This window comes from Falco biarmicus, chromosome 12 (genome assembly GCF_023638135.1).
Source record: "Falco biarmicus isolate bFalBia1 chromosome 12, bFalBia1.pri, whole genome shotgun sequence".
NCBI classification, from domain to species: domain Eukaryota; kingdom Metazoa; phylum Chordata; class Aves; order Falconiformes; family Falconidae; genus Falco; species Falco biarmicus.
Genome location: NC_079299.1, coordinates 32894887 through 32956282, shown reverse-complemented (window position 1 = coordinate 32956282; position 61396 = coordinate 32894887). Strand labels below are relative to the sequence as shown.

At 54.4% G+C, this 61396-nt stretch overlaps 2 protein-coding genes and 1 long non-coding RNA gene across 7 annotated transcripts; 1 reads left to right on the top strand and 2 right to left on the bottom strand.

The window, feature by feature from the left end:
• Positions 1-735: 735 nt before the first annotated feature.
• On the bottom strand, positions 736-1915 carry NKX2-4 (NK2 homeobox 4). Its single transcript, XM_056357636.1, has 3 exons — positions 1540-1915; positions 958-1436; positions 736-908 (listed from the first exon to the last, which is right to left on the bottom strand). The coding sequence occupies exons 1-3, from the start codon at positions 1913-1915 to the stop codon at positions 768-770; spliced, it is 996 nt and encodes a 331-aa protein (XP_056213611.1). The 3' UTR covers positions 736-767.
• Positions 1916-2186: 271 nt separating this feature from the next.
• Positions 2187-26953, top strand: LOC130157791 (uncharacterized). Of its 5 annotated transcripts, none has more exons than XR_008825042.1 (7): positions 2187-2269; positions 18606-18649; positions 18792-18835; positions 19235-19550; positions 21768-21951; positions 24359-24454; positions 25354-26953. It is a non-coding gene; the product is annotated as an uncharacterized LOC130157791 (long non-coding RNA). The 5 variants fall into 5 exon arrangements; XR_008825041.1 differs by lacking the exon at positions 2187-2269 and adding an exon at positions 16226-17389; XR_008825040.1 differs by lacking the exon at positions 18792-18835.
• Positions 26954-33633: 6680 nt separating this feature from the next.
• On the bottom strand, positions 33634-35272 carry NKX2-2 (NK2 homeobox 2). The gene is given in 4 exon segments (XM_056357598.1): positions 33634-33937; positions 33940-34138; positions 34140-34354; positions 34658-35272. Coding segments are annotated over 4 exon segments (816 nt in total). The 5' UTR covers positions 34917-35272; the 3' UTR covers positions 33634-33794.
• Between the last annotated feature and the right edge of the window lie 26124 nt (positions 35273-61396).

Here is a 61396-nt window from a genome sequence, read left to right as displayed (position 1 = left end):
GTTCCTGCCCCAGCGCCCTGCGCCGCCGCCGCCCGCGGGCCGCTCCGCCCGCTTGCTCCGGCCGCTCCCCGTCCACCAAAAGGCAGCGGCCGCCCCGCCGCCTCCTCCACCTTGCGTTACAGCTCAATTTACCTTCAATCAAATAATAATGAAATTGCACTTCATGGCCACCCTTATAAAATTAATTCCGCCGAGATAAGTTGCACTTCAGAAGATTTATTGTTCGCGTTCAGTGGGTCTGTAAAGTATGTTCGCCGGTACCGGCGCGGGCTCCCGGTGCGCTCGGGTCTGGCCGCCGGTGCTCGGCCGCAGGAGAGCAGGGCCGGGCCGGCAGCGCAGCCCCGGCTGTCCCCGGCTTCCCCCGGCTGCCCGCCGCCGGCCGGGCGTCCCGTCGGGGCGGCTCTCCCGGGCGGGCCCCAGCGCACCCGGGCGCGAAGGCGGCGGGACGCGGAGCCACGGACGCGCCCCCCCCACAGGCAGGTGGTGGCGCGGACACACGCCCGCAGCCCCGCGGCGGCTCTGCCTTCGGGCCCGTCTCCGAATCCCCAGAGAGTCTAAAAAACACACGCGAAGGGAGGCCGGGGGCGGGGGGCGGTGGGGCGCGGACCAGGCGGAGGCCCACGGACGGCCATCGGGGCTCCCCGCAGGTGCCCGGCCGGGCCCGGGCGGCCGTCGGGGCCGGGAGGGTCCGGTCCCGGAGCGCGGGGGCGACGCCAGGGCGGGGCGGGGGCGGGGGGCCCGGGACGGGGAGACGACACACACACGGATTACCACGTCCTGCCGTAGAGCAGGTTGGGGCTGACCATGCCGCTGTTGTAGTCGACGCCGGCCGAGTCCATGGGGGCCAGAGGGGGCACCTGGCCGTGCAGCGCCGGCGGGCTGGGCGAGAGCTCCTCCAGGTCGGCCGCCTGCCCCAGCGAGCCGGGGTGTGGGTGGGCGCCGGGGGCTGCGGCAGGCAGGGCCCCGGTGGAGGCGGCGGGGGGGCGGGGGAGCGGGCTGCCCAGGGGCCGGGGTGCCGCTGCCCGGCGGCGGGCAGGGCTTGCCGTCCTTCACCAGCACGGGCACGGCGACGCGGCGCGGTGAGTGCTGCTGGCAGAGGCCGCTGCTGCCACCGTCGGGGTGCAGCTGCTGGGCGGCCGCCTTGTCCTTGGCCTGGCGCTTCATCTTGTAGCGATGGTTCTGGAACCAGATCTTCACCTGGGTGGGGGTGAGGTGGATCAGGCTGGCCAGGTGCTCCCGCTCCGGCGCCGACAGGTACTTCTGCTGCTTGAAGCGCCGCTCCAGCTCGTAGACCTGCGCCTGGGAGAAGAGCACCCTCCTCTTCCTCCGCGGGGCCGCGTGGAGCGGCACGATGGCCTTGGCGCCCTCGGCGATGCCACTCAGGCCGCCCATCCCGGCCACGTTCATCCCTGCCGATGGACCCATGAACCTGGAGACTGAGCGGGACAGGCGGCTCAGCGCCGGCGGCCGCCCCATCAGGGGCAGCGCGCCCCTGCCCCCCGCCCCGGCCCGCCCGTCCAACCCCACACCCGCACTTACTGCTGGAGTAGCGAGGGTCACCGCCGGCCCCATACCAGCCGCTGCCCGCCGCTGTGCCGCTCCGCATCCCCTCAGGGTAGGCGGGCAGCTCACCCATGTTGCCCAGCCCGCCGTTGCAGTAGCCCCCGACGGCGCCGTGCGGGAACTGGGAGACGCCGTGGGGCATGTGGTAGGCAGCCGCCCCAGTGGGGCCCGCCACGACGTGCTGCGGCACGGCGGCAGCAGCGGCGGGCACCGGCGGCTGGCGGTAGGGCCCAAGGGGCGCGCCCAGCCCGCCCGCCCCGTCCATGCCGCCGAACTTCTTGTAACTCTCCTCCATCGGGCTGAGGATGTCGGTGACCGAGAAGGGCGTCGTGTGCTTGGGGCTCAGCGACATGGCGCGGCGGGACGGGAGGGGATGGGCTGGGCCGGGCCGGGCGCTGCCGCCGGCACCGGCGAGCCGTCCGCGGGCGAGGCGCGGCGCGGCGGCCACCAGCCCCGGGAGCCGGTAGCTCGCCGTTTCTTTTAGCCCGGCGCCGGGTTTACGCCAGACGCGGGGGGGCGGAGCGAGCGCGCCCGGCGGGGGAGAGCGGCGGCGGCCGGCCCCGTCCCCTCCCCGCCTCCCGCCGCCCTCCCCGGCCCCCTCCTCCCGGCCATTGTCCTGCGCCCGACGGACGGCTCTTAAGCCCGGCCGGCCCGGGGCAGCGCCGGAGCGGCTCCCGGCCCGGGCCGAACCCCGCGGCCCCCGCCTGTAAGTACCTGCCCGCTCCCCCTGCCGTGCTCGGGCCGCAACTCTCCGCGCCCCTGCCCGTGCCCGTGCGTCTCCCCCCAGATAAGCCGCCCCCCGGGCAGCGCGACGGCTGCGGAACCGAGCCCGACGGCGCGGACTCGTCGGCAGGAGCCGGGAAACCCCTCGCCCGGCCCGGACCCCCGCGGGGGGCGGCTGCCAGCCGGGGCAGGGCAGCGGGCCGGGCCCGGCCCTGGGGGGTCGGCGGGACCCTCGCGAGACTGATGCTTCGTTTGCGGCTGGCTTTGGGGGTCTTTTGGTTGGCGGCGTTTGGGGTTTTTTTTGGTCGTTGTTCGTTTGTTCGTTGGTTTTGAGACAACGAAATGCTCCCTCGGGGCTGCCCGTGGCCACGGCTGGGGGCCGGGGCACACGCGGGACGCACTCCCCCCGCCCCGGGCTGCAGCGGGTCCCGCGGCAGGAGCCGGCCCCGTCGGGGGGCAGCGGCCGGGCCGCCTCCTGCCCGTGCCCCGCCGCTGCCGGCGCGACGGGGAGAGCGGAGCGGGCTCTTCGACGGGAGTAGCCGGACCCCGCGACCAGAGCTTCCCCTTCCCCCCGCCTCCGGGCCGGGGCTCCGCGGGGCAGGCCGGGCAGACGCGACGGGGCGGCCGGGCGGCGCGGACTTGCGGGGCGGTGGGCAGCGCTCCGCGACACGCCGCTGTGTGCCTATGCATCCGGGCGGGCCCCGCAGCAGCCCGCAGCTCCCGCACAAAGCCGCGGCGCTCGCTCGGAGGGGCCTCTCGCTGCCCCCGACCTGCCCGCGCCCCCGGGGCTGCCTGCGCTCTCTGGCGCTGCCCGCTCCGCGCAGGGTGCGGGCCGGGGTGCCCTGCAGGCCGGGGTGCCCTGGGGTGCCAGCCCCCCGCACAGCCCCGTGCACCCACCCGGCCGCAGTCCTTCCCAGCGGGGACCAGCAGAGCTGCGCTTTCCCCGAAAAGAGAGAAAATTCCGTGTGTGCGATAAGCACCGCAGTGCCCGGGCCGTCCTGGGAGGCTCTGGCTGCCCTCCCCGTGGCCCACTCCGGGGGGGCCGAGCCCCATTTTGGGGAGCCAGGGATGTCCCGCACCTCGGGAACAGAGCTTTCCCTTCCTGTCTCCGAACACCATCCTTTCCCTGACACCTTCGGTGAGAACTGCTGGGCAAAGCACCTCCCAGTACCGGGGTGATTATCAAAGAAACACAAAAGATAAAAAATCAGAGAGGGAGGGAGCAGTTCAGCTTCTTAAACCTTGTGCTCCCCCCCTGCACGCTGAAGGTCGGCAGCAGTTAAACAAGGTCAGACCTCCGCACGCGCTGCTGCTTCTGCTCACCTCGAAACTCCCACTCCCCACAATTTTACCTGCAACGCTTTATTCAGTTGCAGTTTTCCCACAGTCCAGGCAGAATTCCTGGCACCCGCGTTAATTTTTCCTGTGTTTGTGTGTCCCATCTGCCCCCTCCCTGCTTCAAAAAAATGCTTTAAAACCCCCTTGGTGGCTGCCCGCCGTCAGGCTGTGCGGAGGGCCAGCTGCCACTCCTGTGGCTGGAGGTGACCCACCAGTGAGACCCCGCTGCCTGCCAGGGCACCCTGGGGGGCACGGCATCGCCTGTCCGCCCTGGGGGATGGGGCCCTGTGGCCGGGCCCCGCTGCCTGTGCCCGCCGGCCCATGTGTTTCCCCGTGGAACGGCTGCGCTGCACGTGCTGCTGAGCATCTCCGAGCTCAGCTTTTCCTTTGCCGGAGTCTTCTTTGAAAGGCAGACAGTTATGCTTTGATTTGATTATTTTTATTTTTTTTTCCTGAAGAGAGTTTTCTGTCCCTTTTGGAGCTGTCCCTGACTCCTTTCTGGGAGTCACACGCCAGGAAGGGGCTGCGGAAAACTCTGTCCTCCCTGGACTTAGAGGTGTCAGGGCAGGGGATGGGGACCGCGCCTGAGCCCCCCAGCCAGGCGGGAGGAGGGAGGGGAACCCCGGTCAGCCTTGCAGGGGAACAGTCCTGGGGTTAGCCCGCAGCTTGGCAAAGGACCCCGCGCAGCCCCATCCCCGTGCAGGGGAGACCCACGGGAAGGGGATGGCTGGATGGAGTCTGGCTGGGAGAGGCAGAGCATCCATGGGGTTCCCGCTCGTCTCTGGGGAGGGGGGAGGCTGCTCCGGGTACCGCGGGAATGATTCCTGCAGGCTGCTGGGGCAGGGAGGAGGTTTGGGATCCCAGTGAGGCCTCAGGGCTGCTTTGGTAACACACCGGGCAGGGTAAGGCGAAGGGGTGAGCAGGGCTGGCCCCGTGCACGTGAGTCCGGCAGGCGTGACCTGGGGTTCTGGGATCTGGCCTGAAGCAGGTGATCCAAAGGGACCTGAGCGATGGGCATGGCTCCGACCCCTGCGGCCTCCGCTTGCACACAAGGTGGCTGCTGGGGGACTCTGCACACGGGGGTACGCAACGGGGCTGCCCCGAGGAGCGCAGCCGAGGGAGGCTGAACCGGGCAGGAAAGGGCTCTGAATGCAACAGCCGCAGCGGAGCACCCACGCGAGGGGCTGGGATGAGGAGCCACACGGTTCTCGCCAGCGACGGGGCTGGGACAGGCTCTCGAGGTCTGCGGTGGGTCCATGGGGCTGCAGCAGGGACTGGCCCAGGCCTCCTGCCCGCTGGCTCCTCCACAGAGCCTGGGAGACTCCTCGCCCCCAGATCCCTGGGGGCAGAGGCCACTTCTCCCTGCATCCCCTTGCAAAGCCAACAGGGAAGCACAGCCTGGGGGGAGCAGAAAGAAACACCACTGACGAAATTCCTCGTGTTTATTTTGCACAGAAAACACCGCTGAATTTTTCCTGCATCAGTAGCATGATTTTTTTTATATATATATAAAAAGCATAGCACGTCAGTGAAGGCTTTCCTCCTTTCTTAAACCGGGCATTGCAACTTTCCTGAAATCGAGCCTTTTGGCAGGGTCAGCATCAAACACTTGGTCCCCATAGAAATGAAGTATCAAGGTGATATTTTCCTTTTGCACTTTTACTCTAGCAGAAACTGAGCACGCTCCTTTGTTCCAGTTCAACTTCAGTGACTGGGTTTTCTGGCAGGGAGATGTTTCATTTTGTTAGTGTGCTGGACTGGTGGTAAAGAAAATCCTATTGTTACAGCGAATGTTTCACCAAAAAATCCCTTAAAATCATCCTTATTTGCAGAATGTGTATTTTCCTGACTTAGTCATTACCTGGAAGTGCCATACAAAACCGGACCATGTCCATCCATAGCCTGGGAAGATCGAACTGAAGATTTCAAGCAAAGTAGTTTCAAAAACAGGTTTTAAAAAAAGACGTGGCAAATGCAATAAGGCTGACAGTGATAGGAAAGAACCTACCAAGAAGTCAAACCATTAGGTTTTAATTTTTTTGAATTATGTTCCTAGCTTCTTGATTACACACCTTCCACAGAAGGTCATCTTTATTTGAAGCTGTAGGAGTGCAGATGTTATTTCAGAGATCAGTTTGTCTTTCTGATAATAATGACATATTTTGGCCGCACGGTGCTCATTTCCACACGTAAGTTGTTCTTGCTGTTTGAGACTGCCTATTACAGTAAAGATATTGACCTTGGCAAGACACAATTGACATATAGATAGAGGCTGATTTTTTTTTTTTTTTGACGTTTTTCAATAATCCAGTATAAATGCTAATTTATTTCTGTGGCGGCTTGCCTAAAAGCAATAGTTTCATCTAAATAGTCAGCGATAGTCACTCATTGCCCAGTTACAGTGTTGTGATCGCAGCTGATGGCAGTTTGCCTTGGTTCAGCTCTTACCAATAATTTGCACAGATTAAAAGAGTCTTGGAAATGGAGGCTTAAATAATTGCTTTCTAAAGACGTTGTTAGACTGAAAAAGGAACCTGGGGTTTCCAGTGCACTCTAAAATCATTTCCACATAAACCCCAGATTTAGTAGTTTTGAATGTCACTAAACAGGCTGTTCACAGGGAAAGGAAGATATTTATGTGGCATAAAGAGATCTCTGCTCTGGCTGCAGATGTTGGGCTTGCTGCCTGTGCCCGGGGGTGTGTGTCTCCCTTTCCAGGGGAAATCAAGCACCTAGAAAGTAATTGTGGGCAGGAGTTAGTGGCTGGGCTGTTTGCTCAGCGAGGGTCGGTGCTTGCCAGCAGGAACACCCGGCGGTGCCACCGCAGGGATTCCTTAGGAACTTTGGGTTCCTGTCACCCTGCCCTGCTGTAAACGGTGATGATTGCTGTCAGACGGTTACCCTTTCAGTGTTTTTCCTTGTGGCTGTAGGTTTCCCTTGTGCCACTTTTTTGGGGGGGGAAAAACCCTTAAACCACTAAACATATTGGCCTTCTCAAAACTTCCCTGAATGTCACACTTGCCAGATGGGTATTTTTTCTTGTGGCTTTTTATCCAGAGGAGCCTTTCATGCCCTTTTCCCAGCATCTGTGGCAGGCAGGGTGTCTGCAGTGCCTTGGGCTGAAATTACCACCCCACCCCTGAGCCCCTGGCTGCCAGCCCCGTTGCCTGCTGCACTGTGCAGCCTGGCAGAGCAAGGACAGGTTTATCTGGCTAGCTGTGCCTGCCCCGTCCTCGCTGGTGGCTTGGGGCAGTGCCTACCCCATCACCTGGGTGGGTGCTGGCCGTGCCCTTGAGGGAGCCCATGAGGGTTCATCCCTCCTCTGCCCTCGATGCCCAGGCACACGGATGCTGCAGTTGGGTGCATTAAAGCTTTTGCAGTCGCCTTTTGGAAGGAAACTCTTCCTGTAGCCGTTGACCGTGCTGTTAATTTGGGGTGGGGGTGGGTGGGGGGTGAGTGAAAATCCTAGCAGTCCTTTTAGATTTTCTTCCAAATCGCTGGAGAAGATGCTGAGCCACACAAGACCCCTCCAGAAACACCCTGTGGATTGGCAGTGGGTGCAGCTATCATCTGAGGTCACTTGCTGGTCCTGTTGACGAGGGTGACATTGATTTCGTCTGGCGCTGATTCTGTGTTCAGCGAACCCCCTGGGCCTGGGTTACATGACACCGGCAGCGGCCTCCGCTGCACTGAATAACGGCAGCCTCGCTCACCCCGATGGGTTTTGCACACTCACGGGCACTGACTGCTGCCAGCTGCCGACCCGTGCGCTTCTGGGCGGCTGTTGTGCCCTGCGTGGAGCCCCCTGGGGCCAGCAGCCTGCGGGGGGGCCAGGGCGAGCACAGCAGCTCGCACAGCCGGGGGCTGTTAGCAAGAGCCTCCACCGACTCCTGCGTTTATGAAGGCTCGTGGGCAGCAAGGGGCTCCCCGGGGGCTGCCGCGGGCTCTGCACCTCTTCTGCCTTGCCTGGTGGTGTGGGGCTTCTGCAGCCGTGGGAGTACAAGCCCATTTTTCTCCTGCCTGTGGAAGGGGATGTTTCCAGCTACAGACATCCCAGGTAAATGTCTTGTGAGCGCAGATCTGGCCGGAGAGTTTTTTGGCAAGAGAAAGGTGGTGGTGCATGGTGATGGGAACAGAGCTGTCTCCTGCGGGGCTCCCCAGTGTGGGGGACATTGGTCCTCCCAGTTTGGTGGGGTGCTTTTACTGTTTCCCTAATTGTTGATGCAGGAGAAAATATTCTAATGCTGTGTGAGGGTGGCATCTTGTCCAGCTTTTCCTCAAATAACAGAACGTAAATATTTATTTGGCATCCCAGCCTTTTCTGCAAGGTTCACTGAACCCTGCACCGCTCTGGCTAGCTGCGGGCTCGTGCTGCCACCGGCTCCTTTGTGCTGTGCTGCAGCCTCCTGGCCAACTTCCCCTTCTCTCTTTGTTGATACGGTTTTCTTTTATTCCGTATTGTTTTCCCTTCCTTTTTAATTAGTAGGCTTGAATAATGAGGCTGGCTCTCCCTGTCACCGCGGTGTGTGAGGCTCGGTGATTTCTCTGTGAGGGAACACCAGTGAAATCTGGGCTCCTGAGCTGCCGCTCAGGTTATTTTTCTGTTGCTCTTTAAAATTTCCTCCCGGTGCATGTTGCCAGTAACAGCTTCTGGCTTTGGAAGTGGAGCCCTTTCACACGGGACATGCCTGTTTGTCCGACCATTGTACTTGGCCTGGGCTGTGCTTAGTGCTGGCAGAGGGACTATCGAACGCCCTCGTGCTCCTTGGCAGCCTAACTAGATGCTGCACAGCCTGCCAGGGCTCTGTTCTACTTCTGTGACATTTGGGGTGAATTTTATTAATGCCTCTCCTGTCCTGTTCTGTCATCCAGGAGAGACCTTTCTGCTGATGTGGGGGCTGCCCAAACCCACGTGGCTCCTTCCCTCTGTCAAAGAAGGCTCAGTGTTTCCCCCAATCCCCCTTACTCAAGTATTTTACTGATTTCAATGCTAATTTTTTGTTTCCCCATACCCGTTCTCTCCTGTGCCTGAGTCAGTGAGCTGAGGTCTCCGGCCGGTCTGACCCCATGGCTGGTTTGCAAAGCTCTGGCCCCCAGCTGGTACTGGTGTTTGCCCCAGCAGCTGCTGGGCCCTTGCCTGCCCGAGGGTGAGGGTTTGGCAGCGGTGCGCTGCTTTCCTTTCCGGAGGCCGGGCTCTCCGGGAGCGCAGGAAAGCCCTCACATGCTGGTCTATGCACGCTGGGGAATCCACGGTGCAAACAGTGTATTTAGCAAATGGTACAAACTGTTCTATGTTAACAGGGAGGATTAAAGAGTCAAAGGCTGCAGGCATCCAGCCTGGATAGCAGGGGGAGAAGTTAGTCTTCAGGGCAGGGCTGGCTCTATGCAAAGCCCCAGATAGGCATTTATCAACACATGGGTTTTCTTTGGAAGGGGGGGGGGGAGGGGGCGAGGGGGGGAAACCCACCTCTGTATTCATTCAGTGATATCTGATTTCTTTTGTTGGCATCCTTATGTCAGCACGTGGTCAAGATGACTCTTTGGGTTAGATTTAGATGCAGTGTGAGGAAATCGCAAAGTAGAGAGGCTTCATGAAGGATCCTCTCCATTACCTTTCAAGTCAGAATAATATTCCTTGTGCAATTAGAAGTAACCATAGTTACTCAGAGCCATGGCTCTGGGAAGCCAAGCAGAGCAAGGTGGCAACCAGAGCAGGGAGAAAACATCTCTTTTTGGAGGGAGAGTTCCTGTGCAAGTACTCCATGGAGCAGGTGTGTGTCTGATGGGCAGCATGGCTGCAGGACCTGGCATGGGGACGTGGCTCGTTTCCCAGTGATCTGGAGAACCTGGTCCATGGGGCGTCACTCACCAGCAGTGCCGGTGTGGGTGCTGGTGTTAAATGGTGCTCAGCTGTGAAGCTGGGCGTTGAGGATGTTTGTTCCCTGTTAACTGCTGGTGGAGGGAAGGCTCACCTCATCTGGTCTGACGGAGTGAAGGGGAGCTGAGGAGAAGCTCCAGCTCGTCCCACCTAGGAGAGCAGGATGCGGCCATTTCCACAGGGCAGTGTGGGCATGTGAGGTGAAGCTGCCTGCCTGGTGGCAGTGGGGATTTGGCTATGTGGGGAGATGAGCATTATACTCGGATCATTGCTGACTGATGAAAGTGATGGGTAAAAGTATTAGAAATACTGTCCTCTCTCCCGGTCCCTCATCATGTGTTTACACTGGAGGGGGCATGTGGTGAGGTTTGCATGCAGCAGAGCAGACCCCCAGGGCAGCTTCAGGGCTGTCCCCTGCAAGGAGGAAGCTGGAGACCAGCTGTGGCTGAGCTTTCATGGCTGGGATAGACCTGCAGGAGCTGTGGTGTGGCAGCCAGCTCTGCTGCTGGATCACCTCAAGCCAGGACCTTGCGTAGGGCACTTGAGCTTGCATGTGGCTTGCTGGCACCCAAGTTGGCTTTCCCGACTTGGCTGCCTGTGGCTTCTGTGTGTCAGTCCCCAGGGTTGCTGGTGTTGGACAATGACTGGCAGGTATGCTTCCTGTGATGGGAGGGCTGGAATATGCAGAGTAAAAGAACAAATATTCTCCAGTAATGAGAAGGGGATAATGGAGCCACCAGACAGACATTTTTCTAAAGAAGAAATCATATCTGAGCTTTCTCTTTCAATTAAATTACACTGAGGGAAGCCAATGCGTGTAGGGTGACTTACGGTATTGGCTATTGGGAATCAAGAGGCAACACTTGAAAGTAATTAACCAAACTGAGCTTGGGTCTGAATGCTGTCACATGGACTGGGCGGAGCTGGGCTGGCATGGGAGGGGGTGGCAGCTAGTGGCGGGGTGCAAGGTGGTCTTTGGCTGGGAGAGGGAGTCTGTGTGCCCTGGTCACCTCATTTCTCTGCCCTCTTGTGCAGAGGGAGGCTTCTCGATGCCTCCTTGGGGGTGTCCAGGCTGTCTGACAGTCTGTGATGTGAGTGGGGGTTTTCAGACCTCATAGAGGACCACAAACCCTAGTGAAAAATCAATGGGATTCACACCCCGAATGGGGAGGTAGGTCCTGCAAGGGCATCGGGCGCTTTGGGCTGCCAACTTGTGCCGCTGGACCACTCCAATGCACCCAGAGCATACATGCACTCTGCAGCTGGGTACTGACTCCTCTTTGTCTTGGTGGGTGCCTGTCAGCATCTCCAGGGACTGAAATAGCTTTATAAATCCTGCTGGGGTGAAACCAGTTCTGGTTTGAGCACTGGGCAGCCACGTTACCATTCTCTGCTGAGCTGCCCTGCCTGGCTCAGCCAGGATGAGCAGCTCGGTTACACCACTGCCTGCAAAGGGTTAGCCTCTTGCCCGGGGCTGGCAAGGGCCATGTAGGCCTTCTGTAAGTATGATTTATATATCCAGTGCGCCTGTACTTCAGCATCTTGTGGCTCTCTGTGCATATGGAAGCTTGAGGGGCAGCCTGGGGGGGTGATGATCCGAATCCCAGAGAGCAGAGCCAGGCAGCAAACAGCTGCAGCTGGAAATAACAGGCCAGGTCAAGACTGAGTCAGGAGGGTTGGTTAAACTGGCTTTGAGAATGATGTGAACCTGGAGGAGACCAGTTCTCCTCTCAAATGAGCAAGTAGTGGTAAAAGGCACCCTGGAAAGCCACTGGCCACATTCCATCCATAGAAGCCCCCATGGCTGTAGCCACCTTTGCCTAGGTCCGAAGCTGTTGCACAGGAGTTTGCCTTTGGGGTTCAAAAGGCTGTAGCAGGGCGAGTGCCCTGATGCCTTCCCAGCTCCTGGGACAGGCTGCTGCATCCCCGGCAGTGGCGTCCCCAGGCTGAACTCCATGATGTGCTGTACCCCAGTGGCCATAACCCAGCCGTTATCTCCTGGGTCTCACCTGCAGGAGGTGGCACTTTGAGGGAAAACTAGTGGGAAATGTTGCAGGTTTGAAATGCTGAAATAGGCCATTGACAGGCCAGGCATGTTAGAGCAGCGGGGGCAAGGGAAGGAAAAGTTTGGTACTTGAGCAAAGCATCCAAGGAAATGTTTAAGAAGTGCTGGCCTCTTCCAGATTGTGCTAATAAAAAACTTAAGGTAAAAAAAGAGGAAACATAAGTTAAGGACCTTCTCTGCTATGTGTTTTCTTATCCTCAAGGCTATCCTCTTTTTCATGCCCTGGGTTATGCTCCAGTTCTTTGTTTTCTTCCCTTGCTGCTGCACATTCTGTGCAGGCTCTGACCCATAAATATCACAGGTTTTCTGGTGGTGTTTGTCACCATGGAGTTGCAGTCTGCAAAGTAATAGTAGTATTTAAAAAAAAAAAAAATCCCAAACCTTAAAAAGCAGCATCACCTTCCATAGCCAGCAAAGCAGAGCAGATGGCAACAGTGGCACCGCTGCCCGTGATGCTCTGGGGACGGGTGCCTGTGTCAGAAGGGCTTTGTTTCCCTGTTTGCTCTTTACCCTTGAAGATCTCCTGCAGGTGGAGGGAGAAGAGTGGAGCCGTGGGTGCCTGGGCACCGCACGTGAAAGGAGCGACAAACACCTGTAAGTTTCCCCCCTTATGTTTTTTTTTCTGCAGGATCCTGCTCTGCTCCAGAGTCCTCGGGCTGTTCAGGGTGGGAACCATGCCTGGTCATTTCGTTTTTAGGGTGGGAACTGTCTGGGCTGCTCCATCGTGCCTTGTAGGCTCCCGAGGGCTGGTCCAGAGCCTACAGTGGGGTGCGAGGTGCCCGGTGCTGGGCACCAAGTACGGGTGAGTCCGCTCCTCAGTGCCTGCAAGCACTGGGCATAGCCGCTCAAGGGGCGAGGGTAGGGCTGACTGTCGTCTTTGGGGGGTTCTTGGGTTTCAGCTCTTGCCAAGAGCCAATCTTGATGATTTTTAATTTGTTCTTCTTCAAGTCTTGTTGCGTGTCTGGTGGAAGGCACTGGGTTTGACCCAAATCTAAACCCCCCCATCTGCACTTCTCCATGGGGGTGCGGGTCATTCTGCATGCTGATGAGCACCTTCTCCATCTGGGATTGCTGCCCCTGCGAGGATTTTGAAGGCTTCGTGTCTATGTGCAAAAAAAACAGCTGTGCCTTCGTATCTACCCCATGCAAGGTGTGAACCGTGTTGCGAGAGGTGCTGGGAAGCTGGCTGATGTCATGGCTTTGCTCACTAAACATAAAGAAACAAAACGTTCCGATGGGTGTTGGGGAAAGGCAGGACCAGCCTTACCCCTGGGGAAAGCAGCAGGCTTTGGGGTGGTGCAGACCAGCCCCAGGACCCTGTGGCAGTGCTGGGGGTCCAGCAGCAGATCGCTGCCCAGTGTGAGGTTCCCCTGCAGGTGGCCAACGGCATGAGGGTGGGTGATGACACATTCCTCTGGTTCCAGCTGCGCTTACTGCGAAGGGATGGTGATGTGGGGCCCCGTTCTGTGGTCCCTGGCATACAAAATCCCCAGCAGCATCCCCGCCAGGGCAGGCTCGCACAGCCAGTGCATGCTGGTGTGGGGGTCCTGTGGCTTGAATATTTATAGCACCTTTGCTGTGTTCATTCTAGCATTAAACTGCTAATTAATTATGACATTTGTACTACTTCATTTTTCACTGTGAATCTGCAGAACCTGGCAGGCAGTTAATTAGCTCTCTCTATGCAAAGGATACTAAGGAGAAATAATTGCTTGAGGAATCATCATCGCATTCTTTCAGAAAGGTCTTACCTGTGAGCTGGCTTAAAGCTTGCTAGATTTGCACTTTGAAAGATGCCTCTGTCAAAGGCCAATCCTTTGGAAGAGAGATTTGAAGGAAGAGGTTATCTCAGAGATGTGGCTCAGTGGGTGTTTTTTAGTGCTTGTAAGTCCAAGGGAAATCAATTATCTAAACAACTCCCGTTCTGGAATGGATTTCTTTATTCTTTTCTAAATATGTACTCATCTTTGTCTTCGTATTGATGTGTACAGTCAACAAACCTGAGATTGCAGGAGGTGATCGGTTCTTCTCTGGGTTTCTCACAGCTATTGCCTGGGGAAGGGTGAGGGGCTTCCCCATCATCTTTTCATTTTTTTTTTTTTTTATTTTTTTTTTTTAATGGAGCTGTGGGGGAATGGTGCTTACAAACAGTCCCTGATTTCATACGCCCGTCTTCTCTTCCCAAATGTGTCTTGGCCTCATAAACACAAAACCTGTCTGAGCCCCCTGAGGAATTTGGGGCTGTTGCAGAAAGTGCTTGCAGGCTGATGGTTACAGTGCGTCCTACCTGTAAGGTTGCCCCAGTTTTCAGATCTTGCTGCTTTTGGGGGGCATTTATCCAAAAAAAAAAAAACCACCCCAGCCCTCAGAGGGTTGAGCAGCACATCAGGGGTCTCTATCAAATCAGCTGTCTAATGTAGCTTTGGTTTTTTTTATGGCCCCTCCGGCATGCCAGGCATTGCTCTCTGTATTTGCTGGCAGCTTCTATAACAAGAAGAGGTCTGCGACCGCCACAGGCTCCTTGGGGTAAGGAGCAGGTTTTTATTTTTGGGCAACAAAGACAACGAAGAAAACAGAATAATGAAAATGGTATTTGTGCCTAGAGGGATAAATGGGCATTTTCTTAAACAGATTGAAACTTACAGCAGGTACATTTGCCCTCAGCGCTCCCTTTGAGAAACTTGTTTTATTAGCAGATAGTTACATGTTGGGGTTACAGACGGAGCATTACAGTAATGGAGTTGACATCTATATAATGGAGTTGACATTTTCTTGAAAAGGAAAAAGAAAAAACCTTAACAGAGTTCCTCTCCCTCCCACTTTCTTTATTTCCTTATTTCGCTGTCATCAATTGCAATAAGACACACCATCTTTGAACAGCTGTTGATGCTGGCAATTTAATAAAATTTCATACAACGGTAGGTGCTTCAGGAATGTTAGCGGGACTAATCAGTCTGCTGTAAACTTGAACTTTGCGGAGAAATCAAGGCAATAGCTTGTTCAACAGCAAATCATAACAATTTGAATCAATTCTTGCCAGCACTTTCTTGTTAACTGTTATGCACTGTCTCAGCTTCCAGTTTGTGTTTGATGCTTTTAGCAAGAAGTTCAGAATAGGGATCTCTTCCTACAGGACAAAGCTGCTTTTCTAAGCCAGCTGATAAATGCTTTGCTCTGCTGGGGCCGGAGATTAGACTCTCTATCATTTTTGCATTGAACCGAGCTGGGGCGTAAAGAAAATTCTTTGCACGCCAGATTCATTAGAGCAGGTTTAGGGTAAGAGGGACGAACAAGCCCATCTGGCTTACAAAGATGAAAGAAGATGCCAGAGCAAGATGCCAACTGGATTGCAGATTGGGGTGGGGAAAAGATAAGGGATGGAAACACAACAGCATCTTTGAGCCCACAAGAAGCGTTGATGAAGCTTAGACGTTGATCTCCAGGAGTTTTGCAATTCCCAAATTAACTCGTGACAACTGAGTAGGTGGCTACAGCTACACTGTCACTAAATGGGTATAAAATGTGGCTCTTCCTTGCTGTGGAAGATGAGTCGTTCAGGTCTTTGTGTCTCTGATTTGGGTGATCAAGAAATGGAAATGAGCCGCAGTTCTCCCTTCTGGTTGATCGTCTTGGCCTTCACTTGTTCTGGGTGTAGCAATAGGATCATTTAGGAAAAACAAAAGCTCTCTGCTCCCAAAATGCTGTTCAGAAGTAATACCCTTTTAATTAACAGAAGTTACAAGTCCTTTGTTGGCTTCTGCTCTTCCCTCTGTACTGTAATTTAAGACACCTCTTGCCTTTTTTTTTTTTTTTTTTCTGATAACTTGGGTTACTACAGCTCATTGACATTTGTATTTCTAATGTAATAATCAAATGCTAAAATACAGAGATTACATTTGGATTGACACATTCAGTTCTTAAACCCTGAAAGTAATTATCTTTTCTCATGTACAATGAAATGAAAATATTATTGTATTAACCATTAGCAGCTCTATTGTCTGAAAGTCGGCCAGTGCAGACTTGCAATGCCACCCACTGCTTCTGTAGACTTAAACCTCAAGAGTTTTCCCAGAGCTGGAAACTTTCTGGGGAGCTGTGGGTGATCCTCATTCAGGGACCATGACATAAGCAACACACAGCTCTTCCCAGCAGGTGATAATCGGCTCGGGTATAATGAAATGCTCATGAAGTGATGAGGCTCTTGAAGACTTTGTGGCTGAACACGTAGCTGAGGTCCAGTTAGCTCCACTCCTGACACCTAATTTATGGAAAACTTTTTGGAGCTGTGCAGCTGAACTGCAAGCCCCTCAAGACACCCCAGGTTGCCCAGGGTGAGGCTTGACCATAGCTGCAGCTGCTTCTTGACCTGCTGAACTCTGAACCGCTGTGCAGATGAGCCATTAAACCTTTCAAGAGCTTCTTGCAAATTCATGTAAGATGGAGAGAAGGAGACTGCGTGTGTGGCAAGGCTGGGGCTGTTCCCAGCCGCTGCCCACCTGGCAGCACAGCCCTGCTCGTGCCGTGGTGTGTGGAGCAGCCTGTCCCCAGCCCGGGGGGAGCCCGGGGAGGGACACCCGGCTGCTGCTACAGCACGAGCCCCACACCGCAGAGATCCAGTGTCTCGCTCTGGGCTGTGAGTAGCTGTTGTATTTCACATACGAGTAGTATTTTAGTTCCTGAGCCAAAGTCTATCTGAACAAACAGAAAATCCTGTGCTGGTCCTTGCTGGCTGCTTGCATGGGCAAGCATTTGGTTCACCTCGGCAATCACGGCTGCTGCTCGTGCAAGCCAGAGGTGTGGGACTGAGCTTAAATCGGGCTTTAAGTTCTGGCTGCGCAAGGCTTGACCTGGCCGGCTGTTCCTGAGCGCCCCTGTGCATTGGCAGCTCTCACACTGCTTGAAAACAAAAAGCTGTTGGACTTTATACTGTGCTTGAAATGGACACGGGCGCTGGCTTTCGTGGTGGGTAAATAACCCAAGCAGTTTTCTTGCCAAGTAGGTTCCATTCCCTGTGAGTTACCAGGGGAGGAGAGGAGCTGGCATCACTTCTCTCCATTGCAAGGGGATTACTGGGGTGTCCAGAGGTGAGAATCCGGGCTGATTTGTAATACGTTTGCACAAACATAAGACTTTCTAAACTGTGCTGAGATGTTCTTTGTTTCCAAGATCCAGCATGTTTCAGGCAATGTGATTTTTACCACATAGCTGTGAAAACCACAAGAGTGGAAATCCTTCAAGGGTTTCACCCCCAACAGTAATCTACACTTGATAGTACAATACATAATTGCAGTTTGAAAATGTGATGGTGATCCATGGAGACCTATTGCAAGGCTTCTAGAAAAAGCTTCAAACATCATCTTTAATTACCTAGTGCTGTGAAGTTAGAATTTCAAACCCTCCGCCAGCATGTTCCCACGGCCTTGTAAGAGACGGGGATAAAGCTGCAAGTCCTTGTTGGCACCTACTGATGCGTGGTGGTGATTAGGTTTGCTCTCATCAGTGGGATCCTGTGTCGGTGCCTGCTGAGTGCCCAGTGGGTGCTGTCCTTGGGTGCTGTTCAGGCTGCGGCTCGTCCCCCTCCACAGGGGAAGACATCCACAGCGTCAAAACGTAAGAATGATATCGATGTAGCCCGGTCTGTCGTGGTCCAGCCAGTGTTTTGGCTGTCAGCCTGAAAGGCTGGTGCTAACCAGGGCTTGCTCTTTGGGCAGCTCTAGATCGTCCTTGGCTGCAGCTGGAACGTCGCAGCGAAGGTGGTGATGGCAGGACTGTGCGCATTGCTGGGGCTGAACAGCCCCAGGAGCAGCACCCCGGCCAAAGGGGTAGGTACCTTTTTATACAGAGGCAAATGCTGCTTTTCTTACTCCCTTCCATCAATCTGAAAGGGAAATCCCTGGAAAAAAAAACCAACATGATTGCCTATCTTGGGAGGGGCTCTCAGGTGAGGGTTACCTATATCCTTATCCAAAGGGCACTCTGAGCCAATCTAGACCCCCTGGAGCAGGCAGCTGGAGACTGGGCTCGTTGGGCATCTGCAACAGCTTTATCAGCACCAGGAACTGACAGTATTAACTGGCCATCTGCTTCAGAACTGAGGGGAAAAAATGTTTCAGCCCTTACACTTTCTAATGTAGAGCAAAGCCTTAAAACTAGGGGAATGCTTTGAGCGCTGCGTGCACAGACTTTAGCTGCTGCCCAGCGCACCCCACATCAGCCTGTATTGTCTGCTTTAAAAACTGCAGTTGAATTCCTTGGGTTTCTTGGCAAGCCTGGCTGAACAGTTGGGATTCGGGAACAGTTGGGATTCGGCTGCTGCCGCTCTGGGTGCATAGGGCAGGCGAGGGGTCTGTGCACGGGGCGATCCCATGGTGTGTGCCGGGCAGGCAACGTTTCAGGCAGCTGCCTGCCTATTCTGCCCGTGCTTCCCAGGGTGAAGCATAACTGCCGTCCCAGATGGGAAAGGGCCTCGAAGGAAGGTAGGAAAACATCTTTCTGGAGCCCAAGCTAGCAAGCATGGTCCGGCTCTCCGGGCATCTGGCTCTCCACTTGAGTCCCTGCAAAATGGGGATGTGATCAAGGCACAGCGAGTATGCTTCAGAAAGCATTTGATGCAGGGAAATTGCACGAGTTGATAAAAAAGTTGATAACGGTGTGTGTCTGAAGTGGAACTTAAGCTAACTGCTGAAAATACTTTGAAAAGCACTGACCACAATTAAGTACTTAATCAGGAGAGAGCTGCAATTTTCTGAGGCTCAAAGTACAAAAATCATGAAGTACAGATCCAGAGATATGAAGGAAAATGTCTCTTTGGCAATTAAGATCCATTCTGCTCAAAGGCTGGAAACGGTATCACTGAATTACTTTTGTTGCACAGTTGATACACTAAATTATCTAAAATGTAAACCATTGTGCCTAAAATGCCACTCAATGAGTAAAACGGCTTCTCCTGTTCAACTGTTACTCAGCAGATTGGCTTCTGATCATATCTGCTTTCCCTTCTTCAAAATAATGCTTTAAATCAACGTTTTCCTCCGCCAGGAAATGAAGCGCTAGCTGGAAGGACCCGTGTGAGCACACCAAGGGTAAGAGCTTTTTCAGGAACTCTTCTGTCTGCACGTAGATGCAATGCCTACCCCAGGGCTGACGTACAAAGCCCCTGAGGAAGGCGTTGGTGGTCCCACAGGAGAAAAGTACTGGGGTACCTGCCCCACGGCTTCTTTGCAGGTATCGTTTGGAGGCTGGCTCATCCTCTGTGCTTCACCCAGCAGGTGAGTGTGCGTTGGCTTTCTCCCCCTTTATTGGGTGTACTTCCATGCGATGCAGTGGCCAATGCAAGCATCCAAGCCAGTGATGTGGGTGGTGAAGAAGCCAAATCTCCATCCGTGTGACGCTGAGAGGTCAGCGGGGAAGTCTGGGTGGGTGCAGCCTCCTGACCTACAGTTCCCTGCTGCAGGTAAAGGAGGTGGTTGCTGTTGCCCACCACAGGAGCCCAGCAATCCTTGAACCCCCATGAATCACCCCTGGTCACGCAGTAAAGGAAGAGGAGCCTGTGTGGCCTCTGGAGATGGACATGCTGTCTCCCAGCCTGTGGTTTTGGAGAGGCTGGACTTACCCGGCATGTGAGGGGATTGACTTGCTGCATGAAAGCCAACGTGTTTGTCTTGCAGGCATCTGCTAGAAGGAGGGGTCCTAGCTTCTGTGGGTGGCTGCAGTCAAGGTCCCAGGCTGGACTTCATTCTTGAGGAACCTCTTTGGTGGAAGGTGGAGCTGATGCTAAGAGGAAGGTGCTGTCCGAAGTACTCCACAGCTGTGCTGCTAGCAGGTATCGGCAGGAGGAGCCTGCCTACAAACCCACCTTGTCAAGGGCTGGAGAGAAGATAAATTCATGCTGCTTCAGACCTGGCAGCAAACACCATGGTTCTCTGGCCAACAACAGGAGAAGATGATGTGGTGCCTTCAAGTGGCACCAGAGTGCTGTCACAGGTAGGTCAGTCAGTCACGTGTGGGTTATGGTGGTGAAGGAAGTGCACTGTGCTCACATCAGACGTGGTATGTGCTGCCACCAGCCAGAAGAGAACTGGCTTCAAGGGACACCGTGCTTAAACGGCCTCCAGGCGCCTGTCCTCTCCCTTGTGTCACAGCCATGGCTGGTATCTGCCAGTGATGGGTCCATGGGGAAAAATGGCTCTGCTAAAGGCAGGGACGTGTACCCCTTGCCCTCGCTTCACACCGTGTGAAGGGCCTTGTGAGGATGGCTTGGGAGGAGCCTCTGCTCACAGCACAAGTGCCAGCCAGGGCGCTGGAAGCAGGTCTGACTGGGCACCCGGGGCACTGGTGCGGGCCACCGGTCAGGAGGACACGCGGTGTTACCGGGAAGGCACGTTCCCTCTGCTCTGTTTTATTTCTTCTCCCTCCCGGGTGAGCTGTGGCAATGACACAAGTGCAAACCCCGCTCTGTTGTGTGAGTGTCTCTTACCCCTTGTAACCCCAAGGTATTGATGGCAGATCTGCAGTAAGTACCGCTGGAAGTATTGTGCTGCAACTGCTGCTATTTCCACTTGTTTTAAACTTGATTATAGATGATGTTGTAGAGTTTTATTGTTGATGTTATTTTTTTACATCTGTGACTTGTCAGAACTCCCTGTTACATGTCCAAGTGCCAATAAGCCTGAAGCCTATATCCATCAGTCACTTCTTGCAGCTTGTCTTCCTTTTGAGAACCTGATTCAGTGTCTCCTGAAGTCAATGTGAGTCTTTCCATTGATTCCAGTGGATGTCAAGTCAAGCTCTTCTTTTGACTGAGATGGCAGGCACTGTCTTTGAATTGGCTTTGAGTGTCATACACCTAGTGTGATGAGGCCCTTATTCATCTTGGGGCCTCTAAGAGCTATATTAACAATGACAGTGAAGTCATCTTAAATTCAGATGAAACCCTTGTACCACACCACATCTTACGTTTTGTTTGTGGAGGGGCATAAACAAAGCTAGGACTACTATAGCTGCCCGTTACCTCTTTCGAGAGCTCTGTGTTTGTGTGTAGGCAATTTAGGAGGTGGGAGAAGACTTGAGTGGCACGTATTATTTCTTAGACTGACAAGTTTGATAAACAGTTTGGCAAATTATTTAGTTGTATGTATTTTTAGCTACTCTGGTGTTCCAAAGCTTCATGAAGCAGCGCAGTGTTACACTGACACAGCCTATAGAGGAGTTAAGGGTAGCTTTTATGCTCTGATGACTAACATGCTGCAGCCAGATGGAATGGTATAAATCTCTTCTTACACACAACCAAGCCAAAACAAATATTATGCAATGATTAAGTGGCAACCCAAACAGAAGCAGGCGTCCTGTGGGCTGAAACAGGAAATCTTGGGTTACAAAACTCAAGATATGTTAATTTAATTTGATTATATATTTGATGGCTATCTGAAGTGGCCCATGAATAATTGATGAAAACTAGAAAAGCTGTTGTTTGCCTTTAAAAGCAAGCTGAAGAAAGTAGAAACTGAATACTTAAGAACAAAATTATTGCTCGCATGAGTCGTATGAGAGGTCCCCACAGCCTACCACTGTCCCTGGCAGTGACCAGTAGCAGAGGCTGATGGAAGAGTGTACGTGGAATTCTCCCTATTTGGCTGCATTAATGGCTCATCATAAATTAAGGACCGTTGTGTTCAGTCTACCCATGCCATGTAAATAACTGACTCACGCTCACAGGGATATGCCTGCAGGTTGGGGAGCTGGTGGAGCCCCGGTACCCCCATGTCAGAAGGCAGCAAGTGTTGCTGATGGGATCCTCCATCCCTCGCGCAGGCTGTAGGCAGCCAAGCCAAGGGTATCTGACAGCTTTGGTGCCTGCAGTGTTCTCCGCAGAGGGCTGCGTCCTGCCAACACACGGTTGAACTCGCATCTTACCCAGCAAACTCCGAACAGCCACGTAGTGCGAACAGAAGGGTTGGTTAGCCCCCTTCACTACTGGCTCTTGGAGAAGGGGAGGAAACAAGTTTTGTAGGTGTTTCTGGCAAGGGGTTACTCTGTGGTGCCGTTCTCCTCTGCACTGGGATTGACTAAGGCCTTCCTTGTTAAGGAGGAGGGCTGTGCTTCCTGATTGCTTTTTGATCTGTTCTGCAGGCTTTGAGAAAAATCTTTTAAATATGGGTGCGGGGGGGGGGGGGTAACACAGATGATCTTTACCCTGCGAAGGTTGTTTACCCTGCTCTTGGGATCCCAAAAGACATGGTGAGAGCCACAGTCGCATCAGCACAGTGACAGCCAAGAAACCAGCTCTTGAGGGTGCCCCCAAGCCCTGGTCTGCCGTTGCTCTGGAGGAGGAACAACAGAGTTCTTCAGCTCCTCTGTGGCCAAGCTAGAACCTCCTGAAACCCAGGTAGGTGCTGCTTTCTGCACTGACCTGATGTCACCAGAGTGTGAGCAGAGGGTGACACTGGGTCTAAGCTTCTCATGCTTTGGGTAGCTGAGTGTCTTTCCCGAAGATGCAATGATCTAGACTTTGGTGGTGGTGCTAGTGAAAACCAGGTCCTTTGCATTTCCAAAACCTTTGTCTCTAACAGGTGCAAAGACCCATTTGCTTCATTTTCTGAATTATGTTTAATATTAATCTCAATGACGCATGCCCAAATAACGACCGTGTGAGTGGGAGCTGTGATGGCAGAGCTGCACTCACCTGATGAGCTGTTCTTAGCCTGAGCTGGTCCCACATCCCCTCCCAGCACCTCCAGCACCTGCAGCCAGCCCTGTGTGCCGGGTGCTTGGTCACCTCCACCAGCAGCACAAAGCTGGCCCCTGGCCAGGCGCCTTCCCCCTGTCCGAGGAAGGATGCTTGGCAAGTAACGAGTCAGACTGATGCACGCAGTGAATATGATTTGAGGCCAAGAAGGCAGATCGCACCCCATGGAAAGCTGGAGACCCAGCAAGGGTCAGATGTCAGCACTTTACCTGAAGAATTGAAGAAAGTGTGGCATGTTTTTTCTCGCAGTGAAACTGCGTTGCTCAGCTGCAGAGCAAACACCACGACCGAAGGCTACACATCCTTACTTAGCAAGGAGAGGGCTGAAATGAAAGGGGTTACCTGGCGGTGACCTCTTGCTATTGTAAGAGGTAGTAAACAAGGTGAAGGTAGAATAGGGAAGATGGGTAAATAGGCCTCCTTAAAATAAAATAAGCATCAAACTTTTATTTGTCTGGGCCTCTAAAGGAGCACAATAACCAGAGGCGCGTGGGGAGGGCAGGAAGCATTATTTACTCCAGGAAACGATCATGAATTATACAGAAAGTTGTCCAGGAGCTCCACCGGCACTGTGACCTGTGATGATCTGTAAAGAAGAGAGCACGTTGGTACCAGTTTGCTCGCAGCTGAAACAAGTGTTACACCCCACGGGCTCAGAGGGAGAGATGCCAGGTTCGCTGAAGATCTGACCTCAGCAGTAACGGAGAGGTAAAAGCAAGTAGATGGAGAACAAAAGCCTGTCTTTTAGCATACTTTAAAGTCCTTAACCCAGATACAAGGCATGGCTATAAATGAAAAGGCAGCCCTAGAATTTTAGTTTAAGCTAAACAAAATTGACTGGTTGTGGAAAAACAGTCTTATCTTGTTTACTGCCAAGCTTCAGCTTTACGTTTGAGCTGAAAGGAGGATAAAGTTTAACAGTGGTTACTTTTAGGCTCCTATCTGAATACTTGAACAATGGTTGTAGCTGAATGGAGAGTCTAGACTCATTTAGGAGGGGTTATGACAGCAGTAAAAAAAACAGATTATGTGTTAGGCCAGATGGCTTAAAATACGCCATTGAGTTGATTTATTCCTTTACAGATGCTGGAGTGTCCAGAAAAAATATTTTTCCAAAGTTTAAGTCTTCCTAAAGTAAAAAGCATTCTTTAATGAGGTTAATGGGTATCTTCAGGCTCCTGCCTCCATCAGCAGAAGGTGGACCTGTACATACCAGTATAGATGGAGCTTGGCGTTCATGTGCCTTTTGCTGAAGCATTTTCCTGGTGATGATATGCCACCACTGTAATCCTTTTCTGCTTTGAATCCCCTCTGAAAATGTATGCTCACGCTGAAGACAAAGTAATGACTTTTCGATTATGTGTGCCAACTGGCAGTCACTAATTTGCTACTAACTTGTTCCAGAATAAGTTTGGACAGGCCAGATTTTGACTAGGTCTCTGTCAAATGGACCACACGGCGCTCAGGCTGCAGTTTAAAGATCAGGTGGTTGTTGTTATTTACAGGTTACAACCAGAAAAGTATTTGGTTCAAGAGAAATGGAGAAGGAAAAACAATCCTGAATGTCCTGGACTGCAAAAAGGCAAAATAACTTCCAATGTTACCATTCCTCTGTCATAGATTCATTTTTGTAATCCATCTATTTTTTGTGGATTTATTTTTCCCAAGTATCTACATTGAAAGGGGGGTGCATAGTCACTGTCTGTGGGCAGTACCCAGCACAAAATGCGTAAGGAGTGTTTGGATGTCCGCTGGTACAGACTGGGTGGCAGTACCTTCTTCGCTTCTCCTTCCCTCCTCCATCAGCTTGATTTGTTCTTTATTGACTCTGGGCTGAGTTTTGTTTTTGCCTTGTTCTGAAACACTTACCTTAAGAGATCCAAAATACAACAAGCTGGGGATGTTTCAGTTGCTGTGTTTTTCCATAATATGGAGGTTTAAGTGGCCTTACTTGAGAGGGACGAATCAAGTAGTCTTCTGAAAAATGCAGCAAACAGCTGCTATCCAAAGTCACTGCTAATTGATAACATTGAATTCTCTTTTGTAGTGGATTTTCATCCAGCTGTTACCTAACTCTGAGAGGGACCATCAAAGGCAAGTTCTGCATTTATCCGTCACTTCAAAAAGCAACCCATAAGCATGAGTGAGTTTTTCTTTTGACCTCTAAAGCCTTTGTCTTTAGAAATCAGTGGCAAGAATTTCATGAACCTAATGAATTGTCATCGTGGATGAAATGCTGCTATGGCAGGAGTAAATTAATGAGATGTCTAGCACTGCTAGCACCCCTTTCCTTGTCATTTTTAAATGTGGATGTAAATTCACGCACGTCACACACATGAGTGCATACAGATTTAGACTGTTGGTGGTCATGATGGATGAGCATGCGAAGGCAGCATCAGTGGGGCTGAGGACCTGTGAGAGTGGAATGGATGGCAGTGAAGAGCTTGGGCTGCTTCTGGCAGAGCCAAGGTTTCCCTCTGACATCTCTAACAGTTGCTGGAAGGCGCTGAAGATGCGGTTACCTGGCACGCACGTGTAAGCAGTGTGCAAGAGGGAAAGGGCTGGTGTGATGTTCCCTTGATCTGTGTTCTGAAGCAGCCTCTAAAATCACCGGTAACTGCCTTTCCTTCCCCACCTATCATCGTGGTACCGGAGCGTGAAGGTGATGGGTCTGTGTAGCCACTGCCCCCTCCACCTGGGAGGAAGGCCAGAATTCCAGAAATCTTCAGATACGCGTGATGTGTGCTGAGCTCTGTGTATGTCTCGGCAGAGGCAGTGTCTCATCTTGCTTCTACAGCAAAGTAAGGTTGGGTTAGAAGTAACTTGCATGTAAATGGGTCTTCTAGGATTGCTCCATGGGCTGTGGTTTCACACCTGGTTCAGTTGTGGGGCTACAACATGCTTTTAACCAGGTCCTTACATTGCTGGCTTATGTGAATATATCTGGGGAAATAAACTCAAGGGCTGCTTTATTTGAAAGTGCGTGTTTCGGGCTGATTCCTGCCATGTTTTCTGAACTACGCGTTGTTTCTGTTTGTGCAGAGGTTGTGGAAGGGAAGCTGCACCATGGACGAGACTTTCTCAGCCACTGGAGTGATTACAGAAGCAGAAGTGTAAAGGAGAGGAAGAGGAACGAGCAAACCCAACGGCCGCAGCATGACCCGAGCTCCCTAAGCTGATGAGCCAGGGGAGCCGCCGCTGCAGATCACTGGGGACCACACGCCGGGGGGGGGTTGAGGGGGACAGCCTGTGCCCAGGCACCAGGGGGACATTTTCTGGAGATCCCGTCTCTCCCGTTACATGCGCTGCAGGCGGCTCTTCAGTCCCACGCCACTGCTGTCGCAGTCGCCTGGCTCTGCACCCGCCAGCAGCACTGTGCCCCTCCGGCTGGCTGAGCACGGGGCAGGGCAGAACTGTGCCAGAGAGGGTCGGGAATCTGTGTTACCCTGTGAGACACGATGCCTCCTCCATGGTGAAGCAGAGGATGAAGACTGGGCAGAGCCTCGGATAGAGAAGATATGAGGGACTTAAGGCCACTTACATCAGAAGTGTATTGATGCTGAGTTACTTGGTCTGGTCTTGGGTGACAAATCACGTGTGTGTTAATCTTTTTTTAGGAGTCACCGACCCAGGCTTTTGCAGGACAACTTTCACTGAACAAGGAGGGGGAAAAATGTCTGAATAAGAAAATAGCTGGAAGATCCACGACTGGGAAAGCTTTCCAGCAAAATATTAATTTTTTTCAGTCTTGGACATGAGATGAACTCTTATCCTGCAAATGCTTCTTTCCTGCAAGGTGTCATACAACACATGCCACAGGTCACAGGGAGAGCAGCTCTTGTGTGCTGCTCGCAACCCACAGGTCCCAGTCAGCCTTGGTGAGGGCTCACAGCAGCAGCGTGACTGCAGGCCTGGGGGGACACAGCCCCTGCTATGGCCTCTGGGGTGGCACTGAAATGATGCTCTGGTGGCCTGGGGAAGAAGCAGGGACTCTCCTGGTAGTTTGGTGCTGTAGAGCATGCTTCCCAGCAATGGTCACCAGCCCAGTTCAGTTTACTAGTATAGGTACAACCTTAGATGCTGAAAGGATCCTGTATTTAAGTCCCCCAGACCTCCCCCATCCTATATGCTCCATGTGGTCAGAATAGGATTTGGTATGTTAAGGTGCTTGAATTCTTTGTGTTTGTTTCTCGAAGTTAGATTGGTATACTTTTTTTGTTGTTCTTTGCACTAAAAAAAAATACCTTGGAATACATGTACACTTTTAAAAACTGTTCTTCCCTTAAATAGTTCAGCCTGTTTGACCAGACCTGGGCTGTGGTGGTGATAATATGATTTTACACAATTTATTCTAAGCAGCTTTGCTTGCAGTTTTTATCTCACGGATAACTTTCTTCCTGAAATGGTGCTAAACCCCATGAAATACAGCAGATCTCTATGCAGAATCAAGTGAACCTGCAACAATTGAAGGCAAGTTTGTCTGAGCTCTTGGATTTTTACATCACAGCTTGAATGTTTTCTGTTGATAGCATTGATATGATTTCTAGCAGTTAAATCCCAAGTATTTAAGTGGAACAGAGCTTATTATGTATACCCTACTTACCTCAAACTGCTCAAACTTTGAGTAAAACAATAAAGTATATTAAACATTAAAATGGAGATGTGATAACTCATCTTTTAAATTACTTTTGCCTTATGTATAAAACTTTTTTTAAAGATTTTATTGTCAGATTTGTGTGCCAGTATGTTCTTGCAGTGCCTCGAGGGAACTGCATGTTGATGCTGGTTTTATCCGTGGGACAGACTTTAATTTTTGTGGTTGGCCAGACTCTCTGAGCCCTGTGGAACACACAGTCAGCCTGGGAGCCTGCAGGAAGGAAGGATGCTGCACCGTAACTATAACCCACCCTTCAGGCTGAAATCCATTGTTTTCCAGCCAAATGCTTGTCCTTTGCAGCTCTGGAGCATCACAGGTGCTCTGAACCTGCTGGGCATCCAAATGTTTTTTTTGGGGGGACCAACCTGTCCCAGCGAGGAAGGGAGGGAGAAGGGGCGGGGGGCCTGCCTGAAAGGACCGGGGGAGCCGAAGGGGAGGTCCCTCCTGTCCAGCCCCCTGGGGCCAGCCGGTGTGGGCAGCAGGAAGGAACCTGAGGCAGTGAGGTGGTGTTAGAGGCTCCCTCTGAAGCCTTTTAGGTTGGGAAGGTAGTGGTGACAGCCCCCCCCCCGGTAAGGTCTGAGCCCCCAGGAGCAGCAGAAGAACAAATGCTGGAGTGTTGCCCCAGGTGAGTGGCTGTGCAAAGTGGGAGCAGTGTTGCGTGGGGAGGGAGCATGGGGGGGGGGGTGCACCTCCAGTGGGTGATGGGCAGTGGGGTTGTCACCCCAATGACCCTAGCCATCCAGTTGGTTCTGGTTGATTCTAGGTGCTCTTATATGTGTGCCCATGTATGTGCACATTAAAAAAAAAAAAAAAAAAAAAAAAGACAGAACTGTTGGCTCTTCATATGTAAAAAAAGTATCATTAACTAATGCTGCTGTGAAAAACCCAGCAAATTTGCTGTCACTGGATGGTGAATCTGCTGAATGAAAGTCTTGATGTTTAATCAATTAAACGCAAAATTTAGCGGTGCATCACCTGGTAAGAAATAAACACAGAATGGATCAGCCTGTGAAGCAAAATAGATCTTTCCGGAGCTGGGAATGGGTTATCTCCTGGGGAAGAAATAGAAATCCCTGGTTTGGAGAGTGCTGGTTGCACTCTCAAAAAAGTGAGCAGTGCCAGGCCTTTCTTCTCACGCTTTACTTAAGCGAGGGCTGATTTTGTTTCTCCTGAAGCATTTCCTAGCAGGGTCACTGTAAGGTGGGGTGAGCATGCAACACTGCTCTCAGGAATGAGAGCTGGCACTTCTCCAGAACTGATTAATTTTTTAATTTTTTTTTTGTTACAAAGGTGTCCTAACTCCCTCACTATGAGCTTTAAGTTTCTGCTCAGATACTTTCAAATGCCAGAAGTGGAGACAAAGCCATAGCCTGGACTCTTGATTTTGACACAAACTGTGAGTGTTGGCATTCTTTTAAAGCTAATGCAACACACCAAATAGCACGGCAGGGGAACAAAGCTCAGCTGAGCATCCCTGTGGCTATTGCACGTCGTGGTAGGCTATCTGCTGCTGGGGGGGGGACACTTCCTGGAGGCTGCTGTTTATTTGGCCTTTTCCAAAGCACTTTGATTTGGGTCATGCAAAAAAAAAGGGACGTCCTCAAGCACCTACCTGCCATGCTTAGATGACTCACTCACTACCTTCAAGGGTGCAAGTTGTAAGTGCCCCCAGTGCATTCAAAAGCAGTAAGGCAGCTGTAGCCATCCCCATGCCTGCCCATGCTCTGGCTTTATGCAGAGGTGGGAAGAGATGGAGTGCTGGGAGGAAACTGCACGTGTCACAGCATTTCAGCGAGCTGAAGGTGAAGCAATACCCTTACTGGATAGTTGGTTTGTCCTTCTGGTGCAGTTGATACTCGTACTTATATAAAACAGGTCAATGCTTTGTACCAGACCCTGTACTGCCTCCCCAAAAGGTGGGTTCCTAGGTCTCGAGGGTCTGCTTGACACCTGTAGCTGCTGGGGGCAGAAGAGGCAGCAGGAGTCCCCACTTCTCTGGTGTCTTGCCCCACATAAGGATTGGGGGACAGATATTTTCACGTCTTGACTTTGCACCTTGAGCTCTGTGCTGTACTTCGAAGTGGTGGCTGGGGACCCCTGCGTGCAGGGCCGAGGATGCTCCCCGCCGCAGCGGGGAAAGGCAGGGTGCTGGCGGGGACCCCTGGAGCGCTCCCTGTCCATCCGTCCTGTCGGTGCAGCTGCCGTGTCACAGGGGGCGTGGGGACCCTTCCCCGGATCGATGCTGTGCTGAAGGGTCTCGGTCGCCATCGGGACCCCTGCGGCGGGGGGGGGGGGGGGGGGGGTGTGACGGCACGTCCCTTATCCGGCAGCGCCCCCGTGCGGCCGCCCGCGGCCATGACCCGACGGGGGGGCGGTCGGGGAGCGGTGCCCAGCGCCTCGGCTCCCGCGGGTTCCCCCCGCCCCGGCCCCGGGGGAGCGCGGAGAGGGAGCGGGTCTCCGCGCCGGGCTGCGCGGGGCACTGCTGCCTCCCTGCGGTCGCTGCCCCGGGGAGGGGGGAGGGATAAAATACATTCCTACCGCTGCAGAAAGCGATAAACCCCTAAACTGTTTCTTTTGGGAGCGGCGGGGGGGGGGGGGGGGGGGGGGGGGGCGGATAGCGGTGGGACGTTTGGCTGGGGAACGGCTGCGGGGCTTTATTGGGTGATGCGGGCAGGATAAGGGGAGGTGATGGTGCGGGAAGGATAAGGGGAGGAGATGCGGCCCAGAGCACCGTGTTTCTGAAGCCACAAGTGCACGTTTCCTGAAAACACCGCCCAGGGCCGTGTCTCGCCGCCCCGCCACTCCAGCCGCCCCGGGCACGTTGCAGGGGTGGGGGGCGGTCCCCCTGTGTCCCCCCGCAGCCCTTCCTCACCGGCTCCTTAATAAACACCGCCGAGAATTGCCCTTATACTCTGTAAATATTGGATTAGCTTTTCATTGACCAGCTCTCTTGAAAAGACCCGAAAAATCCACACCGGTTCCAAACTAAGCCAAACAGTCAATAGGTGACGAAAGTAAGTTATTTCCAGGGCTTAAGGGGCTTCCAGCTCATTATCAGGTTATCTGAGGCGCCTAAACAGTGCCTTCCCTGCTAGAGGGCGGAGGAAGGCGGCGGGGGAGGAAGGGAGCGGGGCGAAGAGGTAGGTGCCTGAACTCCGGGCTCAGCTTCTCACCCGCCCTGGTCGTGGCCCAAATCGCGATCAGCGCCGTGTGTCGCGATCCAAACCCGACGGGCGCCTCTCGCGGCGCGCAGCCCCCGGGGCGGAGGAGAAGGGCGCACCGTGGTGGTGTGGGGGGATGCACGAGCGGCGGGGCAAACCGGCAGGCAGCTGCCAGACCTGCAGGCAGGAGGAGGGCGGGGGGGGGGGGGGCGGAGGTGCCGGACCCCCCGGGTGAAGCCTCGTCTGCGCTGCCGGCTCGCGCCCGCACCAGCTCAATGCCGGGGCACGGCAACGCCCCGCGCAGCGCTGCGCATCCCTGCGGCCTGGAGGGAAATGCCAAGGGTGGTTGGGTTGGGGGGCTTCTCCCCCTTTTTATTTTTTTGGGTTTTTTTCTTTTTTCTTTTTCTTTTTTCTCCCTTTTCTTTTTTCCTTTTTTCTTCCCCCCCTTTCTTTCTCTCTCTCTCGCCTCCCTTTCTCTCTCCTCCTCTGACGGCCTGCCTTGCACGACGAGGAGCTACAACAAGAAAGAGCCGTTTCTCCGGGGGAGAAGCGGGACGTGCCAGCCTGCCGCTCGGTACGGCCGGGCCGCGCAGGGAGGCAGCCTGCATAACATTACCGGCCCTGAATGCTGCCTTGTTCTGCTGCCCGCCGCAGCCTCCGCGCAGTGCGGGCAGTGCGGGCAGCGCAGGCAGTGCGGGAAGCAGAGCCCGGCTGGTGGGCTGGAGCCGCAGGAGCGGGCATCGCCTTGTGTTTTACGGGGGAGATGCTTTTGGGTCTTTTTTTGGGGGGGGGGGGGGGGGAGTCTGATTTCCTGTGAAATGAGAGAAACTTGTCAGCGGGAACTGGGAGAAGAGGAGGGCCTCTGTTAGCCTTCAAAGAGAGAGGGAGGGAGAGGAGAGAGGGAGAGAAAGAGAGAGGGATTCTTTTTCCTTGTTCCCCCCCTTCCTTTTTTTTTTTTTTTTTTTCCAGAATAGATATAGCACGAATTTTTAATTCGTCTTCCTTTCACAGACAACAATGCTGGTTTTGAAAGCTGGGCACAATTTGGGTTTTGTGAGGGGTCCCCCGGCCCAGCTGGCCATATGGGATACAACATGTAGAACATGCCTAACAATGAGCACGAGTGACAGCCCTAACAAAACGCAAAGGACACTGCTCCCTGACTCCGAGATGGACTGCCTCCCATAAATGAATTGAATGGCCCTAAAAAGAAGAAGGGTGGGGGGGGGGTGGGGGGGTGGGAAAAGAAGGGAGGGAAGGCACAGGGAGGGGGCCCACCCCCCTCCATACTGTCTCCTCTTTTTTTCTCCCCCCTTCCCCGGCCCGGCCCAGCCCTGACTGCCTTTGCCTCCGTCTCTTTAATATGCACGCCTCTAACATGCTCACCTCCCTGCCTCCCCCATTGTGCTGTTTTGTGAAGTCTACTGTATATTGTGCAAAGATAGACTGCCCGGAGCTGGCCCGGCAGCATGGGAGATATAAGGCCACGGAGGTTAGGGCCACACAACTGGTTTTATAGACTTAACAGAGCTTTGGGGGGGGGGGGGGGGGGGAGGGGAAGAAAGAAAGAAAGAAGAAGAAGAAGAAGAAGGAAAAAGCGACGATTTTCCCCCTTCTCCGCTCCTGGCTCGCACGCTGGGGCTGGAGAAGGGAGAACCTGCACAAGCCCGTGTGCCCCCCGCAGTCGGCACCCCTGCCCCGCTGGCCCGGCCGGGCTGCTCCGCGTAGGCACCCCCCCGCCGGCCTCGCCGCCAGCCGAGCGGCTCGGGTGGGCTGGGTGGGGGCTCACCGGGGGGAGGAGGAACAAGAAAGGGGGGAAGTAAAAAGAGAAAAGGAAAAAAAAAACCAAAACAACAGCAAAAACAAATACCGGCAGCGCGGAGGCTTGTGCCGGGGGCTCTGTGGCCGGGGCGGAGAGGGGCACGGCGGGCCCGGGGTGCCGCGGCCCGGTACCGACCCTCTTTGCTTCGGGCCTTGGACTGACTCGGCTCGGCACGGCACGGCACGGCCCTGCTCAGCCCCGGCGGGATGGGGCGGGTGCTGCCCTGGCCCCACCGCAGCAGACAAACCCTGCTTGTTTGTTAATTTTTTAAGCACCTTTACCAGCCTAAAAAGCGCAGGGGAGGGCGAGGGAGCGCCCAGCCGCCCCGGCTCTGCCCCAGCTCGCTCCGAGCCGCGGCTGCGCGTGCCCAGGACCGGCCGTGACTGCGCCAGGACCGGGCTGGGTCCCCGCCGCGCCCCGGCCGAGCCTCCAGCCAGCCCCCGATCCTCCTCGCCTCTCTCTTCTCCCCTCTCCCCCTTTCCTCCGTTATTTTGGGGGGGTAGCCCAGGCGTTAACCCTTTCCCCCGACCTGCATGAGCCGCCGGCGCATCCCCGAGGGCCGAACGCGAAGTTTCCGCGCTCCCTCCGGTGCAAACGGCACCGGCCCGGGGAGGGAGAGTGGGGGTGATGCTGGTACCCAAACTCCGCAGCCGGAGGCCCCCAGCAGCGCAGGGGTGTATAAAAGCACAATCACAGATATAAAATAGTTCTTTCCCCCTTCGCCCCAAGTTTTTTCGCCTGCTCGGGGCGTTGCGGAGGAGCCGGGCTGAAGCCGACTGCCCCAGAAAAAACGTTTTCCCCCGAAAAAAGAAGTTGTGGGAGCGGCGGGCGGTGGGAGGCCGTGGGGCCCTGCTCGGCCGTGTCTCCGGGCCGGGCCCGCCGGCGGGGGGATGCGGGAGGCGGCTGCGGCCGCCGGCCGCACCGAGAAGTGGAACAAAACTGGTCCGTCGTTGTTACCGGTTCCTTCCTTTTTTTAATTTTTTTTCCTCGAAACAGCTTTTTTTAAAAAAATTAAAATTCTCATTGAAATATCGAAAACCTGGGTTTGTACACAATGAATCCACAGCGGCGAGCGGGAAGGGTTTAATCTGCGTTTCTTTTCCCTCTGCTCGTGGTTACTGAGGAATAGCTGCGCGCAACCCCCCCACCCCCCAGAAAGAACAAAAAATACCAAACCCCAAAAAAACAAAATGAACGCCCCGGCTGCTACCGAGAGCAGCGATAATCACAACGGGATATAAAAATGCACCCGGTAATAGCTGTCGGGGTTGGAGGCGGCGCAGCAGCCGGGAAGGGGCAGCCGGGACCGCGGGCGGGGTGCGCAGCTCGGCGTCCCGGCCACCGCACGCTCGTTCCTCACACCTCACAGAATCACAGGAGCAGCGGGGGGGGTTTTATTCTTTATTATTTTTTTTTTTTTTTAATTCTGACGATTACCCCCCCGCCCCCGGTTTTATTTTAGTTGTAGGTAGACAGGACCACTCTGAATGGCGCAAAAATTTCTGTAAACAATGACGCACAAAAACACCTCCCCTCCCTTCCCCCCCCGCCTCCCCCCCGAAATGAAACCGAGTCCCCCCCCAAAAAAAAAATATGGAGGGGAAAAGAAACGGGAGAGGGAAAAAATAATAATAATAATAATAATAATAGCAATAATAATAATAATAATAGCAGTTCCCTCTCCATTCCTTCCCCCACAGTTTTGATTTTATTTTTGGAGCATCAGTCTGTATCTTTCTCTCTCTCTTTTATTATTTTTGTTTTTCCTCCTTTTTTTTCCTGTGTGGGTGTGGGGCGTGGGGGGTGGGTAGTGTGTGCGTGTGTGCGCGCTCCCCTCCAACCTTCACCAAGTCCATTGCTGAGCTTGTACCAAATGGTGTGCTGTGGGGTACTGGGGGTTGCTGGTAGCGCTGTACTGGGCGTTGTATTGCATATGCTGTAGAGACTGGGCGCTATAAGCGGAGAAAGGGATTCCCGTCTGGAAGTCGCGGCTGCCAAGTCCTGAGCTTTGAGCGTGTGGCAGGGCTTGCCGTCCCTGACTAAGACCGGCACGGCCACCCGCCGCGGGGAGGGAAGAGGAGTCACTTCCATACCTTTCTCGGCCCGGGCCCGCTTCATCTTGTAGCGATGGTTCTGGAACCAGATCTTCACCTGGGTGGGGGTGAGGCGGATCAGGCTGGCCAGGTTGCTCCCGCTCCGGCGCCGACAGGTACCGCTGCTGCCGGAACCGCCGCTCCAGCTCGTAGGTCTGCGCCTTGGAGAAGAGCACCCTCCTCTTCCTCTTCTTCCCCGCGTCCCCGCCGCCCGCCGCCTCCTTCTCGTTGTCGGGCGACTCGTCGGCCGACGGCTCCGGCGATTTGGCGGAGGGGTCCTGACCGCCGCCGCCGGCCGTCAGCCCGTGCACTGCGGAGAGCCCGGCCGAGAGCCCCCGTCAGGGGGGAAGCGCGGGGGGGGCTCTGCACTGCGCCCCCGCCGCCCTCCCGCCGCCCGGGACAGCGCGGGGGCATGAACGGGTAGGTGGATGGATGGATGGATGAATAGGTGGATGGATGGATGGATGGAGGCACCGGCCGGGGCTCAGCCAGCCGTGGCGAGCGGCACCCCCCCGACACCCCCCCTCCCTAAAACACCCTCCGGCGCCGGGGGAAGCCCCCCGCGGTCGCGGAGCGGCGCTGCCCCGTCCCCGCGGCACTGCGCGGTACTCACGGGAGTATTGGATGCCCTCGGCGCTCGCCAGCCAGCGCGTGTAGGGATTATCGCTATTATCATAGAAAGGGTTCTTCAAAGGCAGCGTCTGAACAGTGTCCAAGGGGGTTTGTCCCAAAACTCCCGCTTTCTTGGGCGGCTCGGGCACCTCGCTCTCCTCCTCGCCGCCCTCCGCGGCGGAGCCGTCCTCATCGTTGGTGTCGGGGAGATCCAAAATGTCCTTCACCGAAAAGCCCGTCTTTGTGTTGGTCAGAGACATGTTCCGGCCAAATTTAGGCAGGAAAGTTGGAGGAGCAGCTCCGGCGAGCCGCCGTGCCAGGGGCGCACACACGGAGCGGGGAGAACAGCACCGCGCGCGGCAGCCGGGGGGTGGGGGGGGTGGGGGCTTCGGGGGCGGCGGCACGCGTGGAGAGGAGGAGGGAAAAATAAAAATAATAATACAGATTTATAGAAAAATAACGGCAGGGGTTTGTGCAAAAGAAGAGAAGCGCGCCGGCCGCAGCGGTGGATCTCTGCGGTGGTGGTTTCTACGGGCTGGTTCTGCCACGGGGAGAAATTCAGCGAGCGGGAGCAGCAGCTGGCTTCGAAAATAGTTGTAAACTCCAGGGGAAAGGGGGAAAGATACGCCAAAAAAAAAAAAAAAAAAAAAAAAAAGTTTAAAAAAAGAGATCACTTCTGGATCTTGTTTAAACACCCCGAACCCGTGCCTGCCGCTTGGGAAGCCCGAGCCATTGCTGGAGCGAACAGTCCATATGAGGCTGGTCCCCGCACATGAACCTGCCGAGAGGAGGGAGAAAAAAACACATTAAACCCGGAAAGGTTGGCCACGTGTGGGCGGGTCTTGGAAGTCAAGTGGATGAAGACAGTGTTTGCAGATGTGAAATTGCGGGTTTTGGGCGAGCTCCGAGCTTCCACCATTGGTGATGAGTGGTATAACGTGTCAGTTAATTACCGGCGTGGGGAGGGCCCTTCCGCGCGTGTGTGTGTGTGTGTCAGCGAGAGAGGGAGGGTGTGATTTCTTTTTTTTAAACACAGTATTTACATACAAAGAGCCTCGCACCAGCCCGATATTCCGCATACTCCAAAGTGTGTTTTCCACCGATTGCCTTGAAAAGCAGGGAGGGAGGGGGGGAAAAAAAATCTATATACTTGCGGGGGGAGGGTGGTGATAAGGATCGAGTGAGGCTGCGTGAGCGGTTTGCCACCCCTCCCGCGCAGCCTGCGCGCCCACGCAAACCCGGGGGCAGCGCCTTTGCGCGGGGATGCGCTCAAAGCCCCGCGCGGGACCGAAACGAGAGGCGGCTCAGATGGCAAGAGACCAACTTATCTAAACCGCCTAGGTCAATATTTTGGTTGAGGCTTAGGGATGAACGCTGGAAATTAAACAGCAAGTAATTGATTCTAGCTTGCTCCGAAATTAACCGAACTGGCAAAATGCGATCGTCAGTCACGACCCGGGGAGATCCGGGAGGTGATTACTCGGGGGGGCGGGGGGGGGGGCTTTATTTGAAGAGTTCTCATTGATTGTGCCTCCTTCTTCCAGGGGAATAAAACCCAGCCTGTTTGATTACTTTAATGGGCTGAAGCCCAATGGACTTTCAAATATAACTGATTTTTTTTGCTTTTCTTTCCTTTTTTTTTTTTTTTTTTTCAGGACCTGGGGAAGGAGGGGGATGAAGAAGGGGTTGCGTTCCAAAGGGGCGTTTTGGAAGGTCGAACCTTCAGGTGTCACGCAGGCACGCACCCACGCACACGGCGCCGGGAGCCATGGAGCCCGCCGGCATCCCCGGCCGCGGGCCCCGGCGGAGCGGCGCGGAGCGCAGCAGTGCCTGCGCGGCCGGGGAGGCTGCCCCTGCCCGTGCGGGGCTGCAGGCCACCCCCTCCCCAACTTCTTCCCTCTCTAGCTGCCTGCCACCAACTTTTATTTTAATTTTCCTTCTTCCTGCCTTTTCCTGCACCCTCCGAAGACCCTTGGCCATGCGCACCCGCGCCGGGTACAGCCCGGACCTTATTCCCCTTCTTCCTTCCCCTTCTCCTTCCCCTTCCCTTCCCCTTCCCCTTCCCTTCCCTTTCCCTTCCTTTCCCTGAACAGCCCTGCAGCCAGACCCCGTCCCGGGACGGGCTTGTGCGTGGGGCTGACGGTGGTGTGCGGGGTCCTACAGTGTGGGAAAGGGCTTCTCACCACCACCGTTATATTTGGGAAGGAGAAGTTGCCCGAGTTTCTCTTCCATGAGGAAGGAGCGGGAACGAAGCTGCTGGTGGTGGGAAGTGGAGGAAGACGGTCCCTCAGACATCCTCCTATTTGCCGATCAATGTATTCGCACCTTCCCCTCCTCTCCCTCCCAGCTCCCCTCATCTTTCCTCCCCCAACCCCCAGCCTGCCTCCCATAAAGTATGTGATGTGTCTGACAATGCCCAGGGATTTTCCGCCCCCCCCCCCTTTTTTTTTAAGCGAGCCCCTGAGCACATCCTGGGTGGTCGGACCCGCGCAAACACAAATACAACCCTATGGCTAAGCTGGAAACAATGTCCGCAATGTAGACAAATGTCCGGCTTCTGTTGGAACCCTTTGTCTCGGCGCAGTTTTTGCATTTATTTCAGTGGCGAAATAATACGTGATTGACGCCCTCTTTCAATGTGTCCTAACTGTTGGGAATAAATCTGAGGTTGTTCCTAGTTGTCATGGTATTCAACTGCGCTCAATGGCTATCTCTTCATCCATTTCGGAGTCCTTCCTCGATATCGAGGGAACCCCCTCGGGCGGGCGCTCCCCCGCTCCGCTTCCCTTTCCCCGCGGGGAGGGGCTTGGGACACACACCAGACTTTAATTTCCAGCAAATCTCGGCTTTATCGATTGATTTATTCCCCCACCCCACCCCCCGCCCCCGGCTCGACCTGCCCGGAGCGGGGGAGGCGGCGGCGTTTCGATCAGATGGGGCAGGATGGTGTTCCGATTCCTTTTCGCCGCGGCAAGCCAGCGGGAAAAAAAAAACCCAGCAGCGACAATCGCGACAGCGGCACGACGATACAACGTTCCGAATTAAAGAACCCCGGCAGAAAACAAGCGGTCCCACCGGGGGAGGGACGGGCAGAGCATCTGCGGGGCGGCGGGGCTGGCGGCCCGCTTCTTTCGGGCCGGCCTGAAGGTCAGGCCTCAAATAACTAATAACGACAAAAATAATAATAATAACAGACACACACACCCCCGAGCCCGGACAGACGGAGAGCCCTGCGGAGCCTTCGCGACGTGGGCCCCGACGGCGCCGGGAGCGGCCGTGCCCACCGGAGGAGGCCGGGCCGATCGTCCGCGGGCACGGCCCGGGGGTCGCGTCGGGCTGGCCCGCCCCGGGGAGCTTTGCCCGGGCCCCGGCGCCACCCGAGAGGTAGCGGGCGGGAGACCTGCGGCCCGTTCCCCTCGGGGAGCCCCGGCGTCCGGCAGCGGGGGCTGCTCTCACGCGCGGGAAACGCTGCGGGCCGGGGCCGCTCTCGCACTGCACCGAGCTAGCGGCCCGGGACGCCGTGACGTCACCGGCGGGGAGTGACGTAAGAGCCGGTTCGGGCCCTTTGGCGTCAGGAGTCGCGGGGCCGGGACGCAGCCCCGCGCCCGGGGCCGCGCTGCGTGGGAGGAAAACCCGACGGCAGCCCGGCGGCTATCGCGACAGCGTCGTGGGGCGCTCCCCGCCACCCCCCGTGCCTTTTCCCCGCTGCGTGCGTGTCCCCCTCCCCAGGACCCTACTGGAACCCACCGGCTCCGCACCCCGCGGCGTGGCCCTCCCCACAAGTGGGACCAGCCGGGGCCGGGGGGCCACGCTCCAGCGCCAGGGCGCGGGGTGGCCCTGCGGGGGGGACCCGCGGGGCCGGCAGGGGACGAGGGGCTGCCCTCCCAGCCCGCTCCCCCCGTGGGCTCGCCCCGGCGGGGTTATTTGCACAAGCCCACAGGAGGCCGGCGGCGCGGTGCGTGTACATAGGCTGAGTGGCTGCACTCCAGGACAAGTGCCCTGCGAGCGGGGGGTGTTTCCCTGTTTACCTTCACAGGTAGCTCAAACACCCGCCGTTCGCCTCCCCTGTTTGTCCCCCCGCCCCGAGCTGCGTGGGGAGCGACCCTCCCACCCCACGAGCGGCGGGTCTTGATTTTAGAGGCATTAAAGCTTGTTTTGTTGTTTGGGGGTTTATTATTTCTTTCTGGTTTTTTTGGTTTGTTTAAAGAGGGGATTAAAGCGGGGAAAGCCCTTCTGCGCGTCTCACCGCGCCTGCGGTGCCGGGGCTCCAGCGGCGGGTGCGGGGCGCGCCGATCCCAGGCCTGTACCGCACAGCGCGTGGGCCGGCACAGTGGGGTTTCGCCACGCCACGGGTGACCCGTTGGCTGCTGTCTTTAGGCGGCGAGGTGCCTTCGCTTGCTTCATCCCGCTCTGCCTCCCGCGGGCGGCCCGAGGGCTCCCGCTCCCCGCAAAGCGCCGGGTGTCTCCCTCCGGTTGAAGCCACCGACGCCCCTGACTTCACTCCTTTCCCTGTCGAGCGATACCGTACGCGTGTATTTGCTGTATAACACATCAATGAGCGAAGGGTGTTCGGCAGGAGCCCGCCGCCATCCCTCCCCTCCCGTGCGGTTCGCTCGCGCTGACCTCTAACCCAGCCCCGCATCGCATCGCCGATAACAGCCGTCAAGTGGATTAGTTTATTGTTTGATTAGCCCAAAGGTGCGAGCTATTGTTTTCCTTCACTCCAGACCACAAATAAACAAACAGAAAGGACTGCACCTTGCCGCTCGGTACGGATTAGCGAAGCCCACACAAAGCCTTTGTTAGGGGGACAGGTTTATTTTATCTCTCAGAATGAGCTACACTTGAAATAAAGAGCGAAAGGGAAGCGCAGCCCACGTCGCTCCTGGTAATTGTTATTAGGAACTTCACCCTGAGAGCATCCCCTGTAAGCAACACCCTCTTTGTTTTAAAGTGTGGCAGGGGGAAAGGAGAACCGCGTTGTTAGAGAAGATATCTTTTGTTGGCGATTTAAGAAAAAAAAAAAAAAGATAAACCTTCTAAATATCCCCGCAGGAGCCCCGCACGGGGGGTTTCCAATCGCGTTTCTCCAGCGGTGCAGCGGCAGCTCGGCAGAGATGCTGCCGGCTCGGCGGCGGCGGCTGGCAGGGGGACAGGCAGCGCAGGCGGGAGCCACGCACCGGGGCACCTCGCACACCAGCACCCCGTCCGGAGGAGGGGTGGGGTGGGGGAAGTGGAAAAAAAATCCTATTCCCTGAAATGAGGGGGAACCAGAGCCCTCCGAAACCTCCGTCGCTTTCGGGAACTTAATTTAACGTGCGGGGGTCGGAGTTTCTGCGGGGTGAAATTCCCGTCCCTTTTCACGGCTGGAAAAATGGCATTAACAAAAGCGTTAAGGATGTTTTGGAGAAGAAAAAAGGAAAAGGAAAAAAAAAGGGGGGGCAGGGAGGGAAGATTCCCTGGCATGCAGAAGGGAAGCTGGCACCAGCCTTCCCTGTCAAGGCTCAAGAAAAAGCCCCTGCCACCCCCCAAAATCCCGGCGCCGGCCGGCCTTTCTTCTGCAGACAATTAAATCTTCTCCAGGACATAGGAATCTAAATGAGCTTTCCTATTCTCACGATTACTCTATCTCCTTCCCCCCGAAGCTTCAAAGGCGGAGAAATCCTTCCAATTCACCGATATTACTTATAAATTTGTAGATCCCGATCTAGCCTGCCCCCCAGCCAACCTCCCGAGGTGGTGAATTGTAATAGAAATTGGGATTTTCCCCCCTCCTCCCTGGGGGCTAACGGGGTTATGTCAGAGCCGGAGGGCACATGTTAGGGCTTTGATAAATGCACTTTAATGAGATCTTTGAAATTATTGCCAATAGTGGCGGAGGCAGTTTGTTAAGGCCATGCGTGCGAGCACAAAGCCGGGAGCCCGCAGCCCCCCGCAGCCCGACCCCGATAGCTGTTTGTCTTATTTAATTTCTCCCCCCCCCCCCCCCCTCTTCTCCCCGCCCGGAGAAAGCCGGTAAGCCCGGCCCGGGGCCTCCCTTCCCCTTCCAGTCTATTATAAACTGGTTTATTTACCGGGCAAACGTTTCGCCCTCAGCCCCCGGCGAGCCCCCCGGCTGCATTCGTTCCCGTCTCCCCGATGATTAAACGTGCCCCAATGAGATTAAGCTTTGTCAGGAACGTTTCTGCTGCGGGAGGAAAACCCGACCCGTTTCTCCCGGGGCGATGGGAACGGGGGAGCGGCGGCGGGAGGGGATTTACGGCTGAGAGCACTTTCTTATCTGACTGTACCTCCCGCACCCGCACGCCCGGCGCGGAGGGCTCAGCGCAGGTAGCTGCCGGGGTGTGCCGCGACGGGGCCGGGGGCCGCGCTCAGTCCCCGAGGAAGACCCCGGTGCCCTGCGTGGGGGTCGAGGGTCAGGCTCTTTTCGGGAGAAGGCCGGGGAAGGGCCCCTCCGGGGGGACCCGGCCCGAGAATCGGGGCCCGAGTCGGGGCGCACCGGCGCGGCGTGGGCAGCCCCGGGGGGACGGAGGGCAGGGGCGGAGGGGGAGGGCGCGGCGGGCCGGGCGGGGGCCGGGGCCATTCCCGGTCCTCTGGCGGACTCTGCCGTCGCAGCCGAGAAGTGTCCCGCCGCCGGGGCGGGGGGGGGGAGCGCCCCCGGCTCCCCCCTCCCTGGGCCGGGCGGGCGGAGCGCCCCGGCCCCGCCGCGCACGGGGGGCGGCAGGGCGCTCACCGGGGGCCGGGGGCGGGCCGGCCCGGCGGAGCCCCGACGGCGGAGCAGGGGGATCAGCACCAACTTCTACCTGCGACCCCCCTCGCGAGCCCCTTCCCACCTGCTGCTCCCGATCCCCGCCCCCCACCCCCCTTTTTTTTTTGTTGTTGTCGCGGTGCCCCCCGCTGCCGGCGGCGCGGGTGCCTGCCGCTGCGCGGACGGACAGCGCGGCAGCCCCCGCCGCCCCCTGCCCATCGCGGCCGGGCTCACCTGGGGCCGGGGGTCCCTACGCGGGCGGGGGCTGAGCTCCGCGGCGGCGGCGGCTCCGCGCTTCTCGCATTGTCTCCGCCGTGTGCAGGGCGGCCGCTCCTTCCTCCGGCTTTACATCGCTCGGTCTGTTTGCTTTCCTCCCCGGCGGGTGACGCCAGGCGAAATACTGGCCATATGTTCAGCGGTAATAAATTGGTTATAAGCGCAAACACGCTGGTTCCTGGATGGCTCTTTTAAGCCTGCCCCGGCCCTGCCGCTGAGCCAGCCCCTCTTCCCCCGGGGGGCAGAGCCCTCCCCCCGGCACCCCTCCTTCCCCGAAGATGCGGAGAAGCCGCTCGCTGCCGGCGCGGGGAGCCCGCCCCCCCCCCCCCCCCCCCCCCCCCCCGCCCCACGGCGCGGCCCGGATCGCCCCCCGCTCCCACCGCGGCCCCTCACACCTCCCACCGCCGCACCTCGGGCGGCCGCAACTTCCCGGCCCAGCCCGGGCTGCTCCGCGGCGAGCTCGCCCTCTATAAATCGCTCGGTAGCTAAGACGCTATAAAAACCAAACAGCCAGATGTGGCACGTTATTTATGTGTGAAAGCTCGTTTACATTAGATATGCTGATCCAAGCTTTGATAGCGGGGGCTTGCAAGAGATTAGAGCTGGGTTGCCAGAGACGGCTCCAGCTGCAGCCCCCCTCCCCTGCCCCCCCTTTTTTTTAATGGTAATTCTATTTATTTATGTGGGTTTTTTTAAAGGGGAGGTGAAAAAAAGGTGATGGAGTTGGGAGCAGCGGGAGTTGTGCTGTTCGACTTCTTCTGAAGCCGGGGATGTAAAGTGGTACCTGCACAAGAAGCTCCTGCAAAAGGTACGACACACACCCCCGACGATACAGACAGAAATATGAAGAGCTGGTCACAAGGGCTTTCTGGGCATCCGAGCCTGGTAGTCCATCCTCCTTTCAAGGGCTGGGGTAAGATTACCAGGGCAGCCCTGCTGCAAGGTGAGCCCCGTGGCTACTGCCCACCCCAAGGAGCCAGCCATGCCGCCGGGCCTGGGTGCAGTCAGGGCAGGTCCCTGGGAGCCAAGCCCCACGCAGCAGAAGGTTGTGCTGCCTCATTTTAACCCCAGAGACTAAAACACTGTCAAAAATGGTGTAACCCTGGAGGCTGTCCATGTTCAGGAAAGCTCCCATGTCTCTCCAGGGCGATATGCAAAGTCCTCTTGAAGGGGCATCACCTGTGACTGCTGGGGGTAGTGGGAAGGTCACAGGGCCCTTTCTCCCATCTCACCTCATCTGAATTCTTTCTGCCACCTGACATATTTTTAAAAGCATCGGAGAGACCTTGGACTCCTCTGTGAAACTCCCCAGGGCCTAGGACAGATATCTCTTAGCTAAATACCCCTGTCACAGGCAGCTCTAACAGATAAAGTGATTGATCCTTATACTAATCAATAAAGATCTTGTTCTGAGCAATTAATAACTTTGCCAAGCTTGTTTTGTTTGGATAGAGAAGTGCCCAGATTGCTGACCCAGGGAGTGAAACTGGGGGGGGGGAGGAATAAAAATCCTGTTGCCCACATAATAATACAGCAGTAAATAACTAGCTCTTTACTCACATACCTGTGAAGTCTTCAAGCTTTCATAACAAGAAATTCAGTCTGGATGCCTGGGACGTCTACTATGTACCCAGGTAAAGCTGCACAGAGGGATCTGAGCTTGCGCTTCTATACGTTTGGTTATAAACCCATCTAAGAGGGGTGAGCTCACAGCCACAACGCACGTGCGGGTCCCCCTGTGGCAGAGCCCACTGTGCCCCGGGCTGAGGGTCCCCCCACCTCCCCAGCTGTGGCTCTGGCCTCCACACAGCCCCATGGGAGGAGCATGGGAGAAAGTCAAGGGTGCAACAGCTGGATTTGGGGCAGGTGAGGGAGGGTCAAAGGGGAGAAAACTGGGGGGGAGAAGGAGGCTGCGAGCAGCTGGATGAGGAGATGGGGCTGGAGGTGGGGAGAGGAGGAGGATGGTCCATGGTTACAGCAGCGGCAAGCTGTGCTGTCGGGAGTCTGACTGGAGCCTGGGCTCCCCACTCCTGACCTTGCCTGGTCACCGGCAGCAAACCTCCGGGCAGGGGATGGCTCAGCCCCAGCCCGATGCCGGGGGGCATGGGACCTGCCTGCTGACGGCATTCCTGGGCCTGATGGACCGCTGGGCTCCGGGCCCTGCACGCATCCTCTCTGACAGCAATGAGCCCCCTCTCAGGTTGTATTGCAAAACATGAAGTTACTATTTTATTAATAAACCCATTTTGTATTCATTATTGACAGCAAACCTTTTTGGAGGGCTTTCTGGTACCCGATGTATGTCTCCCACCACCCTGAGAACTGCCGAAAGCCACACCGTCAGGCCTCGGTGAGGGGAGTAAAGCAAACGGCGCGGGTTTCCACCCTGAGCCCGCGTGGCCTTGTTTCACCCAGTTATGGAAATTAAGTCTTTATTGGTGAGTGAAACCAGTGTGGGAGATATCGAAGGGCATGCTTCACAGGTGGGGGAGGCTTCTGAGATATTCCTTTATTTGTAGGCTCGTCAGGAAAGGCTGCTTTGGGGAAAAAAGGTGGAAGAGCAGAGGTCAGGATACCTTTTCTATCTAGGTTTGCTCTCTTTTCCTTTAACAGCCCCAACAATTGTAGTGATTTTGTTGGAGAAGGTTGGACTCTCAGACCATGAGGGTGCATTGGGGGGAGCTGCCAGATCCCTTCCAGCTCCAGGGAGAGAACAAATGACACTGCTGCTCAGCTCTCTCCCATGGTCTGGTGCCCTCCCCCATCTACTCCTTCAGCACCTCTGTGGGACAGCAGAAGTCTGCTTCCCACATCCATCCCTGCTGTCCTCCCTCCCAGCACCTAATACGCTGCCCACCTCAAAGAGGAAAAAGTGGAAACCCCTGCTCTTAAAATTTCCCACGTAAAGTCTCTCGGCGAGATGCAGGATGGACAGTCTGGACCCCACCTTGGAGAGGTTGGGATGGGCTCCACCTTGTTACAGGATGGTCATTTCCAAGTATCTGCAGTCACAGCCTGTTTCTCTTGTGCAGAGCCCACGGGCACCTCCTTGTGCCTGGCTCTGCATGGGACTGTGGGTTACGAGTCCCCATGTGCCTGAGGGAGGGGAAGGGGCTTTTCCCATTTCAAGGCTTGGTCAATTTCTCAGCAGGCTCTTCCAGGTGCGTGGGGTGGCTGAGCTGCCTGCCCTCTTCCTGCTCGTTGTTCTGAGGTGACAGCCCTTGGCTACTGCTGATACGATTTTGAGCCAATTCAGGCTACCTTGACCCTGTTAATAACCCCCTTTCAGCATTTCATGTGCATGATCCCCAGTGTCCCTGGGAAGCAATGTCTGGAAGCTGGGTTGAAGCAGTTGGGGCATGGCATCAGCATGATGTGCAGGATGGGCTTATGCTCCTGTGGGCCTGTTCCCAGCATTTCTGAGCCAACCCTTGCTGCTTCGGCCCATCCAGAGGCCGGTCTGATGGTGCACACAGGGGAAGCCTTGGGCATGGCCAAGGGGGCCTGAAGTTGTCTGCTGCTGTCATGGAACCAGGGGCTCTGGGGATTGCTCCTCTCAGGAGCTGAGTTTTGGGCTGCAGTCCCTGGAGAGTGTGGGTGTCTGTGAGTCTGTGCTGGTTAAGACCAAACCTGGAACCTGGGCTGGCCGCACAAGCTGGAGCAGATGCCAGCCCCAGCATTCCCAAGAGGTCCCTAAATCCTGGGACAAATCTTGTCTTGTGAACCAGATGGAAATGCTAAGGCTTGGTGCCTGAGCTTGGGGTGCTCAGGTTTGATTAGGTAAGGTGAAATAAACCCGATGTTTCCCTGGCTGAAGGCAAATATTTCCACCTTTCATACACACGTGCCTACTCCCTTCACAAACGTGGAGGAATGCAAAATGACCAGAAGGACCTTCTCCCCTGGAGGGGACGGGAACATGGGGAAGGCGCTCATATGGCATCATGTGTCAGGACACGTCAGGTTTTGGTGAAGAGCAGGAGCTGTTTCTGTGAAGTCTGGACTGAGTTGTCCCTCATTCCAGCCTGCTTTTTGTGATGACTAAAAAAGAGACAACCTGTTCATCACCTAAGCCTTCAAACCCAGTCCCCAGAGCACCCAAAGGTGCTGGGGACAGTGACGGAGGAGGTGGGAGAGGGGATGGGGGAGCACACCTGCACAGCGCTTTAACAACCCCTAGGCACGCCGAGTTGGGCGACCCGTGTGTTTGAGGAGCCAGAAGACTATCTCTGCCGATGGGGCCGCAGCGGGTACACACCTGGGGCTGACAGATGGCCACGGGCTGGCCCTGCGGCGTGAGCACACAGCGCAATCTGGCAGCAGCAGAGCCTGCTCTCTGGGATGGGGGAGCTCTCTAGGTCCTGCTCCTCATGCCTCGGCGGGCTGGATGAGGAGAGGGGAAAGATGAACTTGTGGAGAGGTAGAGGTGACCCCCCATTCAGCCAGGTTTGATGTGGATGTGGTCATCCATTCTTGGTTTTCTTACTGAATTTTATTTTTTCCTGGGGGTCGCAATGGGGAGGAGCAGGAGCAAGTGTTGGTGGGAGCTGGTGGGGCGCAGAGGCTGGTGCCCCAGCTGATGGGGAAACAGCAGCCTCAAGTCATGACATCTGTGCTCAGACACCAGCCCTTGCCCACATCTGGGCTGGTGGGGAGCAGAGGGGTCCCATAACATCACCAGTTTTGCACAAACTCTGGGGACTCCCTGGAGATGCTGTGGGCTTGTCCTGGCCTCACCTGCCTGGCAAAGCATGTACGGGGGGAAGTTTCTATGTGTTTTCAAGCGAAGGTCCATGTCCCTGGGGAAGCAGAGCTGAGTGCCCAGGAAAGGGGAGAGGGAGGGATCTCCTAGTGATGCTCCCAGGCAGACTGATTTCCTTCTTCTTTTCTTCTTCTTTCCTTCTTCCTTTCCTTCTTTCTTTCTCCATAGCTAACCTTGGTCTTTCTACACACCCCAAAGTTTTACTGCGATATTTGCTATTGTGATGTTTGACTAGGAATTCCTACGGAAGTTGCTTTAGATGCATTTAGCTTTCAGCAGGCTTACCAGGAAAAACAGGTCCCCACTTGTTCAGACTCACCTGTGTCCCATGCACAGTTGGGAAAGATGGGTCTTGCCCAGGATAGTTTGTCCAGTTTTACTAATCCTGAAGACAAAACAGATCTGCTGGGGTACATGAATAGGTGTGAAAGAACCAAAGCAGGTTTAAAAAAAAAGAAAACCAAGGGAAAGAAAGTGACATTGATGCCGTAAACCCCGCGAGCGACATGGAACCAACTGGGAAGCCACAGATAAGGAGCACATTGTGGCGTATCGCGGGCACCCCATCAATCACTCGTCCATCTCCAGGCGCCCGGACCCCCCGGTGCGGCAGGAGCGGATGGGAGCGTGGCTGCGGCATCACTGTCAGTAGGGATCAGTGAGGCTGTTGGTGGGGATGCTGCTGACACGGGTTGTGGTGCTGGCTGGCATCAAAGGAGAAATCGCAGGAGTGGCCGGTGAGATGGGGGTGGCATCACCCATTTCAGTGGCTTCCCAGGAAGTGCCCAGGGAGGGTTTGACCTCACATCATTCCCAATATGCCAATGAGACAGAACTCACTGGCTACAGGGCTACTCTGGGAGATACAGCAGCTTAAATAAAGTGCTGCTTAGCTCATTTTTCATCTGATTTCATCACTTTTCTGCTGAACTCGCCCCTCACTAATGACGTTACCTGGTCTTCCCTATGTGAAACCTCAGTGACAGTGGAAGCACCAACTCATGACCCTCCCAGGTCTGTCTGGCGCTCAGCGCACTGGCATGCAGCAGCCAAACCCCAGCCGGAGCAGGTCAATGGTGCCATGTGCTCCAAGGACTTCCCTGGGAAAAATGTGATATGTCCAAAGTGACAGAGAATACTGCAAGGGTTTTCAAAGTTGGGTTGGGAGGGGGCTTACTGCCCCATTTCTTTCATTTCCATGGAAACAGGATACAAACCTAGTGATAAGAAAAGTTGAGCTCAGTCCCCAGTGGAACAGTGCAGCTCTTGTCCCCCTGACGTCGGGACGGACAAACCCTGTTCCCTACGGCTCTGCACTTTGGAGCCCAACACTGATGCCTGTGCTCTGGGGGCCACAGTGGAAACTCCTGCCACAGCCCTTCTGCCAGGAAAAGGAGGATATGAGGATGATGACAATGATAAGAACAGTTGTCACTGCTGCTGAGGAAGTGTGAAGGGGAATGGGACATTAGTTTGTGGGGAGGAAGGGTGATCTGGGGAGGGGATGGGCAGCAGGAGGGTCTGCAGACAGGGGGGAGAGGGAGAGTGGGGGCTTTGAGGTCTATGACAGCCCCACAGGAGTTTGGACAGTCAGGATGCCCCTGAGAGGAGCACCTGAGGGACCTCTCCTGAGCAAACCTCACCAGGTTTCCCTCATCAAGACCCCTCCTAAGCCCAGGGAAAGGGTCCTCTCTGCATGCAGGGGCACGACCAGGTGCTACAGGAGGCTGCCCACCCCTCCCTCACCCTTGCCCTGTCCTCTGCCCACCACACCTCCCTCCCAGAGGTACATAAGCCCTGCCTGGGGGCTTGCCTGGGCTTTGCTGCCCAGGCTGCTTTCTCTCTGGTGTTTCTGGCAGATGCTGACACCCAAAAGCAGGCGAGCAGAAGGCAAGGTAAGGGTGGAATAGATGTTACACATTAACGGTGTGACCAACTGCTTTTTCCTTCTGTCTCATAACCATTCGTGTTACAGGGACCTTGGTGAGGCTGCTCTGGCTAATGTGTAACCCCAGATATTCACTGCTCCCTTCCATAAGGATGTCCCAGTAGCTAGGGTGGCTCAGTGAGGTGGGGGTTGTGCCCATGGAGGTAGGGAGTGTGTGCAGGGGAGACTATTTGATGTTCTTGATCTTTATGGTTAGATCTTTTTCTAATGCACCTAAAAGCTTCCTTGTGGGCACACAGTGACCCTGAGGAGCTCTTGCACCAAAGACAGCTTACATGACTGTTTTTCTGCTAAAACCTAGCTAACAAGACACTAGTGTTTCCTCTGCCTGCTCGGCTGGGCTGCCCGAGACACTGTGGCTACTGCTGCCCGGTCTGTGGGGTGATGTCTGGGGGGGAGTTGCAAACGCTGAGCCACTGGGGTTGTGAATGGCTTGGTGAACTTGTGCTGCTTCCTCTGGATGCTCAGGCTTAAGATGCTGTGTGGTTATTGTTTATACACATGCTGAAAGTAATAGCGTTGCCATAGCTGTTGCTAATCATAGCCTTTTCAGTGGTAATTAAAAAAATATATTGATTGGTCCTTCTCCTTGGTGTAACTCTGACCTTTCTTGCTGTAGAGAAGCCTTGGTTGACTTGCATTTCACCCACCCACCCAATACTTAAGTATCTGGAACTTCAAGCCTGGGAACAAGTAGGCTAAGCTACTAGCTGGCAGGTCTTGGCCAGGTGATCAGTTGTGATGATGTGATCCCCGTTTTCTTTGAAGCAAGATGGGAAGGAGAAAGTGCCCATTTTGGTTAGTGTCCTCCCACCCCCATTCTTTTAAGTAAGCAGTTATGTTGGATGATGGTTCTCAAGGGTTTGTTGTTTTTTTTCCCTTTTTAGTACAACTAAGTAAACTGTTTTGCTTATGAGATAGTGCTACATAGCCCATTTATTCCAATAGTAGGTCACATTATGTACTACTTAGGGTGCAAAATACTGTCTGTAACCCAGAGTTTTTCATCAAAGGGAAAGACCTGAGTGAACAGCTGAGCCAAGTAATGAATATCAGGAGGGTTCTGCTCTTCAGAGGCAGAGGAAAGTTGGTTCTTTTCAAGATAAGTAAATCTTTTTAGGTTTACTTCCAATTATTTTTTTTTAAACCTCAGGCTTTTATCACAAAAAATTGTTTGCACCAATAGCAGCAGTCTGATTTCCTCCCCCATGGCAGATGGGAAGGTATTCTGTGGTCTCAAAAAACCCTGATTCAAGTGAGAAGCAGAGAGGAGCAAAAGTACCGTTGGGTGTAAACTGGCCAGACTGGGGACATTGGCTTAGGGGCTCTTTAGAAAACAGGGTCCACTTCCAGATGTGCCTTGGTGGGTGTGTGGGGTGCTGATTGCTTGGCTTGGCTGGGAGAAGCGCAGCACTGGCAAGGCCAGCTTCACCTCCAGGGCTCGCCAAACCAGTCTGCTGCAACTGTTTGGGGGTGTAGAGGGAAGCGGGGGACGGTGCCCTACTTCTACTGCAAAATGTACAAGAAAATCAGCAGGCAGGCCTTAAAAATGAGGAGATTAACCGAAAAAGGGGAGACTCCCCACAAGTTATACAAGAGCAATTCCACTCTAGTCCTCTACAAAAGCCAGGCTCTTCCATGAAGCAGAGATGCAGGCAAGCTGATAAAGCTTTTGACTAGTGGTTTAGTTGAAGGCTGAATGCCTGACCCACATTATAATCTGAGGGTAACTAGTAGGCTGTGATGCAGGTAGAGAGGTGTCTGGGCTTTTTATATTTTTAACCAGTTTGGGATAGTTTTTTTCTTCCACTCTCAGATAACGCTCAAATGTAGTGGAACGAAACCAAATGAGCTTCTTGGAGTCATTTTTATATTTTGCCACTGTAATCTCTGGGTTTATTTAAATGTTCTTGTTGCAGTTATTTCCTGAGACACACTTTTTGTTCATGAAGAACATCTCCTGTTGAATGACTCCTCCGACACTATAATTTCAGGATCAACAATGATGCTGACAATAGAGGAAAAAATTACATTGTGAGGCACAGGAAAATGAGTCCATATCCCCATCTTTATTCTGCTCTTCAGAGAGCACTCATGTATCCATATTCCAAATTAATACAATGATCAACTTTTACTTGGGCTATTTTTGCTCAGACTTTTACAAAAGACAGAAGTACATGGTGACATGAAATAATTGGAAACACTGTGGGGCTTGTGACCTCCGGTAGGAAAGCACATGATTTCAGGCCTTTTGGAAAGGGGATGCTTCAGGTGGTAGCAAAAAATGGTTGGTGTTTCTAAAGTCCAGGACTGAAAATCAGGCTCTCTGGTTCCCATTTTCGCAGCCACTCTTGCTTCAACTTCCAGAAGGCTGGAGCTGCTGGTGGGAAGTCTGTAGGCATCAACATAAATGTACTTGGAAGTGTCGCTTTTCTCTGTTATAAAGCTGGTCCAAGCTTAAAGACAGTTAGGCACTGTTTGATCTAGTGCATCCCTAGCAGGGGCACCTTGGGGGGGATGTAGGTGATTGTTTGGGGTGGGTGCGTAGGGATGTCTACCCTCCTTGCTGTCACCAAACTCATAAATAGGATCAGGATTATTATGTTTTTAAAAAAACTCCAACCCCCCAAAACCAAACACCCCATGCCCACCAGGACTTCCAAGGAAAGGTATCACCTCCCTCACCCACGGCAAAATCACCAGTCCAGGCTTGCCCCGAGTCACTTGTGCTTGTGCTTGCAGGGCTTAGAGCTGCTGACTGAAGCACAGGTACCCGAAATTGGCCTCCTCCCTCCTGCGGTACCTACATTTCAGGTGGCCATGCTCATGGCTCGCAGGGGCTACAGTCCTCAGGGAGCCTGGCACTTTGCTTCCCATCCAGCCTCCCTGGGTGGGTACCTCGGTCTGTGGTGTGGCCTCTCCTCCTTGGGAAAAGCAGGCTTACAGGAGTCCATGGCAACTTGCTCACGTGATGTGCACTACCTGATGACCAACCGAGCAGTAATTAGCAGGGTGTGCGGAGCTGGCAGCCTTCCCCTCCTTACCCTGCTCCCAACCTCGGGATGCCCCCCCATCCCTGCTTCCTGGGGTGCTTTGTTCTGCGCTGGCGCTAAAACCAAACCACAGCTGAAGGTAACCAGTACCTGGCGTGACGCTGCCATGCGGCTGGCTCCCACCTGTGCCCAGGAGGCTCAGGCTGCCTCTTGAAAAGATTTAGAAGAAATGAGCCAACCCAAAGCACTAGTTTCATGCAAAAATGCTAGCAGTCACATGCAGCGGGGTAGCAAACAGATGGCTGCTTTGTTGTTACAAACCCCTGGGCAACTTGCTTCAGTGGTACCAGAGGAGAATTTGGGCTACAGGCATTATTTTATGTTTTTGAAGCAGCAGCCCACATTGCTCTGGTGCGTGGGGCTGGCATTCAGCAGGCTAAAGGCTTCGGTGCTGTTAATCATTATTCACTAAGGCAGAAGCTGTCTGGAGCCAGGGGTGCAGCGTGCAAGCTGGAGGAAGAGATGACAGCTCAATGAAAGAGGTTCAATGGCTTGTTCTTCATGTCCTGGACACCTGGAATATTTTCCTTGAACTTCCTGCATTTACTCAAAAGCCCTACATTATTTTCTGAAGGACATCAGAGATAATTTTATTCATAACAGAATAAATTCTGTGACTGTCTGTAAAAGAATAAATGAAGAGACTTAACACAGCGGAGGATATGGAACATGTCACAACTGTGGCATTTCATTGAATATGCAGCATGTCTTCCTCAACTTAAGTGAATTGAAGAGCTTTAAATATATTCACTAACTCTTGTAACCACAAAAAAAGTAAAGCAAGTGCATTACTGGGGTGGCAGGTGTCAAGTGACTTAGCATTTTAACATTTTCATTATGCTTGGGAACAGTACACAGAAAAGCAAGCCAAGGATTTTTCCTGTAAATTGTGTTAGATTTCTAAATGATACGTGGTGAACCCAAAGCCAGCGCAAGACTGGTGAATTGGAAGAGAAAGCAATAGGAAATCATTGGTTCTTTTTTTTACCTCTGGGTGGCAAGTGTGTAGACACGGGCAGATGGCTTTGTCACAGCTGAAGTTTCCCTGTCCCCTCCCCAGCCTCTTCCAAAGGAAGGGCTGACCCCACTGCCCAGACCCCCTGGCTTTGGAAAGCACCGGGGGAGGGCTCCCAGCTTTTTGGGACCTCTTGGTGAGTCTGCACTCTCAGGGAGTGTGGCAGCAAGCAACCAAAACCATGATAGATCTGGCCCGGCACTGATGCTGCTGAGGGGGTGGCTGTGGGTGGGCTGGGGCAGTGCCAGCCACCTCGGCGGGATGGGGGAGCTGCTGGATGTCAGGGAATTGGTGAGGCTATGGCATCGTGCTTGGGGCTGCTCCCGCCTGGCGCCAGTCCGGTGTGTGACTTGGGTTTCTCTTGTAGCTGGGAAGTATTGGGTAGCAGAAGGAAAGGCATGGGGAAAGGGGGCCTTTCTTGAGGCGAATGTATCGCAAGGATGCAAGCAACGATGCTCACAAATAGAGCGAGCAGTGATCTCCACTGTTAGAGGGAGATGGTGATACCGTGACTCACCTCTACAAAAGCTGCCTGTGGGTTGGTGCTGGCAAACTGGGACTGGCAGCTCTGCTGATGGGCATCCGTGCACAGACTTTGGTGGGACTGGAGCTATAACTGTGGAGGATGGGTTAGCATGCCGAAAGACCGAAGGCTGGCTCTCCAGAGCTGTGGGAGACATGCACGGCACTGCACTGAAGCCCCAGTCTTACAGCCCTCCAGCTGCAGAGGTCCTGCACCTCCCTGCCTGGCTCCCACAGTGCTGGAGCCCACGCCAGCCCCTGCGTGCTGCTCCACTGACACTGCCCAGCCTTGAAACACCCACTCCCTTCCCAAGCACCCAGCAAAGCCGGCGTGGTTCACAACCTCTGCTGAGGTGCCGATGCCAGCACAATGAATAATACAGGGCTTGGTGCACCTCAGCGCCCGCGGCACAATGCGCCAGCTCTTTTGTGACTCCCTGACTCAGGAGCTCTCTGCATCTGTTCGAGGCTGAAGTGGCTCTTGGGCTGTTTAAAGGTTGAGTGCTACTGCTCCAAACGACGGAAGACAGATTCGGTTAAATAAACACAGGGGCTTAGAAATAAATTGAAGGTTACGTGAAGAGCTGGATCAGAATATAATGTTGCCAGACACATTACAACACGCTGATCTGAATGCGGCTCTCCAGCCATATTACTCTGAAATGTGCTTTGACACATTCCCTGTAAGTCCCCGCTGCTGTGGAGGCGGTGGGGAGGGGGGGGGGGGTTGGGCAGTGGGGGGCTCAGATGTGGGCTGGGGTTGGGAGGAAAAGGATGGATGGCATCTGACCATGAACCCCCCAGTTTAATCAGGAGGAAACCTATAGTCGTCCTTCTGCCTGTTAATTACTTCACATTTAATTTTTTCTCTCTACTACACCCATAACTGCGCTGTAAGTAGCTACACAGGGTCTGTTGAAGGTGGCATGCATCTCCTGCTGTCAGCTCTGGATGTCTTCTAGCCCCAGTGCCCTGCCATGCAATATATAGCCTTATAAAGCTATATCCTTCCCTAATAACTGAAGATACTGTTTTACTGTCTGGGAGATTGTTTGGGTTTAATTCCAGGAGCTCAATAGCTTTCTGCGAGGCAAAGGCAGTGCACTTTGGTTTAGTTCTTGCCCCCTATAAATGAGTCTATGTTCTGGATGTTGCTTTTGTAGTGTTATAACGATTTTGATTTAGAAAGCACTATTTTTGGGGTGCACTGAAATGGCCACAATAACATAACTCTTATCACACTGGTACCAGCCTGCCTTGCGCGGGTGCAGCTAGTTTTCATGCTCATCGGTGTAAATGCTTTCGTGCTGGCTGGCTCAGTAGTAAGGCAGAGCCGTAACTTGTGTGTTGAAGCAGTGCCATGGCAGCGGTGCTGACCTGCGCTCAACAATCGCTGGCGGGGTTAGGGTTCAGCGTGCTGTTTGTTCTAGGTGTCTCATTGTGGCGCAGACCTCCTCTTTATGCCTGCGCGAGTGCACCGATAATCTTCTGGCTGAGAATAGCATTATGTGAAGTATGTTTATGCTGGCGTCGGAAAGAAGAGAGTCCCAGTGGATAGACCAAAAGATTATTCTGCTGTGGCTTAGCCTCGTTTTCCACTTGTCTCCCTTTTCACACCATCCTGACTGCTTGTCTTCCCCAAGGTGAAAATTCCAGCTTAGCCCACTGAATTTTTGGGTGGCAAGAACTTTCTGACCAAAAAATGTATGGCTTTTTGTTGTTGTAAGAGAATGTTTTCTGCAAAACATCTGCTCTTTGTTCTGGACAGATATACAGACCTCTTCCTTTCAGTTTCTCACGAATGTTTCAAAGCCAGCTGGTCAGCTTTCCCTCTGCCCTTAGGTGGGGAGCCCTCGGCAGCACAGGGTTGCTGCCCACCCTGGGCCCCGCATCACGCGTGCCCTCCCACCCCGGCTGCTGAGGCAGGAGAGCAGAGTCACCTGCCTGAGCTTGGAGCCATCAGTGTGCTACTGCAGGCAGGAGGGGGATCCTGCCACAGCCTGTCTCTGTTTGGTGTTGTCTGAGGGGTCTGGGTCCGTAACAGAGCTCCCCAAAGGCTGGGCAGGACAGCAGTGATACAGGGGAACAGCTGATGGAGTCTGATGCAATACGGCACGCTGTGCCCAGCACTCTTTCAGTGCCTTTAGTGCCCTGATCTCTCCCAGCAGATGAAGGGTGGGCCGAGAGCTCAGCGTCTCACTCCTCCATGGAGAAGTTCGGGACCCTTTTGCAGGAAAAGTGTTTTGGCCAATACCAGACTCCAGAAAAGACCAGAGTGCAGGAGAAGGCAGGGAAAGAGAATTTTGTATGGAAGGAAGATTCCAAACTTCTAAAAGTTCACAAAACACCCCTATCTGGCGTAAATGTGTGCTGCTTCATTGTAGCAGAGTGTAGGGTTATGCTGCTGATTGCCATTTGTCACTATGTTTGCTCTAATGGCTTTTGTATATGTCAGTCCTTGGGAATTTGGGTATGAACTGGGATCTTACTGGGCTGGGAGTGGTGCAGTTCTGGCCAAAATTGCCTTCACTTAGTCTGTAATACTGTTCTCAGTACTTGTCTTTCCATGGTCACAAAGTGTCTGTTTGGATGCCCCAGCTCAACCAGTTTCATACATATTCCAGAAGGCCATAAAATCATACTTGGGGCTTATTGATCCCTCTTATTACAACCCCCAGAATACACACCTACTTTTAGAGAGCCTCATTTGTTGGGTTCTTGCTGTTAGATTCTTGTATTCTCTGCTCTGGTTTAAAGAGGGAGGAAAATCGCCGGCTTTTCTGTTTGTAGTGGAAAAATTGAAGCAGGTGCATTCAGAGGGCACAGACACCTGAGGATGAGCACAGAGAAATCTACTGCATTTTAGAAACTGTGTTGTTTGAAGCAAAGCTCCTGATTTTTCAGGGTTTTCCATTGTTTGGACAAGTGGGACAGGAAAGGCAGCCAGAGTCTGGCTGTGGCAAGTGCTGGCTGAGCAAAGGCAGCAGGGGGTGCAGGTGCAGCCCAGCACTGGCTGCCCTGGGATCCCCTGAACATCCCCCCAGCAGCAGAGGGGCACGGAAGGAGGGGACCTGGCTTGCGCTGCTCACCGGAGGCAGGTGCAGGATTAGGTGTCTGGTGAGGGATGAGGCTGGAGTGGTGTGAAAGCAGAGGCGCTCCAGGTGCTTGCCTGTGTCAGTGTTCAGCCTCCCTGGCACACTGGGAAGAGCTCTGCTGGCTTCTGCAGGTCAGGGGAGTGCGGGACTGGCCTTGGAGTGGGCTCAGTAGTGGTGCAGGTTACCGAGCCAGGAGGAGCCCTTTCTCCCTGCCAAGGCAAAATCCCTTGTTGGTGTGAGGAGGAGTGTCTCCTTGGCTGGGATGGATGTTCCCAGTGCTCGGCGGTGAGTGTGACCCACCTCGGTGCTGGACTGCAGGACTCTGCCACGCTGACATCCTGGCACACAGCCAGGCTCAGGCTGGGGGTGCATTTTCAGACGTTGGCACTGGGGGAGCGTTCCTGTGGGCTGCTGCCAGTCTCATTTAAGGAAAACATCCACTGAAACCCATGTTGCCAGCTGTGTAGCCTCTTCTGACTAGAAAAGAAGTATCATCATACGATTTGACTTTTTCTCTTAATGCTGCCTTGGTGGTGCCAGTATAAAGCCAGTGTATAAAGCAACACTTCCTTGAAAAGTTCTGTCCATTTGGTTGTATCTCTTACAGTTTCCCAGTGCGGGGTTGGTAAGGATAAATACTGGGAAGTTATATTTCAGAGCTGTATTTCCACACAGCCCTGGAGCAAACCAGTAATGATACAAACAGAGAGCTATGTCTTTGGTGCTCACCATGCCAGTGTAGGACCACTACACTAGCTCAATCATGTAACTGACCAGCCAGCTTAAAATGTAAATACCCAGGAATTAAAATATAAATGCTTAAGTAAGACTGCCCAGCAAATAAACAGCCCTTGCTGTGCTGCATGGGCCCTGTCCCCACGCTCAGGAGCCTTTGGTGCCCAGAGGGCAGGCCAGGGCTGGGGGGGCTCTAGGCATGCTGGGTGGCCCAAGTATGGAGGAGGAGGAACGGATAGAAAGAAGTGGGCAGAAAAAAGGAAAGGGGGACAGGGACGGGGGGAAACGCCACCAGAGAGGAGGCAATCCCGGCAGGGGTTATCTGTGCCTTGCTAAGTGCCTGCTACCTGGTTTTGGGGCCGGCTGTCCCCTGTCCAGGTTGCTGCTGGGGCTGAAAAGCGGTGCTGGGGACAGCCCTGCCGGTTCCTTACCTTTCCATTCTGGTGCTCCTCGGGGCAGGGCACTGCCCGGGGCAGGACCGGGCACGGGGAAGGTGCCAGAAGCATCTGCCTCCGGACACCGGCAAAGGGCGTCTGTGGGGACCCCGGGGTTTTCAGCGCAGGTGGAGCAAAGCCGAAGGGACCGCGGGGGGGGGGGGGGGGGGGGGGCATGGCTGGTGGGGCCGGGAGGCTCTCGGGGAGCAGGGAAACGAAGCAAAGCCCTTTTGCACCCAGCGACGGGTGTCCCCGGGGCTCCGGGCGAGTGGGGCTGGGCCGGAGGCCGGGCGGGCCGGGATGCGGCGATCTGCGGTGACACCGTGTGGCAGGTCCCCGCATCTCCGCCCCGGCAGCTGCGGCAGCTGCAGCGACCCAACAATGGGGATTTTAGAAGGAAAAAAAAGAAGAAACCCTCACCCTGAATCCTCTCCAAATACCTTCTGAGCACAGACAAATGTCATTCAGCGGAGAGACAGAGCGTGCGGTGCTGGGCACGAGCTGCGGATCCCTTTCCTCCCTGCTCCCAGCAGCTGGCCTGGGAACAGCTCTCCCAGGCTCCCCGGTCCCTCGCAATGAGGCAGATTCAGGCGTTTCCCAGAAAGGCCTGCCCGGATCATCGCAGCTGATACAAGATACTTTTATTTCCCTCTTCCTGCAGTACTCAAAAGTGCCAAAAGCAAGCTGATTTCTGAAGGACAGGGGCGTTTTATCTCTGACTCCAGCAGGTACAAGGCTCTAGAGAGGAACCATGCCTAATGTGTACAGCTACACATATTCTTAGAAAAAGCCCCTTCTCCTTAGCCCCTTCCAGCCACAAGGATTTGGCATGGCAAAGCTCAGCGCTGCCCGTTTTGGGGCCGAGGAGCAGAGCAATGCCCCGCTGCCTCCAGCCTTGCTCTGTGGGTGCGTGGGGCTGGGGGGCCACGGGCAGGTGGGGGCTCACCCAGCCTGCAGCTGAAACCAGCTCCTTATTCTTCCTGAGTTTAAAAATGACGTTGCTCATTATTGCTGCGACAAACCCATCAATAAAGGGTGGGAGACCTTTATACAGTCCTCACAGATGGGGCAGAAAATGTATTTAGGAGGACAAATATCCTCCCGCTCGGAGCAGCAGCAGGGCCCTGTGAAGGCGCTTGCTGTGCATGGAGGATGCTTCTCCTCTTCGGGCCCTCGGACAGGCAGAAAGCAGAGCTAAAGGAAGATTTAGAGCTCAGGAAAGAGCCCCAACAATAGACAATGGAGCCATTTAAGGGACAACAAACAACTTTATGCCCTGTGAGTTTGTCCCATTGAAGTCACGGGGTGAGCGCCACGGCGGAGGGGAATGAATGGGTGTTTTACTCTCCATTTCAAGGGAGCCAGGATTTTACCCACTGTGCGGCCACTTCAGATGCTGTGGCATTTATTTTTTTTCACAGGATCAGGGCCAGAGAAAGAATGGGAACAAAAGCATCACATTTTCTGTCAAAAAGGAAGGAAGAGAGAAAGGGCTTTAAAATAAGGCACAGCTGGGAAAATATGAATATTCTGGCTAAGAAAGCCAAGCTGAAAGGGACTGAAACTCTCCAAGAAATGGCTCCGAGACTAGTCTGAAGGCAGAGGGCCGTGGCAGCCCCTCTTCCAGTGCATCAGGGGTGGTGGGTGGTGGTGGGGGGTGGTGGTGGAATGGATGTAGTGCTGTAGTTGGTGCAGGCTGGTAAGCTGAGATCTGTGCCCAGCACTGTTAATGGCATGCCTTGCCCCATGGGCTGGGGGCGTGGGGCTATCTGTGTCTCAGGCACCCCTGGATTTAAGAGCATTTGGCTGGAGCAAATTCTGTGGCTGTGTGCTGCGAGTGAATTAAGGCTGGTAGCACAAGCAAGGGCAGAAAGTTTGGGATGAAAACATTACCATTACAGGCTCTCATTTCCTTTCAGTGTTGTCGTGCTGCCTGCCTACAACTCAGCGTGGTGGGGTTTGGTAGCAGTTTTGTGCAGGAGCAGTAACGAGGTGACATAAAAATAGGTTCTTCTGGAGACAGGAAAAACTAGAAAACGTTTCCTTCTCCTCTAATTCCGACCCTGGCTGCCAGATGAAACGGGGCTGTGCTCTGGTTCGAAGCACAATGGCTGCTTTACTGAGGGTGATGCTTGGGCTCTTGGTCTCCCTGACTTTTGTTTGTCGTCTTTTTATTGTGTTGTATACTCTGGGAACGAGCTGTGAGAATTGGAGAGCCTACAGGAAAGTTAAAGGATTTTCCTGGAGTTTAGAAAGTTAAAAATAGAAATAATTTGAGAGAAATAAAACCCCAACAAACATCAAATCAACAACCAAGCAAACCAAAATTGAACAAGAGCAAAGCTAGGAAGGGAGAGTCGAAGATGTCGGGTGTCTGATGGGGGTGTGTGCTGGAGGGAGATGCACTGGTCTGCTCTGCTCCCTTTGGGGCTTGGTTTCCGTAAGGACTCCAGCCCGTTTTTCAGGTATTGCAGGCCTGAGCTTGGTTCCACAAATAATTGCTTTTAATCAAATGGTCATGAGCAAAAGATCATTTTCCCTGTGCAACCAGTGATGGCAAAATCACCCAGCCATAATCAGCACCAAAATCCACCTTCTCTGTCTCCCCAGCTTTATTGTCGGTGCAGCCTGGGGTGGGCGCTGCCATTGCCCCTGTGGCAGGGCTGATCCTGCCCGGCAGCAGGGTGCTTTGGGCAGCTCTGCTGGGTGCTGCCGCTGACAGGCGAACACCCCAGAGTCACCTCTCCCTGCACCCGCTCCGGCAGCTGCTCTGTGTGCGAGGTTAATTAGCGCTATTAATAGTGAATGCTCTAATTGCAGACATTTAGAGGGAGACTTTATGATTATTGTTTTCTGCCACAATTGTGCTGAACACTTGGGTGTCTCTCTATTAAAGGAAATAAAGCCGTAATTAGTCACAGCCTAATCCCAGCGCTGGCAGGAGACCTGTGGGGACGTAACGACTGAGTCTGGAGCAAGGAGGTCCTTAACAGATTCTGTCATTCCCTCACTCACTGCCTAAGTGATGTGGGGTTTGGGGTGGATTGATGTCATTTTGAGCCCAGACCAGTGGGTTTGACAGGGAAGTTTGCACTAAGCGAGGCTCCCAGGGTGTGCACACTGACACGAGCTGTGGCGTGCATCAAAAGCAAACAAAGCCTTAATAATGCACCTGAAAAGCCCCGGCTGGGTCAGCTCTCCCTGTGTAGAGATATGGTAATGAAACTTCTCTTCTAAGTGAAATTAATGCACAGATTGTATAAGTATAGTAGTCCTACACCACATTACGTGATATGAAGATGTGTCTGAGAGTTTCATCTCTACTCTGGGTGACACTATTCATGCAAGTTTATCTCTTTTATGGATTTGAAGCTTTTTCAGATACATATCAAAGACCTTTCCTTGCTTCCAACATGAATAATATATGCTGGCACAGCTTATAATAAATCATCTTGGTTCCCTGCGCAACAGTGAGTGAGCAGGGCTATTTTAAGTACAGCCATCTGCGTTACCAACCATGGTCAAGATCATAAAACCATTTTCTACCTTCCCCCAGACAGGCCCACTGGCTCTGGACATGTGGTGTGAATCAGGCTGCAGCTGGGTGCCTCCAGACTGTTGGGCAGGGGTCAGCCCACCAGCCCGGCAGGAGATAGCCAGGGGAAGGGTTCTCTGGCTTTTCTTTGCCTTCGAGACTGAAGAGTGTGGGCGCCTGGCTTTGCCTCCTTGCCTGGCACTGGCTGTCACAGCCAGGAGGGTCCATCACTGGTGGAGGGGACACGGATGTGGTTGCATTTGGCTTTTCCCCGGTGCTGGGGCACACCGTGATCTGGGAGCATCGCAGCACTGCTGAGGGAGCCCTGCCATGCCCACCTGCCCAGCTGATGCCTGAGGTGGTCCTGGAAAGCTTTAGGGAAGCTCTTTAACGCTAAAAGCTTATCAAGCCTAATGGGTTTGAGTGGTCTGAGGGCAGGTTAGAGCTGGGGGGGGGTGGTGGTGGGGAGCTGGGAGCTGGGCTGAGAAGGGGCTGGTGGATGCCTAAACCATGTTCTCCTTGCCTGCAGATCTAACCTTCACCCTTGGGCTCTTCTTCGCCCAGCCCCAGTGCTCCCAGCTCGGTGCCAGCACAGGCTGGGGGCTCAGCAACACAGC

What these genes read in the sequence shown, in the direction of transcription:
- NKX2-4 (XM_056357636.1), bottom strand. Translation starts at nt 1,915, where the DNA reads ATGTCGCTGAGCCCCAAGCACACGACGCCCTTCTCGGTCACCGACATC. An exon ending in TGACCCTCGCTACTCCAGCA is followed by an intron (nt 1,437 to 1,539) that starts GTAAGTGCGGGT and finishes TGTCCCGCTCAG; the next exon opens with TCTCCAGGTTCATGGGTCCA. An exon ending in GCCGCCTCCACCGGGGCCCT is followed by an intron (nt 909 to 957) that starts GCCTGCCGCAGC and finishes TCGCTGGGGCAG; the next exon opens with GCGGCCGACCTGGAGGAGCT.